This window comes from Sciurus vulgaris, assembly GCF_902686455.1.
Source record: "Sciurus vulgaris genome assembly, chromosome: 3".
NCBI lineage: Eukaryota > Metazoa > Chordata > Mammalia > Rodentia > Sciuridae > Sciurus > Sciurus vulgaris.
In genome coordinates this window covers 10,607,029-10,679,117 of record NC_136463.1, presented here as the reverse complement: position 1 = coordinate 10,679,117, position 72,089 = coordinate 10,607,029, and the positions used below count along the sequence as shown (strand labels likewise).

At 39.0% G+C, this 72,089-nt stretch overlaps 1 long non-coding RNA gene across 2 annotated transcripts; it reads left to right on the top strand.

Moving 5' to 3' along the window:
* The first annotated feature begins 28,436 nt into the window (after positions 1-28,436).
* LOC306656303 lies at positions 28,437-64,768 on the top strand. Of its 2 annotated transcripts, none has more exons than XR_013762467.1 (3): positions 28,437-28,547; positions 37,458-37,542; positions 64,310-64,768. It is a non-coding gene; the product is annotated as an uncharacterized lncRNA (long non-coding RNA). The 2 variants fall into 2 exon arrangements; XR_013762468.1 differs by lacking the exon at positions 64,310-64,768 and adding an exon at positions 61,632-62,306.
* The last annotated feature ends 7,321 nt before the right edge of the window (positions 64,769-72,089 follow it).

Sequence of the window (72,089 nt, the reverse complement as noted above, 5' to 3'; positions counted from 1 at the left end):
GTAGAACGGGTTATCTCCTGCAGGGCTTTTTATCAGTCATGGAAAGAAATTTGGATCTTATTTTAGATTTGATGGGAAGCCACTGAAGTATTTAAGTGAAGGGATAACATAATCTAATTATATGTTAAAAAGGATTTAACAATCATTGATTGACTGTATTGATTTGTCAGGAACTCTGCCAAGTGAAAAACAAGTGGGAGATTAACATACAGCCCTGGACAAATGTATACAGCATGATGGACTGGAGCATGTGTGGCAGAGAGAGAGCCACAGCCATCTGTGACGGCCCAAGTGTGATAAGCCACATCACAAAGTATTTTCTATGTTGCCAGCAATACCTTCACCTATGAACCTGTCCACAACCCTGCTGAAATGACAAGTGGATGTACCTAAGACCATGGAACCCAGTATCCCAACCACAGCTGATTAATCCCGGGTGGGGCTCAGGACCCATGGAGAACCACTGCAGACCAGAAATACGTTGGATTCTCCCTTACGCCATTAACAAAGCAACACAGCAAATGTCATCATTAATAGTTGAAGGTGAGAGAATCATGTGGCTACTGCTCTTTATGTTAACACTACAAACCCAGAGGAAGCCGGTCATCCAAAAGAAGAGCTTGAAAAGAGGCATAAAGACGCAGAGGACGAGACATAGATTACGACATTTGAAGGCACATTAAAAGGTATCCATTCTAAGGGGCTCCCCAGTTCCGATCTTTGCAAGTCGGGGCTCATTTTAGGCATTTGCCTGTGAGTTTGAGTTTGCTGGTTGTATTTTGAGGATGGCATGTGCCTTTCCCAGCAACCATATCCATCCTGCAACTTGAGTCAGGTCTTCAAAGATTTCTTGGCTTTGCCACAATCATAGCAGCAGGACGAAGACGCTCCAGGTAGAGAACAAGAGTTTGTTTAAAGGTCCGAGATCATTAAACATTTTGCACGCGAGCCTCTTTGGGAAGTGCTGTCTACAAACGGGGTGAGACATCGTGACCAGTAATGAGAGGACCACCAGTCTTGACGACGGAAGCGCAGGAAAGAGAAATCGGGAGGGTATTTGGAACTAAATATTCACTTACGGGTCAAATAGTAGGTGTTGATGGAAAAAGCATATTTTGCCCTATTTCTGTGAATTCCTTTTTAATAATAAGAAATTCCCATGGACGATTGTTGACACCAAGCACACTACCTGGCATTTAGTAGGTATTCTACAGATACCTGAGGGATGCATCTTGTCTTTCCTTTCCTACTCCTCCACCACCAGTAGTAAACATTACAAATTGAGATCCAAGTTGTATACTTACAAGGTAAGTAATGAAGCTTGCAAGGGTATTTGCAGTAAGAACCTCAAGTTCTATTCCACCATGAATAATAAACTGGCTTCCAGTTGGCTAGTTTGGCCAGTTGCCATTTCTCTCCCAAAGCCAACTGGCAACCGGCTCACCCTATTCCTCTTGGAATTTACAGATGTGTGCTGGACAGTGTGGGAAAGGGTGTTTTACAGCAGCAATTAGTTTATTCCCGGGGTAAACAGTAGAAATTTAAGGATAATTGCAGCAAGAAATTTGTTTCCTATTGCAGTGTGAATAACCTGCGGGCAGCCAATTGGCTGGTTGCCCTGCAAATCCCAGAAAGGATGATTGGCAACTGTTTTGCATTTGTGCCTAGTAGGGATTTGCAGCTGTATACTGGGAGGGCAGGAGAGATGGGGGGCTCTGTTTCTATACATGTTTGCAAAGCCAAGCATGGTTTTCTAGGAGGGGTTAAATCAGAGGGGGAAATTCTGGTCTGTGTCGCAGAGCTCATTTCTCTTTAAGGAGGGAGTTTCAGCTGAAGTGCCAGTTGGCATCTCCCGACTCTGCTATAGGGCCAACACACACGCAGGCAGCAGTCACTTAATCCTCTGACTTTGCTGTTTGCTGCCTGTGACAGTACTAAGCTTGTTGGAGCCTGAAGCAACATGCGATTATGAGGCTGTGAGCAGCCAGGAGCTGGTCTTCCATGGCCTCGTATGAACTGACTGTACCACCCTCTACTCCTTGCTTCTCAGCCAAGGTTGGCTGCACCCCTGAATTTCTGTTTCAGGTGTGGCATTGCAGAGACCATTGCTATCGTTGCTTCTGCATTTTAGGAGAACGCAGAGAAGAGTTTCAGCCCGCTTTTGTACACTATTTCCTTAAGTACCTTACTCTCTCTCTCCAGTGCAGACTCCAATTTGAAAAGTCCACACAGGCAGCAGCAATATCCCATATTTAGAGCGTCTTTTCTGTTATGAGTATTACATAATTATGCTTTAATGTTAGATATGGATCTTAAGGAAGGAGTTCTTTCTGCCATAGAGATGGTACATATTAACCAGGGAAACAGAGAGAGTTCCAGTTGGAGATCTTGATTCCTATAACTACAGATCACTTGCCCTTTTCATGCAGAGGGAAAAGGTGCAAAGTCTCATCCCACAAGTTGGTGATAATTTGCCCCAAATAAACTCTGAGTACCTCAAAAGCAGTCACGGTGCCTCCTGCATCTGCTTTTAACTGATTTTCCCGAGTCCATCCCTGCTACTCTTCCTCACTCTCCATCTGTGCTGTGTACATGACAATTGGGGTCATGACAAGCTTGATATTCTGTTTTAGGATAAGAGTCGAAATTCTTGGGCTGGCCCATAAGGCCCTACTTGATCTGGTTCTGGTCTCATCTTTTAGGCCCCAAGTTCTCATCTTTTGCTAACCAGTAATAGAGCCCCCCCCCCCCCCAATCCTTGAGTGCACCCTGGTTAGTCTTGCCACGGAGCAATTATACATTCCATTCCTGTTTCCCAGGATTCTCTTCCCAATGTTCTCCATTTAGTAGTGAACTGCTTCCTGTGTTTCAGATTCTCAGTTGACTCTTACTACCCTTCCGGAATCTCTAGACTACCATATTGCCCTGCTATTTCCCTCACGCAGCATCTGTAAATATCCTGACGATCCATCATTCTATGTGAACGTGCGATTACTTGGCTGATGCCTACCTTCCCCGCTCAGTAAGAACCAATTTTGCTGCAGGTAATTTCATGCCCCTGGAGGATGTTGGAAAGAAATGGTGATCTTGACGGGAAGAGGGCATGAGTCAGGTCAAGATCGGGAGATGCCAAATTTAACACAAGAAGCAAGATGAAAAGGGACTGAGGGAAACAATTCGGGAGGATCTCTGAAGGAAATAAATCGAGGTCAGTGTCAAGTTTAGTTTGATGGAACCAAAGAGCAGAAAGTGAATTTCAAGTGAAGCAGGATCTGAACTTCATTCTGAAGTTGAACATTGGTTCTGGGGCTCCAAAGAGATGGCGTTACCAAGGTAGGATCACTGATCTCCAAACAAAGGACATTTTTCTTTGTCAGGATTTTCCCTGTCCTAAGCATGGACAGAACAGGATTGGTACCTCTGGACCGGAGTAGAGAGGGCTCCGGAGCAGAGTGGTGTGAGATGGAGAATCAAAGTTCCTCTGGGGAGCTGTGTAGCTCAGTGTGTTCTCACAGCAGAAGTGATTGCTCAGGGTGTGTAAGTAAAGGGAAAAACAGTTGACCCTCGGGGGACATCTATAGTCACAAAAGTGTCACAGAGAAGGCAGAAGTGAAGGGACAGAAAAGAGTTGGCAGAAAGGTGGCAAGTGAAGAAGAGTGCTCACTGTTGCAAGGAAGGAGAGGAGAGACCTTTAAGAAGGAGGGTGCACACTGCTTTCCAGAGTGGCTGCACCAATTGGCAACTCCACCAGCAATGTGTGAGTGTGCCTCTTCCCCCACATCCACGCCAACATCCATTATTGTTTGTGTTCTTGATAAAATAGCCATTCTAATTGGAGTTAGATGAAATCTTAGAGTTGTTTTAATTTGCATTTCTCTAATTACTAGAGATATTGGACACTTTTTCATACATGGTTCAGAAAACTTGGAATGGATCCACCTTTTGACCCAGTTATTCCACTCCTCAGTTTATACCCAAAAGACTTAAAATCAGCATACTACAGTGACACAGCCACATCAATGTTCATAGCAGCTCAATTCACAATAGCTAGATTGTGGAACCAACCTAGATGCCCTTCACCAGATGAATAGATAAAGAAACTGTGGTATATAAACACAATAAAATATTATTCAGCCAGAAAGAAGAATACTATTATGACATTTGCAGAGAAACGGATGGAATTGGAGAATATCATGCTAAGTGAAATAAGCCAAGCCCAAAAAACAAAGACTGAATGTTTTCCCTGATCAGTGGATGATGAGACATAATGGGGGTGGAGGGGTGGAGGGTGAGGGAAGAATGGAGGAACTTTAGATTACGTAGAGGGAAATGAGAGGGAGCAGGGGCTAAGAAAAATGGTGGAATGAGACAGACATCATGACCCTCATGTGTACATGTATGTTTACATGAATGGTCTCAATCTACCTTGTGCACAACCAGAGAAACAAAATGACGTACCCCATTTGTGTACAATGAATCAAAATGCAGTCTGTAAAAAATAAATAATAAATAATAATAAAAAAAGAAAAAAATTGTGTATAAAAAAAAAAAAAATAGAAGGAAGGTGCAGGGAAGGAGAGACCAGAACAGAGAGAGTGCCTGGAGATTTATGTAGAATGAGGTCGTCCATGACCTTGGAAAGCACCGTGTTAGCGGAGTGTCAGGGGAAGGAAAACCAGAGCAAGAGGCTGTGAAGGGGGTTCTGAGAAAGTGCGAAGGGCAGAGCAGTGCACTTGGGTTGCAAGATCTCTAAATCTTTCAACCGTTTAAGAAAGTTGCCAAAAGGCATTTCCCGGAGTGCCTGCCATGGAACCGTTGGACAAATTGTTCCTTTTGGGGGGTTGCTGTTCTCAGAAAGCCCAGGGCAATCAGATCTCAGCCAGAAGTGTTGAGGGTCAGGATTGAGATGGACATCTTGGGAGATGGGGGTGAGGGATCAGGGTTTTATGCACTAATACTTTTGGCAGTATGAATGGGCAGGATTCCATCCTTTGGGATGGTCCTCCTTGGCCTGACCTGCTGTTATCGTTAGCCTCTCATTTCCCGGAGTGCTAAACGTATCATAAAGCATTAAAACCGGTGTTTGGAATATGGTTTAATGAATGCATTTTGCTTTATCTGAATTCAGTGGGAGAAGAAATCTTGGCTTTGAACATTTGTCTCATGGTTATGTGGTGGTCCTGGGATAGGAATTGAGACTTAGACCAGGTGGGCCTGCTGGACTTTGACAAAGGCCTGGTTGGGAAGGTAGCCATCGGTATGCACTAGGTTTCCTAGCAGGACTTGGACCATACATGCAGTTAATGCAGACACAGGTCATAACTGGGACAAGTTGGAACTACACATTCTGGCCAGGGAAGCTGTGGATGAAACTGCTACCTGAAACTCTTCACCAGGAGGCAGCAATATCGGGAATGGATTGCTTAGACACTGGGTAAAAGCTAGTTAGCAACTTTAATCTGGATGCCACCCAGGTTTCCGTATTCTGTCCTGGGTGCAGAGTCTGCTCTGTCTCATCCTAAATGCTGCAACTGTCTTCCACTCAGGAGGACTGCTGTGTCTGTTCTCTTGCTGGAGTTAGTGTACCTTGGGTCCTTAAGTGCTCTGCCAGATAAGTGAGGCCTATCATTTCCAGGCCCCTGGGATTCTATTCATTGGAATCTTCTTCTCTGAGGAACCACATATCAATTGAAAAACATAGAGGCCTCTATTGTGGGTTCAAATAATATCCTCTCTTAGACTTGTCAGAGTGGCAGTTGGAGAGTCCCCATAAATGTCACGTGGGAGTTGCTCTATCTAATCCTGGGCACTCTGTGCCTTATAGCTATTTCTGCCACACTCTAGTGTCTAGAAAGAGACAGATATCATAGTTTCCTGCTTTGTTGACGCAACCCAGAGCTCATTATTGAGTGTAATACTAAATTGGGTCCAGAATAGGAATTAAGTGTTGAAGCTACCCATGACTTACAATTTTCAGTTGCAGTAATCAAGGCATTGACCCAAATCTTCTTGGAAGAAGGTAGGCAGCCATTCTCAAGTGCTTTCTCCTTTTTTAAGTGACCATTTTTTTCCCCTCAGAGGACAATTGGTAAGTTGTTCTAGACTGCGCAGAGTGCTGAGAATGATAGATGCTAGAATCCTGTGAATGGAATTTAAGGTCCCTGTGGGTGGGATTGTTCCAAATGAAGTGTCCTGCTTGGGAGCTGGGTAACGGTGGAGGGAAGCTCCTCTTTGCTGGCCTTGAACTCCAGGTACCTGTTGGTCTGTGATTAACAGTCAGAAGTCACCCTTATTACTCCATGAAGTAGACAAAGGTAGAATTTCTTAAAATTGGCAATAAGATGATGACCTAAAGCTGGAGGTTCTCTTGGATTTCTTAGATATTGAATATATTCCAGGAGAAAAGTAGACTTTGTTCAGGAGGAAGGGACACCTGAACAGTGCTCAGTACTTTACCATATTTTAAAGGATTGATTGGGTGTCTTCTGCTGTACAAAAGACGTTATGCCATAAAATGCCACATGCCACTTGTTTACTGTAATAATATTATTAACCAATTTTTACAGACAAACTGAATGAAACCAGAGACCTAAGGAGTATCAAAGCCATAGGAAGTAGAGAGTAGGGCCAGACTTGGATTCCTGAGTTAAGATTTTCTGTTTGTTCCAATGTAGAGCACATCTGGGAAGGAGAGTTACCTTGTGTAAGACAGAAAATATTCCTTAAAATCTGGGTGGAAAGGAAACCTGATTATTCGTGAAGCTATCTGAGAGACAGGGGCCACTGCCAAGTGATACGATTCTGTCCTCTCATTTTCTTGGGTAAGAAAGGCAAAGCCCAGAGAGGGGGACTTGCCCACGGTCCTGTAGATAGTTTGCTATCTTTAGCAACTGGGAAAAGACGACGACGCGGGCCTAGGTCCCCTGGTAGACTCTTTATGAGACTCCCCAAATTAACATTTTAGAAGATGTAAAACCACCTGAAGTGACATGAGAACAAGAATTCAAGATACAACTTGGCCAAAAAAAAAAAAAAAAAAAGTATGTGGGGCTAGATGTTAGTTAAAGTCTTCTCCAAACCTAGAGTCCTGTGAGTCTACGTAGTCTCGGCCATCTCGGCCATGTGTGCATACTTTCAGGAAGAAGCAACAGTTGAGATCAGAGCAGTAGAAGTCTGTAGATGGAAATTCTCCCTCAAGGTGGAATGTTCCTGATTTAAAGATTTTTATCTGCTCCTCTGCAAAGTCAGAGTCGTCCAAGTGATAAAAAAATGTGGCTTTGAGAATGTGAGGCCTCAGCTTTGATGATTGTATATTGGGACTGCGTAAAGACCATAAACAGCTACTTAACAATTAGGCCGTGTTGTCCAAGAGAACTTTTTATTAAATATAAATAAATTAAAATGAATTAAAATTCCCAGACAGTCATACTGGACCCATTTCAAACACTCAACAACCACATGTGACTAGTGGCTATTATTTTAGATGGAGAAGATACAGAACATTTTCAACATCATAGAAAATTCTACTGCACAGTGATGCTCTAGTCTATGGGAATCTTCAGGGTTAGACGTGGACTTTAAATAATCGAAGGGACTTCTAATTCAACCTGGAATAGTAAGAAAGAGCTTCCCAGAGAGTGGCAACCGAGGTGACTTGGAAATCAATTCAAAATAAGCCAAGTAAAGATCAGGAATGGATTAAGGCAAGGGGAGGAATCAGAGAGGGGTATTGTCGACTGGGGACATAGAAGGGTTTTATGGAATCTGAGTCATTTTGTAAGGTGCATGAGGGGGCATGATGGGAGTCTGACTGAGGAGCTGAATGGATAAGACATAGACTGCCTTGCCCGCTATTATGAATTTTAATTTTAATTTAGGACATGAAGAGGAACTATTGAAAGATTCTCTGTAGGGATAACTTGGGGATATCTTGCATAATTTTTATTTTACAAAGATTACTTCTGAAAATGTGTGAGAATGAAATGGAAGGGAATATTTTGGAAGAGAATGGAGAAGGTAGTCTTAAGAAACTACTGTGGTTTCTCCAAACAGTGAATTTGTGAACTAAGGCATGGCCAGTGATTCTAGAGAGAAAGGCAACTGTAGTAGAAGTGTTTAGAAAATATCAGCTCTTAGTTATGAGGGTGGGCAAAGAGGAAGGTGATTCTCAAAAGTCTGGTTTATATGGCTGAAATGAAGATGAAACCAATAACCAAGATCCTAAAATAGGAAGATGGGTTTCGGAAGAATGATGATGTGTTATGTGTTGGACAAGTTGGACTTGGATATATTGTAATTTTCAGTTGTAGCTGTACAATGGGTAGAAATACAGGTCTAATGCTTGAATGAGAGAACTGGGTCAGTGACATAAGTATGCAAATATGTACAATACATATAATATATATATCAACCAAGGACATAGAATGGTTTGATGGAATCTAAGTCATTTTTTTAAGGTGCATGAGGGGGCATGATGTCCTATATTATAAATATTATATATTACATATATTTGCAATTGCAAGTGTTGATGTTGGTTGAAAGATGCTAACCCTGGGACAGCAAGAGAATGAGAAGAGATGACAGTACCCTTGAAGAGCACCAATATTTAGGGAATGATCAGACAAAAATAAGCCAGATATTGAGATCTCCAGCAAACTTGCAGTTAAATTCATATTAATGGTGTGATAGAATTTACCAGAAGAGAGTTTGTAGAGGAAGGAAGGGGTCAGCAGTTTAAGATGTCATAGATAAATTTAGTAAGGAGAATTTCATTATCATCAACTTCTGAATTTCATTATCATCAGCAACTGAGGAGAAAGACCAGGCAGAGGGACTTTTGACTCAGATCTTCAGGTAAATCCTTTAAACTGGGATGTTGGAAGTGTCCTTAAATTCAATGATAGAAGATTAGTTTTCTTATTCCATTTCTTCTCAAACATTAATGTAAGGAGTATATGCTAAAGCTTCAGTTTTTGTTTGTCTGATATTTGTGTTCTTAAGTATTTTGCATTTGTAGGATTCTTTTTCCTTCAGCAGACTTGATGTTTCCCAAGGGCTACATACAGCTGCGTGTTTTATCTTTTTTTTAAAAAATCCCCATCCCAATATGCAGTGAACATATTTCATACTATGGGAACCCAAGATCAGATGATTTGGCTCTCCCACTTTTTTTTAAATCTGCAAAGATCTCAAGAAAACTGGCAAATATTACTATCAGATTTATGAAGATACTTACAGTGATTGAGATAATTCATGTAAAGAATTATCATGTCTCATAGCTAGTATTTAATTAATACATATTAGATATTCATTTCATTACTATCTTCTGGCTTATGGTTTCATTTGTTAAAGGACTTGAGTGAGGTAGGATCTTTTTCCATTTCACCTTCTATTCATTCAATATCTCCAAATATTATATAGTTATGAACTTGCCTATTTCAGTCTGTACCACCCCAGTCACTGCTATTTTCTCACATCTCAGACACGAGAGGAGATCAATAGGTTACTCTTGTCTTTATACTGACCCTTGATGAACTTGGTGACTCGTGTTGGTAATCAGCTGGGAATCTTGGTTGCTGATGAACACTTTGCTCTTTTACTCTTGACTTGGTGAACATGGAAGTAAAAGGCAAAAGAGCGGTCCTTATCATCCTCCTCTCAATTGAGTCTGTGGAATGTCATTTCCATTTAGGACTGAGTAACGGCAGGTGACGAAACCACCAATAAGTTCCAGACTTATCTAACAGCTGGCTCAAAGGTGATATGTATGCACAGCTGAGTTCCGTCCAATATTTTCCAAACCAGAACCTTCTAGAAGTCAAACATCTGTTAAAAGAACACAGAATTCTAGGCACTATGTATCCAGGAGCAATTTGCGTAACCTCCAGGGCTTTTTGTTCTCAAGATTTTTTTTTTTTTTTTTTTTTCAAATGGGTTTGCTTTTGGAAGCGGTGCGTTGGGTAGAAGTAAGTAGAAATGTCTTTTCAAAATACTCCAAGTACATTGGGTTTTCTTCTTCCCTTTGATTTTGGGTCAACATCAATTTGGCAGTATTTGGAAACATATTTCTTTCTTCTAAGAGGGAAAGAACTTCAGTCCAAAGTGTTTTATTTTCTTTATCAGCAAAATATCATCATTGCAGACAACGGTGAGTTGGTTCAGAAGAGAGCAGACTCTTTGGTTTAAAGATCTAACTATCAGATTATTCTCTCCACAATCTTAGGGAGGTTACTTATCCTGTGCCCCCGGGTCAGTCTTTTAACACACAAACCAATCTAGATTAGAGCAGGTACCCCTATTCCTATTGTCCCTTTAATTTGAAGTGACAGCAATTACTGTCTGAATACTTCAACTTCATATCAACTCATCGATTTAGAAGCATCTTTTTAATTTCTAAAATCCCCAAAACTGGTGGGTCAAGGAGAAAATAAAGCAGGATTACTCTTCCATGTTCCACGGTGCCAGGTATGCTGTATGCAAATCCCACAATAGCAAACTTGGACACTTAGGTGTACTTGTTTCATCAGGAATATTTTCTTACACAATGGCTTAAAATTCGTTTGGTAACCCATTCCATTGAGATGGCGTGCTATTCTATTTGCATGCTTTTCATCAGCCCAGAACCTCAACGGTCTGCCACCTCCTTTCTTCTGGTCTGCTGATGAAAATACCAAGCTTTTTCCTCCCAAGCTGCCTTCCCGCAGGGCCATTGCTGGCACTGAACATTTTCAAGCTCAGGTGCTAGAATTCCAGCTCCTCTGGTCTCAGGTCTGTGCTCTGTATGGTCTCACTCATGACCGGTCCCTGTCTTTGTGTGAGCTGTAGAATCTGATTTCTCCACCACTTGGCTCTCCTCACACTTGGTTCTCTATCTCGTCATCCTCACTGAGTCTTTGCTCTGGCATGGCTCTGGATCCTTCACTGCTGATTTCAGTAGATCTTCACCAACTTCTATGAAAAGATCTTCACTGACTTCTGGAGTCAGTCAGCATCGCGGGTGCTTTCTAGTTATGCTAGAGGCATGGGCTGTGAGAGATGTTACTGGCTCTGCTTGTTGGTCTGCATGGTGTTTGGTGGATACATGCAGAGATTTGGTTTTGAGGGTATACTTTCATCCTGGTTTATGATTTTACCAATGAAAATAAAACAGAATCTATCTGTTGCTGGTATGGAACTAGAACACTTCACCACACCCCTTTTTCAAACCTTAAAAATTTCCTTATCTGAACTGTATGGAAATGGTTTAGTCCTACAGTCTGGTTGGTAGATCAGAGATACATTGTCCACATATGCAGTTCTAAGTACAAAAATAGATGAGTTCTTCACGTGTAGGCATTCTTTTCTCCCTTGGAATTCTCTTCTCACTTAGATAATCTTAGTTGAGTCGGTTGTGGCTCAAAAAGATTCTTAGAATTATGTAGGGTTCTAAGACCCTATATTTAATAATGCCCTCACACCCATGCAAAGATTTCTTCTAGGTTCTGAACCTCAGAGGCTCAGGCATCTCCCGCCCCCTGTCTCTCTTTCTCTCTTATACACACACACACACACACACACACACACACACACACACACACACACACACAATTTGTTAAAGAATATGCAGCATTCCTTGTCATTTGGGATCAAGCATTTGATGTACCCAGTGACCCTAGATATCTATTCTTGTTTTCCAAAATTGTTTTAGCCCCAGAAAAAAAGCTCTTTCATATTTCCTGCTGTGTGTCCTCAAAGCAAAAGCAACTGCATACAAATGCAATGGAGATTTGTTTATCACACCCACACCCCTGCTGACATCAGAGGTGGACACTGCTTTTGTTAGCTGGGAAGACTGAGACAACAGAATGCCTTAAATTAGAAGAAAGACAAATCAGTGAACTTGTCAAATAGTGTCATACATTATTATGTAGAATGAATACAAGAGATTCTTGCATATTCTGGAAGAACCCACAGATTAGTGCAGGATTTGCAAGCTGAGGAATATTTTATAATATTTAAAATCAATAGTACTCTTAAATTTGTATATATGCAAATAACCTGTATGATGTGCAATTCTTTGCAATGTTTACTAATAGATCCCAAATAGAGAAATTGCAAATAGTTTGTTTTTAAAATTAAAAAAATATATAATTTTGAAACCTTAGATTAAAAATAACATTATCAACACAATTTTTATATTTTACTTTTAATTTTCTATTTTTAAATTAAAATATGCACAAGTTCATATGCTTTGAATAAAAGTACATTCTATATTTTAATTCTTTAGTCACTACTCAGTCCTCCTATTTGGATACTTTTCAGTCTTAGGACAACCACAATGTTACGCATTTCTTATTTTATCATTTTGGAAGTTTTTTTTTTGTTAAAATTGGGTGATAGAAGATTAAAATAGAGCTTACTTTGTCCAAAAAGTTCCACCAATAATCTTCTAAAACTAATAAATGAATTCAACAAAGTAGCAGGATGTAAAATCAATACCCATAAATCAAATGCATTCCTATACATCAGGAATGAATCAACTGAAAGGGAAATAGAAGAATACTACCACATTCACAATCACCTAAAAGAAAATACTTGGGAATCAATCTAACAAAAGAGGTGAAAGACCTCTACAATTAAAACTACAGAACACTTAAGAAAGAAATTAAAGAAGACCTTAGAAGATGGAAAGATCTCCCATGCTCCTGGATAGGTAGGATTAATATTGTCAAAATGGCCATACTACTAAAAGAATCAAACAAATTTAATGCAATTTCTATTAAAATCCCATTGATGTTCTTCATAGAACTAGAAAAAGCAATTGTGAAATAGCCAAAGCAATCCTGGGCAAGAAAAGTGAAGCAGGAGGCATCACAATACCAGACCTTAAACTATACTACAGAGTAACAGTAACAAAAACAGCATGGTATTGGCACCAAAACAGCCACGAAGGCCAATGGTACAGAATAGAAGACACAGAGAAAAATCCAAATAAATATAGGTATCTCATACTAGACAAAGATGCCAAAAACATTCACTAGAGAAAAGAAAGCTCATTTAACAAATGGTGCTGGGAAAAATGGAAAGCCACATGTAACAAAATGAAATTAAACCTCTATCTCTCACCCTGCACAAAACTCAACTCACTGTGGCTCAAAGACTTAGGCACCAAAACAGACTCTATGACTAGTAGAACAAAAAATAGGCTCAAAATCTTCACCATGTCCGCCTAGGACCTGACTTCCTTAACAAGACCCCTAAAGCACAAGAAATTAAATCAAGAATCAATAAATGAGATGAAATCAAACTAAAAAGCTTCTTTTTAGCAAAAGAAACAATCAATAATGTGAAGAGAGAACCAATAGATCGGGAGAAGATCTTTACCACATGCACCTCAAATATAGCATTAATCTCTAGGATATATAAAGAACTCAAAAAACTTAACACCACGAAAACAAATAACCTGATGAATAAATGGGCTAAGGAACTAACAGACACTTCACAGAAGATATACAATCCATCAACAAATGTATGAAAAAATGTTCAACTTCTCTAGCAATTAGAGAAATGAAAATCAAAACTGCTCTAAGATTTTGTCTCACTCTAGTCAGAATGGCGATTATCAAGAATATAAGCAACAATAGGTGTTGGCGAGGATGTGGGGAAAAGGTACACTCATACTTGCCTGTGGGAAGGCAAAATGGTGCAGCCACTCTGGAAAGCAGTATGGAGATTCCTCAGAAAACTTGGAATGGAATCACCATTTGACCCAGTTATTCCACTCCTCAGTTTATACCCAAAGGAATGAAAATCAATATACTACAGTGACTCAGCCACATCAATGTTTATAGCAGCTCAATTCACAATAGCTAAACTGTGGAACCAACCTAGATGCCCTTCGACAGATGAATGGACAAAGAAAATGTCATATATATATATATATATATATATATGCATATATATATATGATGGAATATTACTCAGTTTTAAAGAAGAAAGAAATTCTGGCATTTCCAGGTAAATGGATGGAGTTAGAGAATATTATGCTAAGCGAAATAAGCCAAACCCAAAAAGCCAAAGCCTGAATGTTTTCTTTGATCTGTGGAACCTAATTCACAATAATGGGGAGTTGATAGGGAAGAACAGAGTCACTTTATATTAGGTAGAGAGGAGTGAAGGGCGGGGAAGGGGTATGGAGGAGTGAAACAGACATTATTACCTCATGTACATGTGTGACTGCATGACCAATGAGATCCTACAATATGTATAATCAGAAAAAAATGAGATATTATACTCTATTTATGTATGATCTATCAAAATGTATAAATGCATTCTATGGTCATGTACAACTAATTAGAACAAAAAATAATAAAAATAATTTTTTAAAACTTGAAGAAAAGAGAAGAAAGAAAGCAAAAGAAGCAGTCTGGGATCTTGTCCTGTCATGGATGCTGCGTAACTGTGGTCACATGTTCCACCTCAACCTCAGTGAGTTCTGCCGCCCTTTTGATGAGGTTAATGTCTGTTTTCCTCTACACCATATGAGCATATCTTCACCCCACACTTAATGGCAGTGATGGCAAAGGCTTTTTCCCACCACCCATCAATATTTGTGTTGAGTACTCTCAAAATATTTTGGCACTTCTCAGGAATCTCCAGAGACATGGCGGCAGCAGAGAAGTGGGAGGTGGGCCTTCTGTGGAAGAGTGCAGAATGATTTTGTTGTTGTTGTTGTTTTGCCACTGAGAGTTTAGAGTATATTAAACACTGTATAAAGAGCTTCTCCTACTTCTAATTCAATAAAATTTTGTACGTGAATTTTGTCCTTAAAAAAAGCTTCATTTGTACTTATTACTCCTGGACCTGAAAATATCAGGAACAATCTTCCTTGGTATATTATTCTAGAGATTTTCATTTTGTTATTCAAAATATTTTCCTTGGATCAAACAGTTTTACTTTGTCTTAAGCCATTTCACCTGATACCTAACACACACACACACACACACTCACACATACCTATCATGAACATTATCAGATATGCACTGCAAAATGTATCTTACAATAATCTTCCTTGAAAATGTGAATCTGGGAATGTTGTTGGTGTTCTCACTGTTTTTGTGATTAATTTCTCAACCGCATATAAACACATATAACCATTTCTGAGAGGTAAACGGGACTCTCTGAGACTCTGTTAGATAGAATAGCATTGAAAACATATAGGAGACAATAGAAATACATGAAGTCCTCATTTCTCTGCAGCTGATCTAAACTCAAATTTTATTTGGATTGTGCACTAGAAAATGAGCGTGTGGGGAGCAAGTGAACTTAGCTGTCTTGGCAGTTTGGGGTCCTGTCCCCTAAGGACTTTCTCAGCTGGCTGGAGGATCAACTGCTCATCTATAAAACATTCAGCTACCGATTCCAGCTGACTACCTGCCTTATAGACATGCTGTTATGTCTTAATAAAAAGTACTTGGAGATCTGTAGAGGGGGTGTGGGGAAGTGCTCTATAAAAAGAGAATCGTTATCAAAATGTTTTTTTCATTAGGTCTTTGGATTCCTTTGTGAAAGTCCAGGCTACCCAATGGATGGGGATTTATAGATAACCATTTGTAAAAGCACATCCAAGCACACTCAAATATTAAACAAATGCAGATGTGCAAACGAGATTATGAAGCTGCCCGACAACAGTACAGCCTGTACCTGGGAAGGGACGGGAGGGCCTGGTTTGTCATGACTCTAATTATTCTCACTCTCTACCATACATTGGAGACTTAAACTGCCTGAGCTGGCCAGCCCTGAAATGGCCATCATTTTCTAAAGCACTTCACAGTCCTTCTAAAAGTAAAATTAGGAGCAGATTGTCTAAAACTGGGTCTACATCGATTTTTAGACTGTTTAGAATTTTGTTTGTTTTTTTTTTTGTTTGTTTGTTTGTTTGCTTGGGTTTTTTTTTTTTTTTTTTTTTTTTTTTTGGCATGTTGGGAATTGAACCCAGGACTCAAACAAACTAGGCAAGCACTCTATCACTGAGCCACACCTCCAGCCCTACAGCTTTCAAAATCTCGTTTAGATCATTGCAGACACCATGTATGGTAATACTGAAGGATGTGCAGGTAGTTAATGGTGAACCACATGTAGACATTTTTGCATTTTCCTATAGATTTCAGGACTTGCTATAGAAACAGGCCTTTGGGGCATCTGAGAGCTGCCTAGGGTTTTGTTCCAACATGAACAGATGTTCCCAGGAGGGTAATCCCAGAGGATGTTGATCAAAGATCCTGACTTTGGGGATTTTATCACGTCCTCCTTCATTCAGTCCCTGAGTGACAGAAATGAGAGGGGACTCAAACGATGAAAAGGAAGCATGTCGACTGGGACCGTCTACACCGGTGGCCTCTTCTCCCAGATTCACTGAGTTGTTGCTCAACCCTCTGCTCCACTCTCACTCCCATTGGCCATCTTCTGTTACCACTTGGCAAAAGCTCGCTACCCTAAATGTTCCTGTCTTGCACAATGGAAATGGTACCTATAAGGTCTCAATCAAATTGTCATGTGAATTATTTTACATTTCATGAGGAAGATAAAAATAAACTGGATTGGGATTGGAAAAACCATTTCATATCATCAACCTCAAGCAGGCTCCATCTGTAGTCATTCCAGAGTGGTTTCATCTACTTGCTAACCTATCTCTGAGTCCTCTTCTTCACGGTGACTCAGGCGACCCTCCTATTGCCCAATTCTTCTTACGACTTGGGAGGTTGTTGTGGCTGGTTTGTTTTTAATAGCTTGCCCAATCTTTCCATTTTTAGTTCCAGACTATTGCTTTTAACCACTTTCAACTCTCCCATTCTTTACAGAATGACACAGTACTGTATACAATCGAGCTCAAATATTTTTCTTTTTCAATCCAATTCCAGGGTGGCTGCATCATACCCTCGGACTTTGCAAAAATCGCAAGTGGGGGATTGTTATACAACTTCCTTTTTATCCTCTTAAGGTTCAATTTCTAGGAAATTCATAATTATCATTGCTTCAGTTTCTCATTGTTGTCTTCGGATGGAGGTGACATTAAATGCTTGCTTGGTAGATGAGACAGCTGAGGTCAGGAAAGATAAGTCCACGGCCAAGGTCATCCCATTAGTAATTGAGGGTGCTAGTGACCTGAATCCAGGCCCAACTGACTCCAAAATCTACTGAGTCTGTTATGCACCTGCCTCCTTACTAATCTGACTGGACACAGTCTTCCGTGCATCTGCCTTTTCCCATCTCTTAAAAAGAGTCCCATTTTACATTCTAAGTACAATTTCTTAAAATCACATTTACATCAGAGTTCTTTCTCTTGTCAGGTTTCATTTTACTTAACAGAAGGGAGAACTCAGGCTGTCCATGCACCCCATGGGCCTCCCTCCTTCTCCTGGGAGGGGCAACCACGGGGAAGATTCCCCAGCCACCTCTCCTCAGGGCACTGAAACCAGAAAGTCACTCAAGATGCAAGACCCATGGAAACCTCAGGCAGCTTGCTGAAATAAATAAGCATGCTTTATTTGAAGTTCCAAGATAAAGGTTTTAGTCTTGTAGTTAAGTAAAGAATATTTATCGATATCGTCAGAGTACATTTCCTGTGGGCCTCTGTTACTATTTAAGGCCTTTTAAAGAGTGTTACATAAATGTCATTTATTCTTAGAACGCTGGTTCTTGATTAAATACGTATCTTCAGTGTTTGAGTTGGTTGTGAGTGGTTGCTCACTCAGTTAGAACCATCCTATGTATTTATTTCTTACAAATGTGGCGTGTGAGTAGTTTTGTAATATATTTGCTGTTGTTCAAACTGGCCTGCAATTTTTGATGTCCTGTTGTCTGTATGAATGACAATAGAAGAAAATATGGCAAGTGGTCATATTTTTTCCAAGTGAAATTTCTTGAAGTGTTTCAATCACATAGAATTACCGAGTGTGAGGTCATGGCGATTACTTCTTGGAAGTGTGTGTTTTCTGCAACGTGTTTATTACAGATCAGAGTGTTATTCTGAATATTCCCTATTTCCTTTCCCCATATGAGCCTGATTTTCATCTGTGGCTTTTTGCATTTCGTACTCATTTACCTCCGAGTATACTTGTATTGTAATTGTGTCTAACAACCAAAAATGAAGTTGGAAATGTGACCAAGTTCTCGAACAAGGTTTCTCTCACCACCTCTGCATTTCTATTTTTTTCCCTCTTAATTCATAATACTTACTTTTTCAAATGCCTTTGTCCTATTCAGTGGGCAGCTGCATAAATCATTAGAAAATGGTCAGGAATGCAGAAAGGCCCCAAATACCCTTCTTTGTTGTTTTAACTTTATTTTAATGGAATAAAATTACCACAGGTGTGGTCAGTGTTTTTTTTAATAGTGCTAGTTTTGGGGCACAAATTAATTTTCTGTCAAATCATCAAGTATCATGGAACCTTGAAAAGACGTGGATGAAGCTGCAGGCCTCCAATTTCTCCAAGGTGATGAACGAGTTTCTTTCCATGATGAGTGACTTTTCTAATAGTCCTGACTTTATATTATCATTTTCGGTAAAAGAACTGGACTTTGAAATAAGTCACCCAACTGAACCCAGAAGGAAGGGAAGAGAAGAGAAGAGAGAAAAGAGAATATGTGAGTGTAGAAGTTTGGGTCTGGAATGTCTCATGAAGACCCATGTGTTAAAGTCTTGGACCCCCAACTTGCTCTTGAGAGATGGTGGATCCTTAGAGGCGGGGCCTGGTAGAAGAGCTTTAGGTCATGGGCATGGTGCCCTGCAAGGGAATTGTGGGATCCCAGTCTCTTTCTGCTTCTCTTTTTTTGCTAAAAGGCCATGAATGAGTGAATTTGTTTCTTCTGAGCCCCTGCCCTGATGTGGATCCACAGGTCTAAAAGCAACAGAATCAGGTCATAGACTGGAACCTCTGAAACCAGAGTCAAAAGAAGCCATTTCTATTATCAGGTTGATCATCTCAGGTATCAGTGATAGTAATAGAAAGTTGATGAGTAGACTCAGGTTTAAAAGTTAAATATAATTCATTGAAAAATACTCAAAACTTGTTATTTTCTAATTATTTTGATACACTTTGGTATTCACTATACTCTTGAGGGTATTTGTGCCTATTGTTTACAGGAGGTATGGATGCTACTAAAGACGGCTACTCTGCATTCAATGACCTCTCTCAGAGAGCTGAACCTTGGCCATGGCAGTGATGTTTACACCATAGGAATCGAGAAGCACTTTCACTCAGACTTTCATGAGGTGTTTCTCAGCATTCAGTAGGCAGGAACAGCAATGACAAAGACCAGAGGGCATCAGTGTCCTATGGCTGGGAGAGAGGATTGGATTGGGGAGTATGGACAAGCAAGACTGGAGAGGTTCTTCATAAACTTAAGGGGCTCTAGAAGTTGGAAAATCCTTAGAGAATACCTGATCCGACAACCTGATTTCACAAGAGAAAACTAGGTCTCCATATGGTGGTAATTTTCCTACAACTAGACAGCCTGTCAGTGGCAGCCAGGCCTTGAATTACCAGACTCGGCCTCTTTCAACTGTACCACACGCCACTTTCTTCCTCTCTCACTCATTTCATAGGAAATGCCCGAGAGCAATAATCAGCCTCATTCTGTACTTTGCCCATGACAGGTACCCAGCAAAGCTTTTGATGTGACCTGCAGAGAATGTTGCTGGAGCCGATGAAGAAAGTAGCCTGCTTATTCTAACCAACTGCTGTAGTGCTTGCTCAACAGCTCTTTAGCTCCTTGAACATGTGACCCTCCTACTCAGAAAGAATGCGCTTCTATTTCAGTCTTTGGTGGACAGATTACACTGAAGATGGGCAAGGAGGAAGAATGAAATAGATATTTCCAAACTTTATATCCGGAGCTCCAAGGGACGCATGCAGATGTTCTGGGGGACATTGTGTTAGTGGGGTGCAGGGTCTGGGGAAGCCAGGGTAAGCAAGGATCTCTCCATCCCATTCATTCCTCCTGAAGGCTCAGTTCCATTTTTCCATATTGGATTTCTTTGAAGCATTTCCTTTAAAAGGTTTTCCATTAAAAAATAACGGAGTTTTGAGAGGACTTGTTTTAGTGGGTACAGCAGTATCTGTGAAATGGATAGAAAAAACCAAAATGACCTTTCTACCTTGAAAATCACATATTAAAATACCTAAAAATAGGGCTTTTGTGAGGATTTGAGAGAAATAAAGATAAGACTCTTAGCTCTTTGCCTGGCACATGGAACTTGGTGTTTTTATAGTGGTGACTGTAATTCTTCCAGAATATCACAGAGGTCTTAAGCATGCTGGCCCAATCTTCCAACAGTAGCTTCAAAAATAAGACCCGTCGAAGTGATCATCCTTTAAAGTTTTATGCAGTGATGTGTGGTGGGGTGTTAACTTGTGGACTGAACTAATGGAAACTTTCAATCCCAAATAGAGAAGACAATGGCAACAATAATAATTTATCTTCTGGCTTTCAGTGGCTTTTGACATCTATCGCATTTGAATTTCAAAACAATCCAACTCGGGGAAAGGGCAAGCAGGGCTGTCTCCACGTTACAGATTAAGAAATGGAGGCACAGGAATACAACACCACCTGAATCACAATTACTTTCAGAGTGTAAAGACAGTCCTGCCATGGTGGATGGAATTTGGAAGAGCCACTGACCACTTTCAGTCTCACTTTTCCTCCCTCTGTTTCTTTGTTCCAAGGATGGGTTTAGGGCTAGTCTCCATCTATATCCCTGACTAGTACCAATCCAAGAATTATTTAAATGAATGTCAGTTCCAATCCTACATACCCTAACATGACTTATGAGGCTTCCTCAAGTTTTCTGTTTGGGGTGACCTGGATTTTCCTCTGTTAAACTCCTTGCTGTGGTTCCTCTATTTTCCTAGCAGAGCTCCCGGCCTGATAACTCATCGGGATTCCTGACATGTTGGAATACCCTCCTGTTTCACCACGCAATTCTGGTATGGATCACTTGACTGAAACAAGACTGGAAACTGTGAGAATTTTGGATTTAGGCATTAGTTTCAGGTTGTTCTCCTGCCTCTCTTCCTACCATCTATTCCCTCCCTCACCCACACATCTGAGCAGCTTTTGAACTCCTTTCTCCTGCTCTCTTGGGCTACATCACAGCCACGCCTTGCCATAATATGTCAAATGCATTCATCACTGATCTGGGCAGCAGGACAGGACAGAACTATGGTTGGAGCTCTCATTATCCTCAGCTCAAGGAAAGATGATTGCTGATAAAGCTGGCAGCCACAAGGCAAACGTGATTTACTCCTATTTTTATTCAAGGGTTTTAGGATGCTGATGCATAACAGGCAGTATGTTCTGGTGAATAGAGGGCAGCCCATAGTGATTGAGGGCAAAATCCTCTAAGAGTGATTCTAGGTGAAATGTGGAATAGTTATTTATATTTATAGACCTGGTGAGCACACACTGAAAGAGAAAGGAATGAGGTCCTTTTAAAAAATATTATTTTAGGCAAGATTGAGAGAGAGAGAGAGAGAACACACAGAGGGGGTTAGCTGAGGCAGTAACATGCAGGAAAGTACCAGAGGGTGTGATGTGAGCAGAGAATGAGGAAGGGTTATGGAGAACTTTGGAAGGATGGAAACTTGGACTTCCCAAGATGGGGATGGATTGGTGGAGTGATGTGGTTAGAACTGAAGTCTGGAATCAACACTGGCAAAGAATCCACTCGTGGCATGTTGGAAAAGATGGATGAAAGAATCAGGGAGATGAAAGGAAGGGAAATTGAGTCATAGTCCCCCCATTCCAAATATTCACTGCTAAGGGGAATTGGGCAAACAGCAATGCTCAAAAGGAGCTCACTCATGACTGGATATACTCAATGAGAGTGAAACCCCTTTCTTCCAGTTCCTGTTTAAAAATACAAACAACATGCAAATTCAAATAAAAAAATTCTTCCCGTGTCACGTTGAGAAACTCTGTTTTCTTTGTTGTTGTGACTCACTTTGGGACTATTATTACAAGAATGCAATTTGTAGGGATGGGCAGACCTGTTGGGGGAAAAACAAGAACCTCTTTGGAATGTTTATCCATTCTGGGGACCATAGCTTTCTTTTTTTTTTTCCCTACAAAGGTCTCAGTTCCTTTTAAAAGATCCAGCTTAAGTTTGAAGAAGAAAAACATCTCAGATATCACAGCATAGCTAGTTTGAGGTACACAAAACAGGAGAGCCATACAAACAATAAACGATTCTCCAGGTCTTAACACTTTCCTTAATTTGGTTCTTACCTGAGTGAATGCAGAGAGGCAGGTAAACTTGCAGGTGTGAATGATGGGCAGGTATACTGGATATGTGCTAGTCCAGAATAAAGAAAGATTGGACCGTTTATATTTGAGGTAGCCAGATGGTGAAAAAGAAGTATAAGGGGAAAGCAAGAGGGACATATTCCTAAAAATCCAAGAATTAAAACCGTGCTTCAGGTAAAATGTTTTCACTCCACCGAGCATCTGTACCAGGGCCTTAAATGTGTAAGGTGGGGGTACAGTCTCAAAATGTGAGCTTTCTTCCATAAACCTAAAGTCTACATTGTGAAATTTGGGGTCAGACAGATGAGAAAGACATCAGGTAACTTCTCTGTATGTTTAAGATGCTGTTAAAGAACTCAGGTCCTCATTTCTGTCCTGGTCTCTTCCCTTCTTGTGTGTAGGGAGAGGTGATCTTGGCCTTGGAACTTTTAATCCTGACATACTTTGTAAGTAGTTCCATTTAAAAATAAAGAACAAAGACATTCAGCAGTCTTTTGACATTCCTAAACTGTCAATCTTTTTTCTCTGGAGAGACAGGAATCTTTCTGGTTATTTGAAAATAAAAAGAATTAAGTGTGGGGTGTGTGTGTGTGTGTGTGTGTGTGTGTGTGTGTGTGTGTGTGTGTGTTGTGGTCCAGGGGTCCAGGGTGGTTAGGGCAGTTGTAGGGAGTACACTGCTACATTGGGTTTCTGTTTATGGATCTCCTGAGTCAAGGGATTGGAGACAAAGTAGATGGCGTATTCAAGGACATCAAAGCAATACTGATTTATCTGTTTTATTTTGACATTCACTTCATTTTCTTTTCCTGGAAGCATTTACACTTAAAAGGAGAACATTTTTGAAGAGATAATACACAATCTTTCCTAATACTTTTTGGAAGTCAAACACACTTCAAATATGCTTACTCATTTTTAAATGTTTCATACATTTTCAGTAGGTAAAATTGCATTTGCCAATGACTTTATGTAAGTGGGGCTGTGAAGTGCTTTTCCAAATTTGCATCACATATTTGTATTGATCTAACTTCTAGTATAGGTATGTGGCATAAAATAATTAACTTTGAAGACTCCCTAGGAAATACATCCAAGAGATATTGAGTCCTCCTCTTGAGGAGATGGAATCCAAGATTGATAAGAGAGCTCGATGACTGTTCAGAGCAGATGTGAAATTTAAACTGAGGACCATGGACAGAGAATGTGGTGGGTCCAAACAGGATACCCACATCAAAAGTCTCAAAATGAAATCTGAGATGTTGGAATATCTGTGGTGGTTGTTTTTCATGTAGGTGACTTTACAATTCAGGGTAACAACAGAGTTGTAATTATTTAATAATTGCTAAGGATTCTTCTGAGCCTTGCAAGGAAGATCCACCCAATATCTAGGTAGAAGACTTGGAAAACCCTTATGGTCTTTAGTAAATTAGAAGATTGCCATCTTCATTTAGAACTTTCTTCTTCCATCTCTGGATAAGTTCTGTTCCTGGAAAGAAGCAGATCTCTCTTAGGTTGACACTGGATTGGTATTCACAGTTTTATTTTACCCAACTAGATTGCAGTTATGGATCATGCTTTATAATTTTTTATATTTCTTCATGACATGTAGGTTGGGATGGGTACATAGCAGTCACAAAAATCTATTTCTTGGATAATTAATTTAAGTTGAAAGGTTGAGTAATGGAGTCAAAAATATTATGAATTCAAAATTCTAGTAGGTTAGACTCGCATATCTGTAACAAACTTTCAAATTGTTTTGATCACGCAATGAAAGTGAATTGCATTTTTTTTTCGGCAGAATTTGTTTTGCAATCTGAATTTTTTTGGACTTTACTTTAAAAAAGGTTGAACTGAAAGGCATAGCAGTGAATCAGCCAGTTAAGAAGGTTAACAATTAGTCATAACTTCAATAGATGAGACAATTACACCATCTCTACCTTTTAAAAATAACCACATTTTTAATTAGATTTTAATCATAAAGGTCAAAGGTAGCATAAGTTTAGAAAATCAGAAACACAGTCTGTGTTGGCAAAAGTGCTTCATCTCAGATGTGTGAAGTTGATGAAATTAACCAAAACAGATGGTGAGAGGGTTTTGTTCCTTAAATGATTAATTGCTGATCACATGATTCTGATTGTCTTCAACATTTTCAGACTGGGTCTCAGAGATGGGGTTTGCAGGTGTTGCTTACATTTGTTTATCCCTTCAAATGTTCTATGAAATACCATTATGTGCTCTTCTGCACAACAGGACAATGGAAAAAACACGGTTGCTCAGTTTTCACTTAGTTTCTGCAAAACATAAATATCCTACTTCCTGGTGCAGATTTGGGTGGCAGATAGCCTGTTCATTTTGAAACCAACAAAAAATGTTGATTTCAGAGTGCACTTGCCGTTTCTGGCTCCCTCATACTGCAGAGCAAATCACCCGAACCCTTAGTGGCATGAAACACCCACCACAGTATCATGCTCATCATTGTGTGTCTCCGGAATGGGAACAGGACACATCTGGGGTTGTTGATAGAGATCCATGATCCATGGAGATCCACAGATTATCCATGAGAGATAGCTGCCCCAGGATGAAAGGGCCCTCAGGTAGGTGGCAGTGCTGATTGGAGATGCCGGCATGGCTAGACGGGGACCTTCACATGGGCTGTTGGTGGCTCTCTTAGTTCTCCACAGCACATCTTCTGGGTTTGATGGTCCAAGATGTTGTCTTACTTCTCTATCTGGAGCGTGGGCTGGAATGGCTGGAATAGGCAGTTATGCTCAGACGTGGATTTTTCCTCCACTTCTCTCCTTTCTTACCCCTCCTTTCCTCCCTCCTCTTCCATTTCTCTCCCCTCCTCTTCCCCTCCCTCTCCCTCTCCTGGTCCCCTCCATGTGACTTTTCCATTCTCACAACATGGTAGCCTCAGGCTGGTAGACTTGAATGGTGCCTGGTTTCCTCAGAAAGATTCAAGAGAGTACCAAAAGGCCCTGGTGCAAGCAGCAAGATTTCTTATGACCTCTCCTCAGACATCCTGCAATGTCTTTATTCTATAGGAAAACAAGTCACTCAGGCCTGACCAGACTCAAGGGGATGGATGGGACAGACTTGAGGGGCTACAGCCTGTAAGCGGGAAAGGGAAGGAATTGACGAGAGCCATTTCAGAGTCAGGGTACCGTACCACCATTTTGTGTCCACATCTGGAACAGGAAGCGTCCTCCAGCCGAGCCATTGTTTTTTATCGTCTTCGTTCGAACTTTTTGTGGTTCCGTGTATGCTGTCTTGTCAAAGCACTGAGCATCATGGGATCAGTGTCTTACTGCTTTTCTATTTCATTTCCAAGATGCCATTTCAAATTGCTTACCTTCAGATCCACAAATATTAATGCTCTTGATTTTTCAGAGATCCTAATGCTTCAATTATGCCTTTATTTAGAATGGTCACTGTCAACAATTAATACTGTTTATGCTAGGGTATTTCAGATGTTAGCAAATCCAGTTACGCTGTACTTGGGAGGTATAATTTTTCAAGTTCAGTATTTTTTTCAGCTAAAGCATGGAGTTGCTCCAATTATTTGATTCGTTTGGGCTTTAAGCCCATTAAACAGACAGAACCAGGTCTTATGATGTCACATAGTCACTATTTGCTGTTAAGAATTTTTTTTTTATAGTAATGATTTCTCTCAGCAGTTTGGATTAAATCATCACACTGAATTGGCTCCACAGAAACATTTGAGTCAGAAAAAAATTGGTCTTTAATGGCTTTATATTTCCCCTGAAGAATTTTTCATTTCCAAGATATCTCTTTTTTGGGGTTCCTGAAGTTCTTGATTGCAAACACCCTGATTCCAGTATCTGTAGGACATACCTACCTTCACTATGACCACAGAGATAAGTGACCTTTCAAGAGGTCAGAGATAATGGAGGATTTACATTGTTGCCACCTTAGGAATCCTGAACTCCTGGTTACTTTTCCTTACAAGTGATAGAAAACTCTACTCAAAGCAGCTTTGGTTACTTGAAGTAACCAAAAGGGATTATTTGTATAGGGTTGTGATCTCCTCATTACATCACTTGGATTAGGCTCAAACGATGTCATCAGGATTCATTTTTTTCTGAGTGCTTTCTTTTTGGCTTCAAGCATTTTTTTTTAAATGTTCTAATTAGTTATGTATGACAGAAGAATCTATTCTGACACTTCATACGTAAGTGGAATATAACTTCTCATTCTTCTGGTGTACATGATGTAGGATCACACAGGTTGTGTAGTCATATATGCACATAGGATATTAATGCCTGATTCATTCTACTATCGTTCCTACCCTCATACCTCTTCCCTCCCTTCACTCCCCTCTGCCTAGTCCAGAGTGCCTATATTCTTCCCTAGCCCTCCCCACATTGTGAATTAGCATCCGTATATCAAACAAACAGCTGGACTTTGGTGTTTTGGGGACCTGGCTTATTTCGCTTAGTATGATATTCTCGAGTTCCATCCATTTACCAGCAAATGCCATAATTTCATTATTCTTTAAGGCGGAGTAATAGTCTGTTGTGTATATAAACCACATTTTCTTTATCCATTCATCTGTTTAAGAGCATCTAGGTTGGTTTCATATTTTAGCTATTGTGAGTTGAGCTGCTGTAAACATTGGTGTGACTGTGTTACTGTAGTATGCTGATTTTTAAGTCCTTTGGGTATAAACTGAGGAATGGGAGAGCTGGGTCAAATGGGTTTTCCATTCCAAGTTTTCTGGGAAATCTCCATACAGCTTTCTATAGTGGTCACACCAATTTGCACTCCCACCAGCAATATATGAGTGTACCTTTCCCTCACATTCTTGTCATCCCTTATTGTTGCTTATATTCTTGATAATTGCCATTCTGATTGGAATGAGATGAAATCTTAGAGTAGTATTGATTTTCATTTCTTTAATTGCTAGAGATGTTGAACATTATTTCATACATTTGTTGATGGATTGTATATCTTCTTTTGTGAATTGTCTGTTTAGTTTCTTAGCCCATTTATTGAGTGGGTTATTTGCTTTTTTGGTGTTAAGTTTTTTGAGTTCTTTATACATCCTAGAGATTAATGTTCTGTCTGAGGTGCATGTGGTAAAGATTTTCTTCCAATCTGTAGGCTCTCTTCTCACATTATTGATTGTTCTTTTTCCTGAAAAGAAGCTTTCTAGTTTGAATCCATCCCATTTATTGATTCTTGCTTTTACTTCTTGCACTTCAGGAGTCTTCTTAAGGAAGTCAGTTCCTAAGCTGACATGGTAAAGATTTGGGCCTACTTTTTCTTTTATTAGGTGCATGATCTCTTTTCTAGTGCATAAATCTTTGATCCACTTTGAGTTGAGTTTCTTGCAGGGTGAGAGAGAGGGTTTAATTTCATTTTGTTATATATGGATTTCCAGTTTTCTAAGAATGATTTGTTGAAGAGTCTATCCTTTCCCCAATTGTTTTTGGCACCTTTGTGTAGTATGAGACAACCGTATTTATGTTGGTTTGCCTCTGTGTCTTCTAGTCTGTACCATTTGTCTTCATGTCTGCTTTTATTACTAAAGCTCTGTTAGTATAGTTGAGGTCTGGTATTGTGCTACCTCTTGCTTCACTTTTCTTGCTAAGGGTTGCTTTGGCTATTCTGGGTCTTTTATTTTTCCGAATGAATTTCATGTCTGCTTTTTCTAGTTCTACAAAGAATGTCATTGGGATTTTAATAGGAATTGCATTAAATCTGTATAATGCTTTTGGTAGTATGGCCATTTTGTCAATATTAATTCTGCCTATCTTAGAGCATGGGAGGTCTTTCCATCTTCTAAGGTCTTCTTCAATTTCTTTTTAAAGTGTTCTGTAGTTTTCATTGCAGAGGTGTCTTACCTGTTTTATTAGATTGATTTCCAAGTTTATTTTTTGACGCAATTATGAATGGGTTAGTTTTCCTAATTTCTCTTTTGGTGGATTCATCACTGATGTATAGGAATGCATTTGATTTATGGGTGTTGATTTTATATCCTGCTACTTTGCTGAGTTCATTTATTAGTTCTGGAAGTCTCCTGGTGGAATTCATATTTGTAGGAGTTTATTTTTGTTTCTTTCTTTAAAGTCCTTCCCTGTCCTGTTCCCATCTCTATCCACAGGAATTCTACGAAACCCTCCTTCCTCATACTAAATTCAAGGATTATAACAGCATTCGGACAGAGAGCCTCTGTCTCCCAGAGTTGTTGGGATGATTGAAGGAGAGCTCGGGGTACAGAGCACAGTGTCTGACTCACGGGAAGGGTAAGCGTTATTTGCGGTCCTCTTGGTGCTATCTCCACACGGAAGATGTAGTTTGTCTGGTGCTTTTCACTCCAGAATTCAGCTCCCTTAAGGCTCAGGATAGCCCACGTATGCTCATGTGTCAGTACTTTCACGGAGATCTTAAAGGAAGAGAAACCATTCCTTAATGAGATCAGATCTTACACAAGTAAAATGTATTTAGAGCAGCTGTATAAAAGCATGGACCACACCACAGATTCCCTGCAGTATAGAAAACAATGCTGATCAACTGGAAAATATTTCTCCTAGCATGCAATTACTGCAGAAAGTAAAACAATCTTCCTTTGCTGTCTATATATAAGTCTGTACTCTTTTCTTAAGGAGGTCATGATATTCCACCCTCCTTCACACTCCACAGGCTTATCTGAGCACCATATTGTAACAATAATAACCTGGAGGAAACTGTCTATCAGAATTCCCCTAAGGAACAATGTCCTAGAAGGTGGGAAGGAACACCTTGATAAGCGGCTGTGGGTGGAGGGACTCTCAATAAGCAGGCTCAAGGGATCCTATGGCCACTCTGATTTTCTCCAGGAAAGGTGGCCTGATTAATGAAGGATGTTTTCTTCTCTGAGTGGACTGGGCACATCTAGAGGCAGCGTTACATTTCTTGGCAAAGTGGAGGAGAGAGAATATTTTACAAAGAAAATGGAGAGGAAAGACATTCAGCTATAGGGCAGAAACCACTTGGCAAGGAGCACTTATTTCACAATGAAGTAGAGGGCTTTTGCTGAGATGCAATTTATAACACGAACTTTCTTCTCAACTTGCTCTTTAAAATAGTAACTCTACTCTGTATTACTTGTGATGTCTGGTGGGAATGGATTCTTTACGGTGCACGTGAAGAAGTGTCAGGTCCTGTTTTACGGACGGGGTGATGTGAGAATCGGATTGCCTGGTGGGAAAGCCAATTTGTAAATTGTGTAAGTTTTATGATGTAGGGGAGTATGTAATCTCTGTGATTCAGTTGTACAATTACCACAGGATGGAAAAAGAAACACAATATTTATAGGCAAACCAATATATTGTTGTGCTCCCTTCTACAGTGTTCTGTAGTATTTAACATAAACCAAATACACCTTTCAGATTATGCTCAAAAGTACCCACTGTGAGCCAGGTTTCACACAGTAAAAGTCAAGCCATATATCTAGGGGGTCAGGATTATCTTCTCCCTATTCCTCAGACCCAATATCCAAACATTCAGTACGTCCTGTAGCCTCTCCTGTCGACACTGATCCTGAGAATTCTGCCCCAGGACCCTTAGCTGAAACTTCTCTCCAAGTGACACATGAATTTTACACTATTCCTCCACCAAATTTCCTGGTTTCTGCTCTAGTCTTCCTTCATTCTACCTCCATCTGATTTAAGCCATACTCTGTGATTCTCTTCCTTGAAAACTGCTGATGGCTTTCATCACCAACAGCCTATTTGGTTCAGTGTATTCCGGCCAGAAAGGATTGTCTGCTTAGTTTATGACTAGTTCTCTACTCCAGCAACAGTGACCTATTTCTCTTTCTTAAATCTGCAAAGCTCATTCTTACCTCTGCTCTCTCACAGGAATTAATTCCTCAACCATCTTTGTGTGTAGACGTCCATTCAAATGTGATCTCTAGAAAGTGGTCTCTGGCCATCCTTCTTAGAACGGCCCCTCAGGTTATTCTTTTTCTTCTTATCTTATTCTGCTTTATTTATTTTTGTTTCCATTTTCATTTTGAACAGATTTTAGACTTGGAGAAAAGTTTTGGGAAAATAATACAAAGAGGTTCCCCACCCCTTATACCTCTTTATTCCACTTTCCCTCATGCGGACCTCCTGCCTCACCCTAATAAAATCATCACACACTGAAGCTTTATTAGCTAAACTGAAGACTTTACTCACATTTCACCAATTTTTCACCAGTGACTTTTCTGTTTCGGGTTCCTGTTTTACTTTTGTCATATCATGCATTACAGGTTGGAATTACATTATTTGTTCGTTTTTACTTGTTAATTTTCCATCTTCCCACCAATTCTACAAGGGTAGCAAATTTATGTCTTGTGTATCATCTGGTCCTCAATGTTTAGGAAATTGCTTGGCATACAAAAGGTGCTACGTGTTTGCTGAAAGAAACAGATAGATGCTCCTGATGTTGGTTTGACTGTGCATTATGAGTTCATGCATCTTGAAAAGAGACAAATCCCCATGAAAGAGCTGGGAAGAGAGTTAGCCAGGAAGTGGGATTCTTCTGACTTTGTGAAGAACTGATACCTCTCTACTACTATGAAATGCCTTTGTGTGTAACAAATGCTGAGGAAATGTGCTGAAGAATGAGAATGTTATAGTAAAGTTTGGATTCCTTGATTCTAGCGATCAATGGTATGATCTAGTGCTACCTGTGACGATTTAACAGAATTTGCTGAAAAAAAAAAAAAAAAAAATGGAAGAGACTGCCAAGTGTAATGGAAGAAAAACTACCTCTGAGAATTAAAGTACTGCCTGTCTCTAGCCACTCCTGTGATAACGTGTGAATCTGGATCTGAGCACATGACAATAAAAAGCCATCATCCCCTCATTACATAATGTCACCAACCCTTTTCAGAATATTGTCTGCTTTAATTTTAACATTGACTTCTTCCAGAGAAAAATTCATCTGAAATTTGATTATGACTTCTGGTTAATAGCATTTCCCCCCCTTATTTTCTCTAAGTTAAGGAAAATGGAAAACATTGTATGTACAAGTGATACTATTAAGTGTGACTTACATTAGTCAAGTCAGCTCTTGATGTTGTAAATTGCACTGGCCATTGTACAGAAAGACACCCGGGAATAAAGCAAGAGATACTGTCCAGTAAAGAAGATACACCAAAGTTGTAATGGATAAGTTTACTTTTCCTCACTAGAAAAACATGCGAGTCATCTCATAAAATCTGTTATTTAAATCATATCCAATTTAAGATTTCTTTCTTTTGGGTTAGAAGAATTTTAGATATTTCCTATGGGAAAAAGAATTATTTGTTTAACTATCCTGTTAGTCACACTTTTGTTACATAAAGAAGGTTACTCAGAGGTAAGTGTGAAGCAATTTGTGCTTGTTATTGCTTGTGTTAGTCATGGTTCTCCAGAAAAACAGAACCAATAGGCTATATGTGTCTATATCAGAGGGATTTATTATGGGAGTTGATTTACACAATCATAGAGCCTAAGAAGTCCCCTGATCTTCCATCTGCAAGCTGTAAACCCAGTATAATTGTGAACTGGTATAATTCAGGCTGAATCCAAAGGCCTGAGAACGAGGAGAGCCAAAAGTGTAACTTTTAATCCAAGGTCAAAAGTCAAGAATGAGCAGGGTCACTGAAGGAAGTCCCATAATCTCTAGGCCCAAGTGTATGGAGATCTGATGACTGAGGGCAAGAGAAGGTGGGGTCCCAGCTCAAGAGGAGAGTGGCAGCATTTATGTTCCTTTCCTCTGCTTTTCTAGAATGCACGATGCTCATCCATATTGTTGAGGGCAGTTTTTTTTTTTTTTTTTTTTTTTTTTTTTTTCTGTACCGGGAATTGAACCCAGGGCCTCAGTCATGCTAGGCAAGCGCTCTAGCCCTGAGCTACACCCCCAGACCTTTTTATAATATTTTTGCCCAGGCAGACTTTGAATGTGCCATCCTCCTGCCTCAGCAGCCTCTGAGTAGCTGGGGGGTTGGCCTCTTTCCCAGTGCCAGCTAGATAGAAGGCAAATCTTTTTCACTAGGTCTACCGATTCAAATGCTAATCTTTTCTGGAAACACCTCACAAACAGCCAGAAAGAATGTTTTATCTGGAATCTCTTCACCCAGTCAAGTTGGCAACCATCATCCATCATCCTGTTTATACATGTATTGATTCACAGCTGGAAGAAGAGAGTCTGTATTTTTTTTTTTTAAAAGCTGGTAAGATATTTTTCTACTAAACACAGATTAATTTGATAATTGCTGCCTTGTCTGAAGAATGCATACTAGTTACTGGAAGCTGTCAAGTTCAAGATTTTACCCAACAAGCTCCTCTGCCTTTCACTGGCTGATGCTTCTCGCAGGGCCCCAGCAGTAGGGTGAGTGGGATAGACAGTGGAGCAGGAGTCAGTGCAAATTTCTGGGGTAGAGGATTGGAAGGCAGGTCAAGGAAATCCTGTGTGAGAGTTTTAGGTAGACTGTCTTTGTTGGGAGTCCTGCAATATTTATTCCACCTGAGAAAATACATTCTTGGTGCTCTGTTCTCTGTAATGGTCCAGGTTGCTGGAGTCAACCTTGGCTTTGCTCTTTATCTCATACCCAGCATTTACTCCTGTCCATTTGACGTTCAAATTTGTCTCAGAGTCTGATGTATCCTCCTGCCCTCCTCTTGCCCCTTCTCTGAGCTCATACTTCTGAATTTGCCTGGTGAGAATAAGCACCTGAGAAACTCACTGATTAAAAAAAAAAAAAAAATGGCTACAAACACCCGGAGCATACTGTTCACCAATACCAAAGAAAGAACCTGAAAGACTCACTGGATTGGTTCTGGAAATTTTATTACTCATGTACTCTTCAGTGGTGGCAGGCTGGGATGCACTGGAGGGCTGCACTATACCTAGACGCACAGGGAACATAGAGGGTAGGTGGCCTGCTTGCTGTGCAGGTGGATTTATCCAGATGTTTTATGAATGCATTCTTTTACTCTACAACCAAGTTCACTCTGCTTTGATTCTCACCTGAAAATTGGTGATAAAGAAACAGCCAGCCTCCCCTCTCTACTTCCTTCATTATCACGTTCTTTCGAGTCCTTCTTCTTATCTCACCCAAAAGCTTTCCTAGGCACTGATGGAATCAGAACTATTTTTTGAATGTTGCAAGTTCTGTATTTTTAAACTGATGAATACTTATATACATATTTGGGGTAGCATGTGGTATTTTGATAGAAGTATCAATAGGGGATCATTAAACCAAAGTTTTAAAAGAAGGACAGCAGGGTGTGTTTTCAAAAAGACTCAAGACGACTCCATCAGTCCAAGTATGGTACTGTCTTCTTTCTTGTCTAGTTTGTGGCAAAAGTCTTCTAACCTCTCTAGATTCAGCTCAGGTTAGTTCTCTTAACAGCAGTTAAGGAGCCCTAATAAAAGGCTAGGTCAGATCATTCTGCATTACGATTTCCTCTCTCACTGAGAATAAGAGTCAAGTGTTCCTCAGAATAACTTCCAGTGCATCTCCCAGCTTCTTAACTGTTCTGTTTTTCTCTTCACATATTGTATGCCAGGCACGCAGGGCTTTCTCTGCAAATCCCATATCAGGACCTTTGAACTTTTCTTCCTCTGTTTAGAATACAATTCTTGTAGAGACCTGTACCTTCACTTCCAGATTGGACTTGACTCTAAGTCCCTCCGAGAGGCCTCTCTAAACAAATCCATAAGTCTCACTTCTCACTTAGTTTCCATCACATATATGGTTTATTTTTTTTTCATACAATATTAGTACATGATTTATTATTATCATCAACAACACTGATGCTCATGCTTCTATCTTGTGTGCCTCCCTTAATGATGGTAAGCTCCCTGAGGGTATTATGTAAATGTGCATTGCTAGGATATAGAATGATTTTTTTTTTAATTCTAGTTTGTTGTCAAGATGTGGCTGTCCAATTATTCACTGAGTAATAAGATAAATGCATCAACACATGAATGAACTAGTAGTGGGGAGCATTCATTGCTTTATTAAATATAACTGATTTAGATATCATCAAAAATAGAAGAGAAACTATAAATGTCAGAAAGCCACAGCATGTTTCTGGATGAATTTTCCTTCATGATTGAACAGAATAGATTTACCGGTGCAATGATATGTCTGAAAATTACTTATTTCCCCTTAAGAAGATGTTTCCATGCTGAAGAAATTCCCATTGAAGTTTGAAGTTTGAAAGTTTCGCAGTTTGAAGGTCTACTGATTCTGAGCATCTTTAATTTGTCTTTCTGAATTAGAACACAAAGAGCATAATGAAATCGCTATTGGGTCTGTTCATTTAACCATCTTCACCTAACTGATTTGAAGTATATTGTGTTTGTTAGCACTGCCATGCCCAATACCATACACTGGATGACTTTAACAATGGACATTTATTTTCTCTCAATTCTGGAGGTTAGAAATCTGAGATCAAGGTGTCAAAGGGGTTGATCTTTTTCCCAAAACTTTCCTCCTTAGTTTGTAGTTGGCTGTGTTCTTCCTCTGTCTTCTTCTGGTCTTTTCTCTGTGTAACTATCCTAATCTCTTCTTATGAGTACACTAGTACTATTGGATTAGGGCACACCCAATGACCTAATTTCACTTTATTGACCTCTTTAAAAGCTCTCTCTCTCCAAACAGAGTCACTTTCTGAAGTTTTGGGGATTAGGAACATAATTCATGTGAATTTGGGGGAACATAATTCAACTCACACAGGCACTTTACTTTGCAACTAAATAAAGTCCAGAAAGAGTTCATTGGAACAGAAATGAACTCACATGTGGAAGGAACTGTGTGCAGCTTAGTATGTGAACTGAAGTGTAGATACACCTGCATGTACATTGAGAATCATTCACATGCATATTTACATGGGTATTACCAGGCTTATAATATCTGAGAACAAGGACAGTTTTCTTAAAAGTTTTCAGTATTATATTTATTTATTGTTTACAAAATCTTAGACTTTCTTCTTTCTATCCTATTTATTGTATTTGTGGGTAATATTGTTACTTACATTGAATTACTTAGTCAAGATACACATGTCAATTTCTTCTAACAGATTCTTGTGAGTATTGCTCTGAAAATAGTGAAGGTACATTAAATCATTATCAAGCATGAAGTGTAACTATATAGTATTTCTGAAAATCACTCGTTTTTTTCATAGTGGTAAACTAAAGACCTTAATGAGGACGGGGTACACACAGTGTGGTGGTTCTCAAAGTGAGTTCCCTGGAGCACTAGGTGGAAAGGGGAAGGGTGAGAAGTACTATTTCCCCAAGACACTTTGCATGGGATTTATGAGGTAAAAACTATTTTCATAATTCTGAAATAATATTTGCCTTTTGAGCTCTGTTGATGTTTTTCTTGGTGTTACAAAAGCAATAGTGTGTTACACTGTGGGTGCCTTGCAGAGGGAGACAGAAGTTCCAAAGTGGTCCAGAACTCACTGAAACCTCAGCACCATGCATTTGCAGGAAATAGAAAGATGGGAAGGAAGGAGGAATTGTTGATAAAATAGTCATAATTATTCACCTCATTATTACCCAAATTTGATCATCTTTGTTTTTCTTTCTAATACTCCATGTTAAAATGGGAAATTCAGAAAGCACATTTGCTATGTTAGGAAGTATGATGGATGTATCAAGAAAAGCACATGAGTGGTTGAGTTATAAGCTAGACGAGCTTTTCTTTCTTATCTCACAGAACACAGTTTTTACTTGAAAGAACAACTGATAAACTGTGGCTATTCATACTTGGGTATTTGGGAGATACTTAAAAATGAAATATGGGGACTTTGAAAATGTGAGGAATTTGGATCTTGCAACGAGGGGATTATTGTAGATTATATAGGCCAGACAAACTTAATTCTTAAAGGGAAGAGTCTTTCAGGCTCTGGTCAGAGTGAGATTAACTCTAGAAAAATGGTCAGAGAGATGTGATGTTGCCATCTTTGAAGATGAAATTGTCCATGGACCAAGAAGCATGGGTGGCCTCTCAAAGTTGCCAGGACAGGAAACGAAGTCTTCCCTAGACCCTCCAGACATTTAGATTTATCTTAGTGAGTCTGCATGGGACTTTTTGACCCATAAATATAAAATATATAAATGTGAGTTGTTTTAAGCTACTAAGTTTGTGGCAATTTGTTATAGCAGCAAAAAGAAACCAATACAGGATATCAACTTACCAAGATATTCCCACTTTACATAATGTTTCCAGAGGCATCTGTACAGTCATATTAGTTTAATTTTATTGGGTTATGACTTTGTGATGCTTTAGTGATGAGTTGGCCATAATCAAATTTCACCTTTCCTTCAAAACCAAGATGGTCTTTGGAGTTGGAAACACCAAAGTATAGTGTTGCCAGATCCACCAAATATAGTGTTTAGTCTTATATTCCAAACAATAGGTGCAACATACATGTAGAAAAAAGTGTATTCATTGTTTACTGAAAGTCATATTTAATTGAATGACTTAGATTTTATCTGGTAACCCTAAGTGGACCCTAGGTCAATGGGTCTCAAATGGCATTGATTATAGGAATGTTCTCTAGAGACTTTATAGCTCCTAGTGCCCAGCCCCAGTGATTTATTAATAATTAAATCTTTATCTCTTGGGTAATACAGAGAAAAAAAATGAACAAGACAAGTTTGTATCTTCACAGTAAACAACTGACAGTATTTGTTGCTAATGATAAAATTCAGGGCTTCAAGCAAAATTAGAATTTTTAAAAAGCCATACCTGTTATTACATGCTTGACATGTTCCTATTACTTAAATACTTAGCAATTAAAATTAGAGGTGATATTTCCAATGTGAATTTCTGATATTGAATTTTAGAATCTGTTAATGCTTGAAAAAACTGTAGAAGTCAGTGAAACGACATTTTCTAAACGATTCATGCATGTTGATATAAAACCATAGATGACTAAATGAGGCATTCACAGTGCAATATACACCAAGGGATTTTAATGTCACTGAGAATCAAAATTCAAGAATATTGTGTCAGATTCCACATTGCAACTAACCTTCAGAAAATTTTCACTTAAGTTTTAGTGAAGTATCAAAGATAAGTATTCATAACCATATGAGATTGTTATTAAAATACCTCTTTCCTATTCACACATCTCTTTGTGGATGCTTTCTTATTTTTTTTCACATACATCAACCGAAAGGATGTCCCACAACGTATGGAATATGAAAGGAGGTGTGGAAATCCAGTCATTTCTCTTCTGCTAGACATTAAAGGAATTTGCAAAGGTAATATTTATTTATAATAAAAATTTTAAAATATTTTAAAAAATTTATTGGTTCTAATTAGTTGTACATGACAGTAGAATGCATTTTGTACATTTTGATATATCACACATGTATAGAGTGTAATCTCTCATTTTTCTGATTATACCTATTGCAGGATCACATAGGTCATGCAGTCATACATGTACAGGAGATAATAATGTCTCTTTCACTCTACTATCATTCCTACCTCCATCCCTTTCCCTTACTTCACTCCCCTCTACCTAATATAAACTAACTCTATTCTTCCCTATCCCCACCCCCCTTATTGTGAATTAGCATCTGCATATCAGAGAAAACATTTGACCTTTGGAATTTTTTGGGTTTGGCTTATTTCACTTAGCATGGTATTCTCCAACTCCATCCATTTACCAGCAAATGTTAGAATCTCATTCTCCTTTAAAACTGAGTAATAGTTCATCATATATATATCACATTTTCTTTATCCATCTGTATGTTGAAGGGCATCTAGGCTGGTTCCATAGTTTAGCTATGGTGAATTAGCTGCTATAAACGTTGATGTGACTGTGTACTGTAGTATACTGAATTCAAGTAAATATCTTTTTTATGCTAATATTAATTGATTTTTATTGAAAAATGAATAAGTAAATATATTTAAAATTTACCAGCATTAATGCTGAAGGTGATAAATAAAACACTGATAAATTTAACTCACACGAACAAAAGCTCTGTGGGAACCTCAGTGATTTTTAAGGGCACCAACATATTTACGAATCCCTCATGCTGTTGGATGTCTCTCCTGCGGTCCTGGTCAAGATACTTCCATCCTTTGCCATTCTGATCAGACGGAGTTGTTCATTTTGGAATTCCTCTTTCATTCACATTACAGATTTCAGTGTTGGTCTTCATGTCTATTTGCAGAGAGCGCTCAGCCTCTGTATCCATTAAAAACAAATTTAATAGTCTGCTGATTCCCCCCCTCAACTTTCTTAACTAATCAACCATGCTATCTTATACTATTTCTACTTTTATATTTCTTACCTTCACGATCAACACATTGATCTACCATCATTTAACTACACACTGTTCATTCTGCTAAGTGCTGAAGATCTAACATAAGTAGGGCAGACACTATTATCAAGATCAATACCTCTAATGAAGAAGACAGATGGATGCTAACAGTCAATGTACAGTATGATTCAGACTCCTGGAAATGGCACAGGACCCTAGGGATGTGCAGGAGGAAAACCCCTGTCAATGTGGGACAGGAAAAGCATTTCAAAAGCAATAAGGCCAGTGATGAGATTTTTAAGGGCGATTAGCTGCAGCAGGGAAAAGTCCTGCTCATTCGCCTATCTGCCAATGGAGGCTGGTTGTCAACTGAGAAATTAACAAGGACTGTTGGCTGGGACACAATCTGTATCCTCTCCATATGGCCTGGCCTTCTGCACAACATGGCGGCTGGCTTATAAGGGCAAGTATTTTGAGACAAAGTCAAGGGAAACTGCGCATTCCTTTATGACCTAGAACTGGATGTCATGTACCATTATTTCCTTCAAATTCTCCTCCTCCAGGTTGTCACAAGGCCCTTCAATTTCAAGAGGAGGAAAAATATACTCTGCTGCCTTCTGGTGTATCATTGAGGCTCTGGACTGGAAGTATTGCTGTGAATATTTTCAGAATTCATACCCCTTTCACCTGCAAAATTAGTTTTATCCTTCAGGCCCCCTCAAATCTCTTCCCTTATGGAAATTGGCCCATGTCCAGTGGTTTAGGATCCCTTGGTCTCAATCAGGTCCAAGTGCATTAAGTACAAGTGCATGAGGCTCCTAGTAGTTCTTTGAATATCAACCCTTTCACATGGACTTTTTTTTTTTTTTTCCAATCTGAAGACCTTTGAATAAATTAGACAAGCTATCTGCTTCCCACATACTCACCACACAATGGTAGTGCTGGCATAGGATAACTGGCATAGAAATTTATTGAGAAAGAAAGAAAGCAGAACATTCATGTTAGTGGCTGGTCACTGAAACTCTGAACTCCCCCTGGACACATTTATGACTTCCTTGATTAGAGTTTAATCATTTAGCCCAGCGATGATTCTCCATGGTTCTTGGCTCTGCTCCCTGAGTAATCTTTCCTTTACAGTGAGAACCCTAGCGTGCTTGCAGCTGAGGGTGCTCTCAGCCTATTTCCTGCACTTAGCATTCAGGGGTCAAAGACTCTCTTTTAATTTTGTCTCTGACCCTTTTAGTCCAAAGGATGTTGAAGCAAAGAGGAAAGCAGATGAGGAAGTGGGTGCATGAAGGCTACAGGGTGAATGGGCAGCAGATGAGGAAGGGAAGGAGGCAGGGGCCAGCCTGCGGCCCGAGCCAGAGTGTCAATCACAGCCCAGTACAGAACAGAAACGTCAGTTTCTGCTGCTTACTCCTTGTCATGGTTTGGACGTGAGGTCTCCCCCAAAAGCTCATGTGTGAGACAATGCAAGAAGGTTCAAAGGAGAAGGGATTGGTTGTGAGAGTCTTAACCCAATCAGTGAATTAATCCCCTGATGGGATCGACTGAGTGGTAACAGAAGACAGGTGGGGTGTGGCGGTGGAGGTGGAGCATTGTGGGCGGGGCTTTGGGGTACATATTTGTATCTGGTGAGTGGTGACCTCTCTCTGCTTTCTGATCATCATGTGAGCTGCTTCCCACAGCCGTGCAAAAGCTGACTAAAACACTCCTCTCTGCTATCACTTTCCCCAAAATACTCTTACTGCTTTAAAGTGTCTATTGTTGTCTTTGGGAAAGGGTGACAATTGTCAGCGATGACTTTAAATTCCTCTTAGTTGAACTCTGACAGTGAGATGCTCTCCCGTGTGTTCTCAATATTCCTGTGTGGTTCTGTGACCACGGAGGACTCTCCCATTAATGCTGTATGTCCCTTGCATATGTTTTGTCTTAAAGGAAGTCCTCTTTGGATGGAGACATAAATTGTATTTTCAAGTAAGACAGTCTCCAATTTATTTTATGGATGCATTTGAATCTTAATTGTAAAGTATAATTTTTCCCAGACCATCTCGATTCAGGAAGTTTAATAACAGCTTCTATATCCATCACGGAACAAACTCTGTTAAGGGATTATATGATAATAGAAGCAAGGCCATGACATTAGGTATTTGAAAAACACATTGATGTTTCTTATTTCAAATTTTCCTGGAGGTGTAGTTTTGAGTTTGCAAATATTTATGAATACCTATGTCACTGTGGGTTTGAAAGACTGATCTTGTTGAGAAAAATTAGTTTTTTAGCATTTTTTTCCTGAATGTCTTAGACTATAGTCTATTCATGTTTATAAATTATCATTAAAAGTCCTGCACTTAATAACTATCCACATATTTTAGTTAAAACGTTGAGTAAGAGAGAAAAGAGCTGAAAACTTCCAAATATTTAATTCCCCAAATTAGTCATTCCATGGAAAAGCTCTAGGATATGAATAATGCATTACAACCCAACAGATGATTTCACATATGGGACACGAGAATGTGAATAAAGAAGAGGAAAAAAATAGGAGAGATGAAAAACGGCATTATAGATGAGCGGGTGAATTAGCACCGAGCATTCTTTCATTCCCTTTGATTTAATTAATATTTTTATCAACCATTTGCTCACTTGCTGAGCTCTGGGAGGAAATCACATCTGAATATGATTTGGTCCTTGCCCTTTAGGAGACTGTGAGCATTTGTGGGAATTTGAGGTGGGCATTGTAATTGTGTGTCATTGGTGCAAAAATGTGGCACCATAGAACAACAGCCTAGAGATAACTTCTAGTGAAGGACTCAGAAAGTCAGGGGAAGTGGCAGTAATTGACCTGGAGTGCAAATAAAGCATCCAAATTGGGCTTGCAGTCTATATGCGTGGGAGAGGTACCCAGAGACAGTAGGAGAATAGGAAAAACAGGACACTGTTTCCTCTGGACACTGGGAGTGACCCTTGTAGCTGACATGAAGATATAGTGAGGAGTGAATTAGAAGATGGATTGTAACTAGATCCTATGAGATTTTGAATGACAACTAGAGAAGATTATCTTTTCCCCCTTAGGATCTGGGATATAATTAAAGATTTGAGGGAAGCTGTGTTGCATGATTAGACAGTGATTTTAAGACTGGGCATCAAGCAGCTCTGTGAGTAATGATTTAGAATTGACAAAATGGAGTTTTCTACAATTAGCAACATCGAATAAAGACACAATTGTGGCCCAGTAAAAGAAATATCAGTAAATTATGTGCAGGTGATTCTTTCTGAGTGCAATGGTAAGGGAAGGAAACAAATATAATTACTATTATTTATGTCATGCGCATGTGGACAAGACGATCTGTTTTTCAATTCATAAGGCTTTGAGCCAAGAACTGCATCTAAAATGTCAGGGTCACTGGACATCACCTGTGGTCCTGTGGACCACAATCATGATTGCTGTATTAGGAATACTAGTAAGTAATTAAAAGAAAGGTGCTAAGTGAAATCACCAAGCAGAAAATACTACCCCTATCAAGTCATATGAGGAGAAATACGAATGGTTATTAAAAGTAGTACAAAATATTCTCTTTTGGTGTTAATCACAGAAATAGAGGTGAAAAGAACCCTGTGTTATCATGTCATAAGAAAGAAGTGATGCCTGTCTTTGGCTAGAATGGGAGAGTTTGAAATCTGTTGAGTTTCAAATTCCAATCTCGGCGGGGATGTAAAATTATAGTCTATTCAGAAGCCAACTTGAAAATATGTATCAGAACCCTGCATAACATAAGCATCAGACAAAAAGAAAAAAAAAAAAAAGATAAACACTGCATGTTCTCTTTTCTTTGTGGAAGTTAAAAAAGTTGATTTCATACATGCAGAGTTGAACCGTGATCCCTAGAGGTTAGAAAGGGTTCCACAGCCTAGTAGGGTCTCTCTAGTTCATGACAACTTATTAAACACTTTGTAAGGAACTAGAAGAGAGGAGTTCTCACTATGAAGAAATGATAAATATTTAAGGAGATAGAAATGCTAATTATCCTGATTTGAGTCTTTCATAGTGTAGGCATGGGTCAAATGCTCACACTGTACCCCATAAATGTGGACAATGATTATGTTAGTACATCTAAATTGAAAAGATCTTAGAACATCAGTAGTTCTTGTAGTATTGAATGTTGCATGAACATAAATACTTATAAAAGTCATCACTGGCTATCACTAACAGCTCTCGGTTGGGTGTGGTGGTGCCCACCTGTGGTCCCACCTACTCAGGAGGTAGAGGTGGGCGGATCACTTGAGTCTGGGAGTTCAAGACCAGCCTGAGCAGCATAGTGAGGTCCAGTCTCAACAAAATCAAAAACAAAACCAACAAAATATGACTCACATTATGAAACATAATAAGTATGCTACAGTTTGAGTGTGACCCCAAGGGTTCATGTGTTAGAAGCTTGCATTTGGAGATGTCAAGTAGTAGTGGGACTTTCAAGAGGTGGGGCTTAGCAGGAGTTGGTTGGATCATTGGGGATGCTGCCCTCAGAAGAGATTAAGGCAGTTCTCATAGGACCCTGAGTTACCTCTTGTGAAAGAAAGTTGTCATAAAAGAACTGCTTCTCACTCTCTGGCTTCCCTTCTCACAACATAATTGCTCTCTCACACATTCTTCCCATGATGCTATCTGCCATGAGCTCCTCACAGTGCCATGCTGATGCTGGTGCCTTCCCCTCATTCCTTCAGAAGTGTGAATTCAATAAGCCTCTTTTCTTTGTAAAGTACTTGGTCTCAGGTATATCATTATAGTAAAAGAAAACTGACTAATGCAATCTATAATATGATTCAACTAGTGGAAGAAATAATATGAATTTGTGTATTCAGAAAAAGCATGAAAAGGTTGATAGTGATTGTTTGTCAGGGCTAAAACATTGTAATTGTGTTTCTTTCCTTTCCTTTGTTAATATCTATTAATGATTCTCCACTGAGTATATTGCTCAAGCAATATAAACTTCAAGGAGGGTAACACTATGGTTTTAGATCATGAAACTAATAGTCAAAGAGTAAATATTTCAGACTTCATGAATCATACAATCCTTATTGCAGCTATTCAGCTCCAACTCTGTAGTATGAAATTAACCACAGAGAATCCAATAAAATTTGATTTACAAAGACAAGTGTGAGATGGATTTGGCCTGTGGGCTGTGGTTTGCCCATCCAGGGTCCAGACAAGAGATAATGGATACTTGATTGGGAAAATGACACTCATATTAGAAAGATAGGAAGAGATTCCAGATACACTGAGGAACTGGAAGTTACGGGTCTTAAAGAGACAGTCTGTAAAGTTGAAAGAAAGGGAAGAGGTGACCACGACTTTTAAATTTCAGTTTTAGACATCAACATTGAAAGATAGTGAGTGATGGATACCAACCAATGTGGAAAAGTCACATGAAAGACCAGATTTATGGGGGGAGCATGTTGGAATCAATTTGTGTTGTGCTGAGTTTGCAAGAATGCATGTACCCATATGGGTCTCAAGTTCATCAATGGAGCTGGGAATTTAGATGTATCTGTACCTGGGTGATGATTTCATGATCAAAGTCACGAGAACTGGTGAGATCTAAGAATTTTTAAAAGAAATCAGTGACTAACTGGGACTTTGGGATATCTAAAGCTGATCTCTGAAGATACACCAAAGCCTGTAGGATGATTTTGATCATTTATCAATCTACCCCTTCCCTTCCTCCTGCTCCCGACAGTGGGGAAGACAGCTATGGAAACATAGAAGCTCCCCAATTTCACGACCAGTTTTCCATTGCATTGTGTTGGCAGAGAAAGCGAAGGGGCTCCCTGGGAAGTCAGAACACTAACTTGTCAATTCATAAAAGCAAATGGCTACATCCGGATCAGATCTCAACACTGCCTATTTTTAGGATTTTGTCTAGGATACCAACTCATGCAGTCTGAGTGCTTGCATTTCCCTGCTCCCCACTCAAATTTATATTTTAAAATCCCAACCCTGAAGGTTTTGGTATTAGGAGATGGGAACTTTAGGCACAAGTTTAGGGTTAGCCCCCTTATAAAGGATGCTCTAGAGAGTTCTTTTGTTCCTTTCAACCATGTGAAGAGAAGCTAGAAGGCACCCACTATAAGGCAGAAAATGGGCCTTTTCCAGACACTGAATCTGCCCCAGCCTTTAGAACTGTGAGAAATAAGTGCCTGTTGTTGATAAGATATCCAGTTTCGAGTATTTTGTTATAGCAACCTGAATGGACTAAAATATCAACCTACCGCTGAATGATAGGAACAGAGAGAGGCTGCTTCCATTTGAAGAAATCCATTCTACTCTATGTTCATAGTTAAGAAATTAATTAGAAGTAGAGTTTTTATTTTCTTCCATAAAAGTCCTATGGAATTTAGGCATCCTGCTGATCCTCATTCAGGAAGTTGAATAGAAATGAATATCTTATTTGGCAATTTAGTGGCCAAATTAAAAAAAAAAAAAAAAGACAAAACTGCATGGAATTTAGGCATCTCTTCTCTTTGGATCTGCCTTCTCAATAGTAATGTTATTAGTATTGTCATTATTATTCAGTATTATGTGGTCATATAAGTAAATATTTTGATACTGACTCTGAATGTTTCCATAGAAAAATTATCCCAATATTTTGGCCTCTTTCTGAAAAAAAATAGGAAATGGGAAAGAGATCTAGGGCAAATTTTTAATAATATGGATTTTTCCCCCTTTCGCATAGTGTGAAAGTTACAGCTGTTGCCAGCAGCTTTAAAACAGTCAGACCACTTTCAGAAATTCAGTCACCTCTTAAACACTTAGAGCCTGAATTGAGTGAAAACCTGTTTTGAGAGGAGTTTCCAAGGAAGTAGAAAGTTTCCACACCCTACATCTTGTACTGAAAGAAATGGAAACTGGGCTCTGTCTGCCAAGAAGTCTGAATTGTTGTGTCACAGGCTGTTGAACATTATAATCAGTAATAAAAATGCGAACATGCTGGATGCTATATTAAAATACACTTTGAAAAACTTAACCTAATTTTTTTTTTGCATTTATCTTTTTTTTTTTTTTTGTGCAATGCTGTGTTTCTACAAGTAACAATAAGGAAGCACAAGAGAGGGGAAAGCCAGATGAAATTAAAAAGGAGCACTGGTATAAGTGTATTGAAAAACAGTTTTTCTTCAGCTAGTGTGAAGATAATAGATGCTCATATGAAAACTTAAACAATTCAGAAAATTGTAGGAAAAAAGTAAGTATCACTCCAAGATTTCTTGTGATAATCACTGTGGCAGTGTTTAGACAATTCCTGGCTCTGGTCTGTGGGTACAAGTGCACACATACCTTGTATATGATTCTATATATACAAAATTATATAGAAGAGTGCAGACTTTGGGTTTTTGTTTTTTTACATAGTCTTTTTCACTCAACCAATCACATTTACTTGACATTTTTCCAAGTCAATAAATATAAATCTATCACTTGATTCTTGTTTTTGTTCTTTTATTTATTATTCTTAGTTCATGTGTTGGTCAAGTAGGTTGTTACCCATTTTTTGCTATTCGAATAGTACTATGATAGACAGCCTGGTGTGTGTAGACTGCTTGTCTTGTTAGGATAAACTGCTAGAAGCAGAATCCATTCATTCATTTATTCACTTGTCCATTCAATCAAAAAGCATGTATATACTATCGCAGGCATTGGCTTGGGTACAAGAGATTTGTAGGGGGTAAGGAAACAAGAAACTTATTCTTGTTGAGCTTATATTTTTAGAAACATGAAACAAATAATAAGCTAACAAATAATTCCTTCAAATTTGAAGTGTTACAACAGCAATGTAACTGTTTTTAGCATGCTCTAAAAGGGATTGGTGACCCAACAGTTGGTGTGATAGGAAAACTTTAATGATAAGAAAATAATTGAGCTGAGAAACACATGTCAAAATATGTGCTCATATATCCAAATCAATGTCAGAGCCTTAGAAGAGAGGAAAAGTCAAATGCAAAGTTCTTAAGGCAGGAAAGATACTGACACATTCAAAGAATAGCAAGAGAGCCAGAAAGCCTAGTTTGCCCTCCCTGGAAATTGAGAGAGCAGCAAGTGATGAAGGTGCCTGCCATGTCACGTGAAGCACTGGACTCACTGTGAGATGTTGGCACTGAAGTCTTGCCACACTGGGAAGCCTCCTGTAGGCTTCATGCTAGGATTGTGAATTTAAAAGAATGGTCCTGGCTGCTCTATGGACTGTAGTGAGATCTGCAGACAAGAGAACAGGGAGGTCAGTCAGGGTGTATTTCAGCAATCCAAGGAGAGAAGTTAGAGCAGGACGGAGTTTGGCAGAATGGGGGTGTAAAGAATTCTATTTATGTCATATTAAGCTTGAAATGCCTCTTAGACACACGGGAAGATACACACTCAGTCGCTGAACTTCGGAACTTAGAGTTTAGGGAAATGGTTTGGAAGTTATCAGTATGTGGGTAGTTTTCAGGTTTGAACTGGCGGTACAATTTTGGGAGACAGTGTAGAAAGAGAAAAGCAGAGTTTTAGGACCAGGCCCTGGTTGCCAGACTGGCAGAGGGAAGGTCACCCACAGAGGAAACTAAGCAGGAGTGTCAGAGGTGGATGAGTGAGACCAGGAAAGTAAGCACCCAGAAGCCAAGATGAGATGGTGTTTAGTTGCTAAAGACTAGTAAACGGTGTTGCATCCTGCTATGGTCTGAGCAAAATGAAGACAGCAAAGTGACCCCTGGGTTTGGCAGCACAGATATCCCTGGAGACCTTCAAAGAGGCAGTGCCGTGGTCGGAATAAAAGTCTGGTCAAAGTGGACCAAGAAAAGCACGGGACGTGAGAAAGTGAGCACCCCATGGACAATTCTTTCAGAAAGTTTTACTTTGAAGGGGAGAGGAAGTGTGGCCGTGGAGGGAGGTAGGAGTAAGAAGCATTTCAGAATGGAACATTCTAACTCGGTTTATATTCTGATGGAATGGAGCCTATGTACAGAAAGAAATCAATAATGCAAAGTGGGAGGTGAAAATCGAGGAGGTTCATCCTTGAAAAGGCAAAAGAAAATGGGATCCAGAAAACAAGTGGAAAGGGAGACTGTAGAAGATAACACTGTGCCAGGGAGCATGGGCCTGGTGTCCACTCAGACATGGAGCTCCAGTCAGATTCTTCACTGCTGTGACCACAACACCTTACAAGAACATGTAGGGGGGAAAGTTTATGTGGAAATCAGGGTTTCAGAGGTCTCAGTCCATTGAGGGTCAACTCCGTTGCTCTAGACCCAAGGTGAGTCTGAACATCATGGTGGAAGGGTGTGGTGGAAGAAAGAAAGCAGCTCAGGTCATGAAGAGGGGAGAGAGAGAGAGAGAGAGAGAGAGAGAGAGAGAGAGAGAGAGAGAGAGAGAGAGAGAGAGAGAGAATGTTTCTGTTCAACAAGGAGAGAGAGGTGTCTGTGTTCAACAAGGACAAAATATAAACTCCAAAGAACCCACCTCCTCCAACCACACCCTACCTATAGTTACTGTCCAGTTAATCCCTATCAGGTGATTAATTCACTGATTTGGTTAAGGCTCTTATAACATAATCATTTAAGGTCTAAACCTTTTTGCATTGTCTCACGCGTGATCTTGAGGGGGATACCTCACATCTAAACCATAACAATTGTACATTAGTATTAGGTTCTCATGTAAGATATGTATTTATGAATTTAAATGGAGATTAGATCATAGGGTTTGGCACTATAGAGCTATAAATATGGAATAGATACTTGAGTTTAAATAGTTTGGGATTTTCCTAGGTGGATATGGCAGAGGGAGACAGAACTGGGTACTGATGGTGTTCATAAAGCACTGTTTGAAATGCTATATCATAGAATCTAAGCTGGGTGAAGTGGGAAGTATAAAGTATGGAGATGAGATGTGCCCATCCACTCCAAATTCCTAAAGTGAAGTCCTCATTCCCAATATCTCAGAAAGTGACTATAGGACCTTAAAAAGAAAGCAATTCAGTTAAAATGAGGTCATTAGAATAGGCCCAAATTAAACAGTGTCCAGCACACAGAGATTGGGACAGAGTCACACAGAGGCAAGACCATGTGAAGATAGAGGGAGAAGATGGCTGTCTACAAGCCAAGGACCAAGGTCTCATAAGAAAACAACCAACCACACTGACTCCTGGATCTTGGACACATGGTCTTTGGTAGTGTGAGAAAATAAATTCCTGTTGCACAGGTTATCTAGGCAATGGGTCTTTGTTATAATAGCACTAGCGCATTAATCCAGAAGGATATACTGTAAGTAATAAAAAGTGGTTGGAATCAACAAATTGCATGCTCAACAAACTACACAAAATAGTTGGCCTGGAAGATTTACAAGTAAGCTTAAAAACTAGGATGTGGTAGTGAGAAGATAGGATGCTCAAAATCAAGATTCTGAAAGTGAGTTTACTGATAAGACTAAATCAAGGGTAAGACCTGGGAGAGGTAGTTTGATAACATTCAGATCCAAGGAGGAAAGAGGGACGTGAGCTTCTCATCACCGTGACCCAAATACCTGACAAGAACATCACAGAGGAGGAAAAACGCATTTTGGCTCACCATTTCAGAGATTCCATCTATGGTCAACTAATTCCCTTACTCTGGGCCTAAGGGGAGGCAGAACATCATGGTGGAAGGGTGTGGCAGAGGATTGGGAGCCCTAATTCACTCCTGGAAGCTGGGATAGACAGAGAAAAGGGGAAGGGGCTGGAGGGAAGATGAACCCTTCCCAGACATTTTTCCAGTGATCCACCTCCTCTAGCTGCACCCTACCCCCCTGCAGTTACTACCCAGTCAGTCCATTCAAATGAGGGTGGGCTGATTAGGTGACAGCTCTCACAATCCAATCATTTCACCCCTGAATATTCCTACATTAATATAGGAGCTTTGGGGTGGGAGACACTTAGGAAACTTGCAGTTTAAGCAAAAATCTTAGTGAGAGAACTGCCAAGGGGGCCGTATTCTCTGGGGCGACCTCCAAATTCTCTTAGAGAAAGAAGGTGAAGGGACAATTAAGAATAGAATTTGAGGATGTGGAGGAGTTTGCTTATCCTGAGTGCCATACATCAAATTGGAAGAGGGTGGAGACATGGAGGAGAAAAGGGATGGATGAGCACGTCAGGATAAATTTCCAAGTGGAGATGGGTGACCCTGGACGTTGAGGCCCTAAGAAAAACCAGCGTTGGAGGCTGCAAGGCACTTATTTTTAAGGACCCTGGAGGGCACCATTGAGAGGGAAGTAGTCAGTTTTCTGTAACTGTGAATTTTGCATCCATAGATTCCTCCAACTGAGGATTAAACTGAGGATATTTGGAAAAACAATTTTGCTTGAGCTGTACATAAGTAGACTTTTTTTTCTCATTGTCATTATTGTGAAATAATATAGTATAACAAGTATCCACATGAAATTTACATGTATCAGATCTTATAAGAAATCTAGAGATCACTAAATGTATTCAGGACGACATGCTTAGGTTATATGCCATCTCATATAAGCATCCCTCTGATTTTATTATCTATGAGGAGTTTGAGAACCAACCCACTGGAGCACAAGGAAGAATGAAATATACCTGTATAAAACCGAGATCCAGGTGATTAATACATATATAAGGTTCACATCATCATTAATAACCAAGTGACTACAGATAAGATTGAATGTATTTTTATTCAGGCAGATGGGCAAGTATTAGAGCATCGTTTATTCTGCTCTGTGTTGATGAGGGTGTGCAGTATGCATAGTCCTTCACTGTTGGAGCAGACCAGATTGGCACAGCCTTATGGCCTGGCTGGTTTATCAATATGCGACCCTCTTTTGACTGTTTAACACCTTGATCCAAATTCTCTCTTTGTACTTTAGTGAGATAATCTCTCCTCTGGCAGCTGCTGTTTCTGTTGCTACCTGTTCTGTTGTTGCAGAGAACTCTGCCACTTTCCTCAGGGTTACTTAGGTAACCTTGTCTGCTTCTTCCTCTGGCTTATCTTTTTTTCTCTGTGGACCATACGCTAGGATTGGGGGAACAAAGGTGGTTTTTTTGAATCTTTCCTATTGATGAACTGTGTCATCACATGCCCTATTTTAACCATAGCTGATCAAACAACTTGAGCACTAAATAAAATGGAGTGTGTGGAATTGTCTGGTGTCATCTGACATCTAGGTAACAGTTACAAATGTAAGGAAATACATGCAGGTCTACCAGAAAGTATGCTCACTATTATTGAACCCCACAATTGATTCTCATATGAGAAGAAACCTAGAAGTAATGGTACCTGCAGAATGTTCTCTTTGATTTTCAAAATTTGGATTCAAGTCTACTTACTCTAATTCAGGTCTACTAATCTGAAGACCAGTGCATTTGTGGGCTCCTGTTTCCCTACCCCTAGAAAATAAAGGAATTCTGCTGATTTTGTTAACACTTGAACACCTTGCCTTGCTTAAATTTCATTGGGAAGTGAACTTCTAAGTAAAATATGAGTAGAATAATTTGCACATATACTAAATATGATGTAATTATGAGATTGTGAATATAGTATTATCATTCAAATTCACTGAGGCCATTTATCCTCTTTTGGGGGTTCTAGAATGGCTTTGTGGCAGATGATATATTTTTAGAGATGGTGGCAGCAATATTTTCCACTCTTGATGCATTTTTAAGATGTGATCTTGTCATCCTTCCGTGAAAAGCTTGGGTATAATTCCCCTCCTCTTGCATCTGGGCTGGCTTTCTATCTTGTTTTCAATCAATAAACTTGACAAGGCTGAGAAGGCACCTAACTGAGCCCTATGGGACTCTGATCTGAAGAATACAATACGTAATACAACGGCCTTTGTTTTAAACGACTATGCTTAGGAGGGATGTTATACAGTAACAGTAACTAGAATAGACACCACTGATAGAAAGGCATGCGTGGATTTTTTCCAGGGTGGATTAGAACAGAGAGACAGAGAGAAGCAATGGAAGGATTATTCCCTGGGGAGCTGATAGCGTAAGTGGTGTAGATGGTGTAGATGAGCGTGTACTTCAAGTTCAGCCTATGTGTGGTGTGCCTCCTATTCATCCACATGCCATTGACCAAATCAGGCCACACAGACTACCCCAAAATCCATAATGCAGGAAACCTGTTTTCCTCACAGAGAAACTTGGTAACATGTAGTGTGATCCACCATGGTGGATAATAGGGATGCTGAAGTTGTCACAAATGTTATATGAGTTCTTACTATGAAGAGGTTTATGAACCAGTTGCCAAAGCTTAAGATGATAATAATTATAAAAGTGTAATAGCTAGAAATACATAGCTAACATCACCATAAAATTGTCAAAAAGCTGATGTGTGTATTAAAACTGAGCTGGACAATGACCACATTTGAATTTACATGCCTTGTATCCTCCTGTAAAACTCATATCCTTCAACTAAAAACCAATGAAATGGCTCAGCAGTACAAAATACGTGTAGTGAACTAGATAAAGATCTGTAAAAAGCTCACTACATGTGCGATTTTCCTTTTTCAGCAGTTTTCTCTTTTGGAAGTTATCATAATCTCACTACCTTTTCCTGTTGATAAATGTGCAGGAGTGGAATAGCAGTCCCTTGAGTGGCTTGGAAAGTCTTCATGTCCACAATCAAAAGCTTGGCTCACTTCTTGCATTTCTTTTTGTATTTCATTGGACACTAAAGATATAGAGACATTATTTTCTTGGAAACTGCAACGAGTTGCATGACTAAGCCTTTAATTAAAACAAGGATTTTGTTTTAAGGAAGGATGACACGGAAGACCTACTTCTGCCTATGGTGTATCCTGGGGAGGAATTTCTCCCTAAGACTCTTCAGAACTTCATACTCCAACCTGTCCCAAATGAGGGAGTGGGGAAAGGGTATCCTCACACCTACACACACGTATCTCTCTAAGACGGATGCTGTCCAGACCTACCGGAAGCCTGAGAAAGGGATTATTGTATGATATACTGTGCTCAATAATAATGAACATAGATTTTCTTAGATTTTTTACATTGATTTTACAAATTTGTACATAAGAAAAAATTTTACGTAGGTTTTTTTAACCGAAGCCTCATCCTAACAACTCTATGAGGTAAGTGTTATTATCAAATCCAATTTGTAATAATCCAATTTGAGTGAACCAAACTATGAAAAGGTGAACCACAAGTTACACAATTTGCACAAGTGACATATTTAATGATGGGTGGAGTCAGAATTCAAACATGGTTCAGGAGCCTGATTTAACCCCTATAAAGTGCCTGTGGTTCCCAGTCCATGTGCTGAGACACTCTGGGGTACTGTAGCAAACTTCTGGGGTTGCCTTGGGATATTTTAATTTTTCTCAAGTAACAACAATATTTGTTAGATGTGATGTAGATGACTGCTTCTAAGTCATTTGGACCTATCTATTCAAAGCATGGAATTGTTAGGTGTTTCTTTTGATCCAGAGGTGACTTGGAGCACTCCTGGGCACTGAGGCTATCGAGCCCTGAAAATATCTGATAACCCTGGCTTGATTCTATTTCCATACAGCTACTGATCTGCATAGCAGAATTCCAGACACCTCTGTCACAGGCCATTGGCACCTGTTGCTTCTGAATCATCAACACTACTGTTTCTAATTTTTTTCTACTAGAATTATTAGCATTTTTTCTCATCTTAATCATTACTGTTAACTTTTTTAATTTTGGGTAATTGCAAATATTTGGGTTAAAAAAATCTATATAACACTTATAAGAAAGGTCATCTGCTTGCTTGGTTAATTCTGGGTTCCAGAACATTGAATCTAATAGGAGGGTTTCAGCAGATTTAGCTATTCTCGTGTAAGAAATCTATGTGGACTTCAAACAAAGATGAAAGAGAATGTCTTGAGTACAGCAAACTGTAGAGTCTGTAATGGGAAATATATAGTTTCATATATGAGTTTATATTTGAGATATAATCTGAATGTTCTCTGGAAAGTTCTAGTATTAAAATTGATTTCTGATTTGAGTTTTTTTGTTTCCAATCACTAAAACTTCAGTGATGATTCTTTTTAAATGTTTTTTGTTAGTGCATTTTATTAGACATACTAGTGGAGTTCATTTTTGAATCAGACTTGCACAAAAGATAATTTGCTCCATTCAGTCCCCAGTGCTTCCTTTCCCCTTCCCTTGCCCCTCTCCCTATTCCCCTGTTCCTACTCTACTGGTCTTCCTGCTATTTATTTATAGATTTTTGTTTAAATTGGTGTTTTTTGAGGTATGCCATAAAGGCGAAATCCACTGTGGTGGTTTCATATATATACATAGCATAATTTTGTCAGTTTCATTCCACAGTTCCTCCCTTTTCCCATCCCTCCTCCCTTCCTATCTGTCCTCTCTGTCATTGATCTCCCTTCTATTTTCTTGGGATTCCTCCCCTCTTTCTTAAAACTTTATTTTACTCTAGTTTTTGCATATAAGAGAAAACTTTCCATCCTTCACTTTTTGAGTCTGGCTTATTTCACTTACCATGGTGTTCTCCAGTTCCATCCATTCACAAAAAGTGCCATAATTTCATTCTTTTTCATGGCTGAGTAGAACTCCATTGTGTATACACACCATATGTTTTTATTCATCTGTTGATGAGCACCTGGACTTTTTCCATAACTTGACTATTGTGGATTACACTGCTATAAACATTGGAGTGACTGTATCACTACATTATGCTGATTTTAGTTTTTAGAATAAACAACAGGAGAGGAATAGCTGAGTCTTATGGTGGTTGCAGTTGTAGTCTTTTGAGAAATCTTCATACTCCTTTCCAAAGTAGTTGTACTAATTTGTAGTCCTGTAAACAATCTATGAGCCTACCTTTTTCCCTATATCCTCACTATCATTTATTATTATTTGTATTCTTAATGATTTTCATTCTAACTCGAGTGAGATGAGATTTTAATGTAGTTTTTATTGACATTTTCTTGTTTTCTAGAGATGTTGAATATTTTTTCATACATTTGCTGGCAATTTGTATTTCCTCTTTTGAGAAGTGTCTATTTGGTTCTTTTGTCAATTTATTGATTGGATTATTTGTTCTTTTGGTTAAGGCGTTTGAGTTCTTTATATAATATAGATATTAGTCACCTGTCAGATGAATAACTGGCAAAGGTTTTTTCCCATTCTGTAGGCTCTCTTTATGCCATTAATCATTTCCTTTACTGTCCAGAAGCTAATTTAATTTAATGCCATCCCACTTACTGATTCTCAGTTTTATTTCTTGAGCTTTAGGATCTTGTTAAGGAATTTGGTGCCTGTGCCATAAGGTGCAATGTTGACTATATGTTTTCTTCTAGCAGTTGCAAAATTTCTTGTCTAATTCTCAGGCATTTAATCCCCTTCAGTTTGACTTTTGTGCAGAAATAGGGTTCTAGTTTCATTCTTCTACATATGAATATCCAGTTTTACCAGCACCATTTCTTTAAAAGGCTATCTTTTCTCCAACATTTATTTTTGGCACCTTTGTCAAGTACCTATGTGGGTTTGTCTCTCTGTTTTCTAGTCTATCCTATTGGTCTTCATGTTGGTTTTCATGCCACTGCCATTCTGTCTTATTACTATAACTCTGTGGTATAATTTGAGATCCAGTAGCACTATGCCTCCAGTATCATTCTTCTTGCTCAGGATTGTATTGGCTATTCTGGGTATTTTATTCTTCCAAATGAATTTTAGTACTGTTTTTTCTAGTTCCATGAAGAATGTCCTTGATATTTTGTTGGGGATTGCAATATGGCCATTTTGACAATATTAATTTTGCCTCTCCAAGAATATGGGAGGTCCTTCCATCAGAAGATCTTCAGTTTCTTTCTTCGATGTTCTGAAATTTTCATTGTGGAGGTCTTTCACTTCCTTGATTAGATTTATTTCAAAAAAAATTTTTTTTTTAGGTTATTGTGAACTTGATATTTTTCCTGATTTCTTTTTCAGGAATTTCATTATTGGAGTATAGAAAAGCTATTAATTCATGTATGGTGATTTTGTATCATGCTACTTTACAGAATTTGTTTACCAGATCTAGAAGTCTGCTGAGGGAGTTTTGGGGTCTTCTAGATACAGGATCTTGTTATTAGCAAACAGAGATAATTTGACCTCTTCTTTTCTTATTTGTATCTCATCAATTTCCTTCTCTGACTAGAGTTTCGAGAACTGTATTGAATAGGAACTGTATTGAATAGATTACAGTAGGTATCCTTGTCTTGTTCCTGGTTTTAGAGGAGATACTTTCAGTTTTTCTCAGTTCAGTATGATGTTGGTTTGTCATATTTGGTTTGTCATATATAGTTTTTATAAATTCCTTCTATTCTTAGTTTCTCCAGCATTTTAAACATAAATGAGTGCTGGATTTTATCAACAGTCTTATCTGCATCTATTGAGACTATCATATGACTCTTAGAATTCTATTTATGTGGTGAATAACATTTATTGATTTGTGTATATTGAACCAACTTTGCAACCCTGGAATGAAATGCACTTGAACATGGTATACTCTCTCCATAATGTGTTTTGGAAGGCAGTTTGCTAATATTTTAGAGAGAATTATTGCATATATGTTCACCAGAGATGTTGTCTTGTAGTTTTCTTTCCTCAATGCGTCTTCATCTGGTTTTGATATCAGGATTATACTGGCTTCAAAGAATAAATGTGGGAATGTTTTCTCCGTTTCTCTTTCATGGAATAATTTGAAGAAGACTGTTATTGGTTCTTCTTTAAAGGTCTGGTAGAACTTGACTAAGATTCCGTCTGGTCCCATGCTTTCCTTTGTTGAACGTTACAGAAACTGTTCAGGCCACGACTGATATTTTCTTTTAGATTTTTGGAATTTATTGTGTTAGTCTTCTTTGTCTCGTACAGTTACCCATTTCTTGCTTCAGGGCGCTTATTAACCACTAAAGCATTCTTAATCTTTGCTTAATAACTTGTTCAAGGATTATATGAAATTCCTGGTATTTATTATCCATGTTCTTTGGAAGGCCTTGCTTTCATCTAGTATTCTTTGCTGGTTGCTAGCCACCTTTTCTTCCTGTTATTTAAAATGACAAGAAAAGTTGTATTTTTCTACTTCTAACTTGATCACTCTGAGTTTGATTTCTCTATACAATAATTAGATAGACAAGACAGGGAGAATCCTATTAAAAAATCTGTTAGATACATCATTTTGTTTGGCATCTGTCAAACAAACAGAGTTGTCCCCATTCATCAGAAATGTGGCTTGACTTGTCTAAAGCTGTTAAATATAAATCCTCACCTAACTCCCTACTCTTAGGAGCCCAGGTCTGTCTCCCCAATAGCCTAAAATCCAGTGGCCTTGGTGACGTATAGAAGTGTTATGGACTCAATATTTGTGTTACTCCAGAATTCATGGTTGAATCCTCAACCCCCAAGGCAAAGGTGTTAGGAGATGGGGACTTTGGAAGATAATTAAGGTTAAACGAGGTCATGGGGATGGGGCCTTCATGATGAGATTAGCATCATTATAAGAAGAGATAGCAAAGTCCTTGCTTTCTCTCCCCATCTCCCTCCATGGCATGAAGATGGCGAGGACCCAGCAAGAAGATGGCTGTCTGCAAGCAAGGAAGAGGGCCCTCACCAGATCCCAACCATGCTAACTCCCTGATCTCAGTCTCCCAGCCTTCAGAACTCTGAGAAAGTATATGCCTGTTTTCAAGCCACCCATTTGATGGCCTTTCACAATGGCAACCTGAGGTTACCAATGTAAGCAGGTTCTCATCTGGGGAGTTTGCTTGGTTGATTCATGATCAGCATCCCGATATCTTATCAGCTAATTTCTTAGTCAGACTGATAACCTGCATACACTGTGAACTGGATAAAATAAGGTCAGAAAAAACACTTAGCTGTTTTTGACTGAAATGTCTAGACCGATCCTCCCATCTTCTTTTCATCAAGCTGAAGAGATACAGTCATTGCTTGTTACCTTTGGATGAAATTCACAATGTAAATGTAGAAAAGCGGTGTAGATTTATACTGCTCAGTAAATAAACCACCCTTGCTTTCAAAACAAATCACTTAGTCATGGATGGGACTGACTGCTGAGGAAAGTTTCAGAAACGGCTTTGAGTGTTAGTACAGACTTAAATAATGTTAGTGTTTTGTAATAACGAGAACTGAGAGCAAGTACAATTGTAGTAAGCCTCAGAGCAGAAGGTGCTGGCCTTCTGATGATTCACTGCCTCTTACACTGAAATGAATATCCTGTGAGTAATCTGGAAGAGTGACTCTCTGTGTGAGTGAAGTTTCCATTGTTTTTCTTGAAAAATTTTCTGAGGATGAATTTGTTTATAGTGATTTTGGTGAGTATCAATTGGGGAACAGGAAGCAAGCCCTAACATGCCCATAATCTTGCTTTTTTATATAAAGTAATGAGATAAGTCCTGTATTTTATGCTCTCCTCCATTGCTCTTGTCAGTTGAAGCAAACCTAGTATCAAAATATTCACATAGCTTGCAGCATACCGTAATATTGCTTCCTGTCGAGATACTTCTGAGAGTTTTCTCACTTCATTCATGTAAATAAGACCTCAATGAAAATATTGAGGTTTATGTTTCACCATCAAAAAGATGTCTGTTTCTTATTTTCACCTTCCTTGCTACCATTTTGGTAGATCTTTCTGATTTTGACTCTTTCACTTCGTATATTGCATATTTTAAAGCATGTTTCTTTCTGAGGCTGCATGTCCAAACATGTCTCAAATAGAAGAGGCTCCCAGTTAATGGTCCAGTGATTGAAGCTGTAAAAGTTCTCTAAGAATACACACAGGATCTTTTTAAATAATATCAACTTCGGTGTCTAAGTGCTAGACATGTTGATTTTGTAGGTCTGGGACGTAGTCCAAAAATTCATTTTTTTTAAAAAAGTTCCCAGTTTCATTTTGGAATGGAGCCAAGAACAGGGACAACTGAAATGGAAGACTATCCACTGGAACCTTTTTTTAGCGTGTAATGACGTAGCCCTTACGTTATTGTTCTGTGAAAAAAGTTGAATTCGTGTGATAATCAGTTTCTTCCTTTCACATTAAATATAAAACATACGGAGATTAGAAACACATGAATCTATTTAACGCTGTGGCAATTAGATTTAGAATCAATAAGCCAACGAGTTTTGAGCATCCCTTTAAGGTAGGCATTGTGCTAGGCACCAAGAAGGCAAAAGTCACTTAGCCTGCTATGATGAAGAATTGGTAGTGGCCACGAGAGCATACAGAGAGGGTGCTGAAGCCGATCTGTAGGACTAAAGGAGCATTTGGATGGGAGTGACATCTAGTCCTCATCTTGTGCAGTGAGTTACAAGGACCAGGCATGCGTGAGTAGAAGGGTGTTGTAGGCAGGAGGTCCACATGTGCAAAGCTATGGAGGTCAGAAGCCATGGAGTATTTCTTGAGATAGAAAAGACTTTTGTATGATTGAACATCGGATATGATCAGGTACAATGACATTCCGATGACTTCTATTAAAGTCAATACATACCCTAGGTAAATGAAAGGAACAGAATCAGGATTCAAAATCGTCTTGACTCTGAATTTCATTTCTTGTCACTACACCTCACATGCACAAGGTACCATAACTTGAGAGTGTGCACACCACATTGTGGGCAGAAGGGACACACGTGATGTGAATGTGAGGGTCAGGGTGGGTCCTCATGGGACTCTGTTGAACCACCTATAAAAGCCATGAAGTGTCTGGTTAAATTTTATCATTTCTGTCTCTTCAGTGCCTTGACTCTGAGTGTCTATTAATGATTTAATTAATGTTATCTAGATAAATCATCCTGCAGCGAGCACTATGAAGAGGCTAAGGAGGGTATCAAGGATAACCAGGTGTTATTAAATGCAAACTCATCACAGGAATGCATAATGTCTTTAAAGATTAAAATACAGGAAAAAGTCACTTTCTGCAAGTCACATTGGTACGTGAAGAAAAGATGAGTGGGGAAAAGATGAGTGGGGGGGAGAGATGAAGACAGAGAGAAAGATGCAAATAGAGTGAGCTGCTATTGATATCAGATACTTTTTCAGTTAATGTTATAAAGCATAAATATCTAAAAGTGAGGTGCTATGGTTTAAGAATTATAGCGCTTCCATTATAAGAATAATCAAAACAGTGGTACCATGAGGTAGAAGTACTATATAACATTAATTTACACTGACATTAATTTAGCATTACTATATAGCACTATATATATATATATATACACACACACACATATATATAATTATAGAAAAAGCAGAAGACCTTCATGAATCCCAGTGATTGATTTTTATTTTAATTAAAACTCAAATACATATGCTGTCAGAAAAAATTCCCTTGCTTACTAAAACATGACAGTCTGCTCTTTTATCCTCTGAAGGCTTGCTTATCTCTCCTCATTCTGTAATCTTTTGGATTATTTTGCACCATATGTATTGCAAGAGGCATTTTTGAGGAAGAAGGTGATGAAGGATACAGACCAACTGATACCACGATACCCACCAGCCATCCGATGTGGAGAGACCCAGAGACAACATCCCAACAGTGTGACCTGATGGCACCGGAAGACTAAAACCCACTTTGGATATTTAGGAAAGGTTTAACTAGAGACAGGTGAAAGCACTGGCTATTCTAGAAGGTTCCGTGCTCTAAAGTTTGAGTTTTTGATGTCCTGAGCACATTTCACAATGCCATATAGGCCAAATCCGTGCTTCATCTGAGCAGGAACATGGCTTCCGTCAGACTCAGAGAGTGAAGAGGAGTAACGTCAGGCAATCTGCTGCCCAAGAGCAAAGAGGCTACTCTGATCACAAAGTCCTGACAATTCCATGGGTTCACTTCGTTTTGCTCGGCCACAAGACACAAGCACTTAAAAGGATTAGTCTTTGGTTATGCTTAAATCAGCTCTCTTCCCCCACCCCCCGGCTTTTTTTGCTATCTTTAAAGGTAGTGATCTCTATTTAGATTCTCAGCTGGCTTTGCTTCTGTACCATTTCCCTTTATGTTTTAACGAGCTTTAAGCCCTTTGGTTATAGTACACTTTAAAATTTTTATTTAGTTGCATGGAGTTTTAGATGTAGGCTACTGACTATAATATCCCATTTTCATCAAAATAAAATATAAATCTTATTTTACTGTAATAGGAACACTTGGCATGGAATCTACCCTCTTAATAAATTTTAAGTCTACAATATGTTGCTATTGATACAGGTTCCATGTTGTAGAGCGGATCTTAAGAGCTTATTCATCTTGTATGACTGAAACTTTATGCTTATTGATTAATGAGATATTTTCATCTTCCCTCAGTTCCAGGAAACCATTTTATCAATCTTTGAATCTGTGAATTTGAGTGTTTTCATAGAAGTGAAAATCATGCAATATTCATCTTTCTGTGACTAGTTAATTTCGCTTAGTATGTCAATAAAGTTCAGCTGTATCACATTGCAGAATCTTCTTACTTCTCCTATGACTAAATAGCAGTCTGTTGCATGCATGCACCATGTTTTCTTTATCCACTCGTCCCTTAATGGATGTTTAGGTCTTTTCACAATTAAAAAAAATTATTTGTTCTAATTAGTTATACATGACAATAGAATGCATTTATGCGTTTTGCTACCTCATGCATAAATGAAGTGTAATCTCTCACTTTTCTGATTGTACATATTGCAGGATCACATCGGTCACATGGTCATACATGTGCATGAGGTCATGATGTCTACTATCCTTCCTACCCCCATATCCCTTCCCCTCCCTTCACTCCCCTCTCTCTAATTTAAAGTAACTCTTCTTCCCTTGTGGCCCCTGTCTTATTATGAATTAGCATCCACATATCAGAGAAAACTTTTGGTCTTTGGTTTTTTTGGGTTTGGCTTGTTTCACTTAGCATGGTATTCTCCAACTCCATCCATTTACCAGCAAATTGCGAATAGTGCTTCAGTGAACACAGGAGTTCTACTTAGATTTTATTTCAATTCCTTTTGAAATAAAATGCCAGCAGTGGCATTGCCAGATCATCTGGTAGTGCCATTTTGATGTTTTCGAGGACCCTCCATGTGCTTTTCCGTAACAGCTGTACCATTTGTGTTTTCATCCGGCGTGTGCAGGAGTCCTACATTTTATTCATCCTTGGCAGCACTGAGAATCTTTTGTTTTATGGATGAGAGTCATCTTGACAGTTAGGAGATGCCATCTCATCATGGTTTTGGTCTGCATTTTTTTTTTCAGGAAAAAGACAAGTTCATTTTAATAAAATGATTGCAATTGTTCATATTAAGCTACGCTATAAAATTGCATTGACAGATATTTTCAGTATTTTTTTCTCTTGTAGTGACTGATATTATCATTGTCAATTAGATTATTTGGGTGATCTGGTCTGCCTTTTTTTATATATCTGTTGGCCATTTTTTTTTTATCTTTCTCATAAAATGGATTATGTCTATATCTACTTATGGGATATCTGATCTCTGGTTTGTAAATGTTTTCTCCCATTCTCTTTGTTGTTTTTTCTCTCTTGATGGTTTCTTCGTTGAAATGTAATTTTGGAGTATTTAGAAAGTCTATGAACCCTGTTGTTATTGTTATTCTTTAGCAGACAGCCATGAGATCTTTAAAAAGGACAGACAATCACAGAGTAAGATAGAATTTGAAAATGATGTGTGCTGAGGTCTCAGGATTTCCTTGCACTCTTCTGCAAAAGGTTTGCTTATCACTTTTGTTGGATACTCCTGTTTCTTTCATAATCATCCACGTGGAAATTAAAAAAAAATACGTGATCTCTCATTTTAGCAAAAATCATTTTGATACTCAAGGAACTAGTATGTTCCTAATTGATTTTAATACTAAGAGCCAATTTTCTTTGGAATTAAATAATTTATTCAGTGATGAAGAAATGATGCTCACGGTTATAGTTAGTTTTATTGTCACTGTGACCAAAAGACTTGACAAAAACAATGTAGAGCAGAAAAAGTTTATTCTGGCTCATGGTTTCAGAGGTCCCACCCATAGTTGATTGACTCCATAGCTCTAGGCTTGAGGTGAGGCAGAACATCATGGCAGAAGGGCATGGAGGAGAAAAACAGCTCAGGACATGGCAACCAGGAAACAGAGAGAGAGAGAGAGAGAGAGACAGAGAGAGAGAGAGAGAACCTTTTCTTTTCTCACCAGGGACAAAATACAAACACCTACTCCTGAGTGACCTACTTCCTCCAGTCACACCCCTACCTGCCCAAGTTACCACTCAGTTAATCCATACCAGTGGATTGATCCACTGATTTAGTCATACCTCTTGTAATCTAATCATTTTGCCTCTGAAAATTCTTGCACTGTCTTATATATGAGCTTTGGGAGGATACCTTGTATTTGAACCATAACTCTCATTTCAACACTTCATGGAAGAAAGAGGGCAAAACTGTTGGTGAAATGAAAATCATGTAAATTTGGGGTTGAGATAGCTCTCTTTAGTCTTATTTATCTTTCTCTCTTATCTAAATTTTTTGCTAGATATTACCTCCATCATTTTTTTGGTTTGTGACCTGATGCATTGTTTTGAGACCCTCCCAATCTTTTAAGCTTTTACCTTTGATGACCCGATCATCCACTTATTTTCAAGACAACCACGTTCAAGAATGCAGGAACCCCCTGAAAGAAAGTATCCACAACCTCCTCTTTTATTCCCCACCCACCCTCCTGCCTTTCTTGATTTGTTTACACTCTTATGATTACTGTCATTCGGCTGTCCAACTACTTTCCACTGATAACTGTTCCTGTTGCAGCAATTACAAAGAGAACAAGAAAGTGAACACTGTGTACTCCATTCTGTCTACATTCAGAACTATAATCTTGTGGCTGCCTTTGGAGACTCCAGCAGAAGAATAAGATGCACTTTCTTCTGAGTTTGGCAGAGGACCAGTGTTTGGAAGAGAAAATATGTTCAATTTCAACTGAGATCCACACTTCACATGTCTTTGCTCATACAAAGCAAGTTGGAAAATGGGTAGTTGATGGATGGGTGTGGAAAAAATGTAGCTTTACATTCAATCTTTATTGTCCATCATTAACCAGACTCCATCACTATAATAATGAAAGACATTTGTCTTATAGGAAATCATCCGTTGCTGTGCTGGAATTCAGAAAAATACTTGAGAGTTAATGTAAATGAATTGGGTATCAATTAAATATTTAATCATAATTTCCATAAGGCTCATTGAGCTTGGTAACTAAAAGAAACCAGGTGAAGTAAAATGTTAATTTTGCATTTAAAGGAAGATTGATTTCACAGCTGGAGATCTGTCTTTATGCTTCTGATCTGAAGTTTCTAGGTCATACCCCCTAGTCTTACATTTGGATATTGTTTTTAATTTCTTCTCAGTCTAAGTTAATGTGCCAATGTTTTTAAGGAGCTAGGTTGACATGAAATACTAAGATGGCTGTTTTATGTCCCACTGGGAAAGCGGAACTTGGAGATATTCTGAACCGTTAAGTCTCAAACTGGCATGGGGGTTTTTCCGAAGGGATGTTTTACTATGTTTAAAGCATGTCTACCACTCGTAGTAAGACATGTTCCATTCATTGAAACATCAGAAATCTGAGTCTTGATCCAATTAAGGCTGATTGACATCATCTTTCGGAAGTGAAAATTTTGTTGTCCTGTTTGCAATATTTCTCTCACATATTCTTTATGAAGTCATTGTTTCCAAGAAGTACCTCCTGTTGTGATCATCCATCTGCCTTCTCATCTGGTTCCCATAGATCAATGTCACGTAACATACGTGCACAATGACAGAGACAACTCGTTTACCGCTGCTGAGGCTGCTGAGGCTGCTGTTCAAAGGACTGATGCAGAGAGACCAATGTCAGAAGTGAGTTCATGGTGTGTCTTCGATCATTTCCCCATGTGTCCATTCAGAGTGGGATAAAGAAGGAGAGAAGAGCCACCCATGGCAATTTCTCACATCTTGGGGAAGAGTGCCTGAAGATGGTTCCTTAAGATACAGGCATTTCTCCAGGGCTTTGTGGAATAACATGTACTTTCTCCACATTCCTCAAGATGGAAGAGAGAACAGTAGCCTAATTCCAGTGTGCTCTGACAGCAGACATCTTACCAGGGGGGTGAATCCAATTTACTAGCAGATCCTGCCGTTCAAGATGTGGGGTCACGGCTTGGGCCTCTTCAAATCTCCTTTGAAATCATATTAAAACAACTTCATTAACAGCTAGCTCAGTGTCCTTAGTTCTTTCATTTGGTCATACACTTGGAAAAAAATTTCATTTTCTTTTCTGCATTGATGTGTGTTAAGTTGAGGGTTGTTTTTTTTTTTTATTTTATTTTTTTAATAGGAACTCTCTTCTGTAAATAATCTCATTCAGGTTCTGTCAGGTGAGCAAGTGTATATGCTAGGCAAGTTTCCATGTTTATCTGTTTAGCAATGGCAAATAGTCAAAACAGCAAGATCATTTTCCTATCTTCCTATACGCAGAATTATCAATGTTCCTCAAGTTTCAACGCATTCGAATTAATACACATGAATTTTTGGAGGCAAAAAAAGCCAACTTCTTCTTAAAGTCGTGATTTTCTTGATTTTACTGGAAGTATAACCCATTCTAAGTCTTTGGATTTCACAGGCAGTCAGAGTCTGTGGGCATTTTAACAAAAAATAACTAATGCTATTAAGAGCATCACATTAAGCTTTCACAAGAGATTTTATGGAGGACTATTTAAGGAATTTTGAAATAATATCCACAGGTTTGGGCAAGTTGGTAAAGACATTTTCTACTATTTATTTTAAAGTGGTTCAAGAACTGGACCGCTTTCCAGCCCTGAAGCATCCCTTAGCCATGAACACCAAAATAGCTACATGGGTCCTTTTTTTTTTTTTTATCTGCTGCTGCTTAAAATCCAGCTCTGAATCATTTGTGGGAATCTGAACTTTCTCTGGGAGTCCACCAGCATCTAATTTCTGTATGTGGATAAATTAAAAAGGATAATTAGATTCAGTTCTTATTTCATCCCATTTCCTTATTTTCCACATTTCCTAAACTTCAGCCATCGGAGTCTTGTACTTCTGAATCTATTTATGTTTTGTTTCCATCTTCTTCAATGGCTGGGTATGCATTTTCGCTTTAAGAGATTTTCACAACATTTTTTCCGTGCCCAGGAATCGTTGAGTTTTTATCATGGCTGTCTGCCCACTCTGTGCCATGACTGTCGCTCTACAGAGCAAGACTGCTCCGTCTGGCTCACCGTTAGAGGGCTGTCATTCCTTTTCTTTTTCTTTCTTTCTCTTCTACTAACTTTTGAGCATATGTGGAAATGAAAATCAGTACATGGCTTTTTCTCTGCCTCATTTACTAATTAAGTCTCAGCTCTCCATGCACTGCAGGCAACCAAGGTCACAGAGGACTCTCACCAAGTTCATAGTTACTTTATAGACAACACTCATTTTAATTCAATCACTTTACTTACCACCCCAGTCTCATCTCTTGTAAGGTAGTATATGACACTACTTATAATAGTACCTGGAACATAAATTTAAATGTAATCAACATTATCTGCCCTCTGTGGTCTTCTGGGGTGACTTTTTGCTGAATGACTTATAGTATGTAATGAAGGAATCTTTATTTCCTATTTATTTTTCCATTTAAATGACCAAATGTCACTCTTCTGAAATCCTGACCACTTGAATCTCTTTTACCTTTTGGGGTTCATATCACTGATGCTTGAATTATCTTTATTGACCATTTCATTATTTTATATAATATTTAATTTTTCTTCATGAATTGCAAGGATTCTTTTGTACTATTTTATATCCTCCACCTGTGCCCAATGGTTTTGGTAATAATAGTTGACATGTATTGAATATCTTCCATGTAATGATCCCCTGCTATTAATATTGATGACCACGTATAATTCTCATATGAACCTTAAGGGGCCAAAATTATTGTCCTCATTTCCATGATGAAAAAAAGCAGAAATATAGAGAGATTAGGGAACTTTTCTGAGTTCTAAAACCAGCCAGTTGTAGCAAAACACTGGATTCAAAGAAATTTTATTTTAGTGCTTTTACCATTAATCTTTGGATCATATTAGCTAAGAATTGGACATATTGTCCTTGACACACATTGTACAGCTCTAACTTCATGCCCTTCAATTTCAGTCCTCTACATAATGTTCATTCATCTGCAGGGTTTGTGAAGACAGACTGGGAATCACTCAAAGGAGATCTCCAAGTTCCTACTGGTTTGGTTGAGGCATGACAGTTAAACCCCTCCCTAGTCTGCTTTCCTCACTCCCAGGAACACTCCCCAATGAGCATGCTGAATGTAGAACTCAGAATCTCAGTGTCTATTTCCTAGGGAACCTGACCTATGAAAGCTGGTGTCAGAAAATGCACAGGGACTAAGTGGTCCCAGGAACCATGGGGATGGAAAAGCAGTGAATGTTTAATGAGACTCTTTTAAAACCCATTCTAGATGTTGTGGGTAGGGTGTAGTAATTTTAAAAACTGGGACCCTAAGACTTGGATGAGTTATACCTGGTCTGATGCATGTGAAGGTTGAAGGTCTGGAATCCCCCACATGTCCTTGGACCTGCAGAAGTAACCCAGTTTTCATGGATATTAACCTGTGATAGAGGTAATATCTAAGATGGCCCCTATGAGTCTTCTCTTTTTGTATTCACCTTTGGGTAATCCCCACCCCTTGAGAGTAAGCTGAGCCTAGTGGTTTAATTCTAAATTATAGAATGTGGAAGAGATGATGGGATGATACTTCTGTGATTATCTTATTATAAAGGATTGTGACTTCCATCTTTCTTGCAGACTTTCTTTATTGTCTCCTCAGCTCACATGAAGCAACCTGCCATGTTGAAGATGCTCACAGGACAGGGAACAAAGACAGGGAAATAAGACAGGCACAGGCCAACAGCCAAGCAAGAACTGAGACTTTCACTCCCAAAGCCTGCATTGAGTCTACCCTACTCACCACCCTTGGATCTTAGACTTGGATCCTTCCCTAGACCAGGTAGCACCTTGACTGCATCTTATGAGAGACTCCCTAGTGGAGGATCCAGCTACCCCACATTTATACTCCTGACTCAAAGAAACAATGAGATAACCAATATGTATTGTTTTAAGTTGCTAAGTTTTTTTTTGGGGGGGGCGGTGGGGGATAATTTGTTATATACGAATAGACAAGGAATACATTACCCTAAAAATATAAAACACATATTCACATAAGAACTAGCACATAGATATTTATAACAGTTTTATTTATAGTTTCCTCAAATTAGAAACAACCCAAACATTCTTTAGTATATGAACAGATGAACTGTGATATATCTTCACAGAAGAAAATGAGCCAGCAATTAAAAAGATTGATATCCACAACTTATTTTAACTTCTAATGTGTTATATTAAGTGAAAGAATCTAATCTCAAGTTACATGGGTATGATTATATGGTATTCTGGAAATGGTAAGAGAGAGAATAGATCAGTAGTTGCTGGGGCTTAGGCATTGAATGTGTGTGTGTGTGTGTGTGTGTGTGTGTGTATGTGTGTATGCACGTGTGCATGAATGTGTGTGTGCATTATGTGTAGGGAGGTTTTGAAAAAAAGGGACAGCACAGGAAGTTCTTTGGAGTGCTGGAACTGTTCTGTATTGCATCTGTGGTTTTGGTTACAAGAATCTTTGTGTATATAAAAACTCAGAACTATCCACCAAATCAGTGAGCATTTATATATCTAAATGAAAAATAATAGTCCTGTATTTCAAGGGAGAACAGGAAAGAATTCATACCACCTCTAAAGACTTAAAATATGCAAGAAGCATGATGTTCTTCATATTGCCATGTAATTCACCAGTCTGGGGCCTCCCAAAGTAGATAGATCCTAAAGATTGAAAGCAAAAATATGAACTTGATCCAGTAGTAGACCCTGTTGCTTCTGTGTGTCAGATATGCTATCCTTGCTAGCGTAGATTAACATGGCCTCAAGTACATGGTACGTGACCACTGACTTATTTAATTTATTTTTTCCATTCTTCTTAGGAGGGAACACTGGAGTTTGAATTAGTATGAGATAGAAACAGGAAATATTTATAGTCTTGCCCCTACCTTATTTAACTTTCTTTCAGAGATTAGGACAAAATCTGAAGAGTTTCTGGATCACATGGATGTTTTGCAGACTGTCACACTGGTCAACTTTATGGGTAATTTTGTGCCATTGAACTGGACGGGTAAGAGGTGGGAAATCATTTGGCGGTCTTGGTGAGCTAGAGTCACTGGAAAGGGTGGTAGAGAAACCCTTTGAAGATTCAGGAGCCCATTGCATTTTTAACTTTTATAGGAGCCCAGGGGCCTGGGACCTGCCAGGGCATCTTTCAAAAGCACCTTCAACCCTGAGGAGGCCTACCAGCCGGCCTGTTTGGGATCTGGAGCTCATAAATTTGTAGGACAATATACTTCTGTTTTTTTCTCCTCTGTGATACAAAAATAGACCTTGCCTTTCAACACCTAACAACGAATGAAATAAAATAGCAGTATTGATAACAAAGTCTCTCATGCCGGGGCTTCCCATTCATCCTGCCTTTGTTGGCCGTCAGCAGTGGGAAGTGAATCCCTATTTTCCTCAGCTAGTCATCCTCAGAGGATGCTGGCAACAGGCCATTTTAACCACAGGGAAAATAAAACATATGACAAAGCTAAAGTCTAAAAATATAATTTATTTCCCATCAGTGGGTTCTATGTGGTGCTGTTCTGCTGGGGCTATCCTTCCCGTGAACACTCAGTCACATGGCCGAGCCTGGTGTCCCAGCATCGAGGGAGTTTCCAAATGCTTCGCTATTGCAGATGAAATTCTGATTCTTTGATATGAAAACATATATGAAGGGTTTTGAGACGTTATTCTGGATATGTTCTGGAGAAGCTGTAGAACTGCTGTGGGTTTGCCTCACAGGCCTGATGCTGTTGGTCATCTTTGCCAGGTACATGGGCTCTTCTGAAGGTCTGATTTATAACCACTTCCTGTCGATAGGATCACACACACACATTTGGCCCCCATTTTGACTACAGTTTTAGGTAGAGAACAAAACTCCTGGGGACTCCAGGGATCCACAGACTCCCGTGCTTAAGAACATTGCCTTCGACAAGACCTTTTTCTCGTTCCTTTACCTAACTGACAGCTAAGCCAGCAAGAGCAATACAATGATTTCCAGAAGAGCCCGGGGAGACTCTGGCTGTCAAGGCTGTGAAAACACTAACTACAGGTAGACACGTCCTCCTCCGTTGGGATGCCGGATCAGGAGCTCTAGGTTTTGCTAGACCGAGCTGCTGAGCAATTCAGGTGTATTTGAAAATCAAAATCTGTGTTCCTTCTGCATGAATTGTAATTTCTGTGGGACAAAAAAAAAAAAATGACATTAATACTATGAGTGATTGCTTAATCTTTCCACCTTTATAAGTTCAAGTGTTATGTTGGCTTGATAAGTGCACTTAATATATATGTTCATTTATACATAAGTTCTTTCTGAAATTTTGCTAAGAGGAAATTACCAATATGGATATTCAAAATAATAATGGTTAATAATAAGTGGTCGTACTCGTATGTACGAACTGTGCTTCATGCTTTGCAGGCGTTGTCATTGCGATTTGACAATAATTCTATGAGAAGGTCATATTATCTACATCTTACAGATGAGTAAACAGAGGGTTAGGGAAGGGAAGTGACTTGACCCAAACTTAATCCTTCCAAGATCACCATTTATGTGTCTATCTATCCTTTCAGTCTCTTGGATATGCTGAATACTATTCTGGTCTTTTCACAATGCTTTAGAAGAGCAGAATTTTAAAATTTGGATGAGGGGCTGGGGGTGTGGCTCAGTGGTAGAGTACTTGCTTCCCATGCGTGAGGCACTGGGTTCGATTCTCAGCACCACATATAAATAAATGAATAAAATAAAGGGCCATCAACAACTAAAAAAAGTTTTAAAAATAAAATAAACTTTGGAAGAAATCCTATTGATGTACATTTTTTACTTTATGGTCCATTCATTTTGTGTCCTAACAAGTCTTTGTCTACCCAGAGTCTGCAGACGGTTCTGTATGTCTTCTTCTAGAAGTTTTGCAATGTTCCCCTCTGAACTTGATCACCACATTACTTATGACTCCTTTATTCTTCCCACTTCCTCCTGTTACTCTTTATTACTCCTATACTCTGTGTCTACTTTTATATAGAGTGGATTGACAGTTCAATCTGACATCCTACGTGTGACCTTCCTAGATCTCCATAGAATGCCCTAAGGGACCAAAAACTTCTTGACACCAATTGGTCAGAATCTCTCCCACATGGCTAGCTCCAGAAACAGCAGTTCTTTTCCAAGTGCTGCTTTTGATCAGATCTTAGGGAGCCTTACCCTTCACACCTGCAAGCTGGAGTTGGGCTGAAGACTTAGAGGAACTCCTGTGTTGATTTCTGAAGCTTTTGCTCTGAATAGCTCCCACTTCTCAGGAACACAGCTGCACAAAGGCTAGCTGGCTTTGCCCCAGCCCCTCCCTCTGTCACTGACTCCATTTCTCCCTCTCCTCCTCCTCCATGTTGCTCCAGCTTCTTGGCAATGAAATTCCTAGAAACCTCTGTCATATGCTCAGGAAGGTCCTCAGGAGGAAAGTCAGGATGATCAGAGGAATCACCTCATTTGCTTCTCTTTCCACAGAGACCACAATCCTTCTCTCCCAGTTTCCCAGTGTTTCAAAACCATTTAAAAATATTCTGCCCTATTTTCTAGTTTTCTATGATGGAATGGGGGGTTGGCTCAATGCTCATTATTTTATTATGGATGAAAACAGAAATCTAACATAGAGATTTAAAGTGTATTTTCATGTTAGTTGTGTTTGTTTCAATTGTTTTTTTTTCTTTCTTCCTAAATTTTAAGGTGATTTTGAAGTGAAAGGAAAAGAGTTGGTCTGAATTAGAGTATTTAGAAAACAAAGCATTTTAAAATGTGTTAATTTTGGAGTAGCTGATGCTGCTTTCTGGCTAAAAGCATTTCGTTTTTAATAATAGCATGAAAATGAAATTTTTAATGGTCTAGCACTTTTTAAAGAAAGGATATAGAATTATAGAGCATATAGGTGATTTGGTAAAGGTTATGCAATTGAATTTCATTCCACAAAAATATTAATAACTAACAACCATTGTGCACTTACTATTATCTATACTATACATATATATATATATACACATTATATATACACAATTTTTAAATTTAATTTTCCCAACAAGTACTTATTATAGTTTGTAACTAGAAGTACAAGTTACAGTTTGTAACTGGGCCTATTTTATAGATGAGTAAACTAAATCTTAGGTTTTAAATGTCCCAGTGCAGATGACAAGGAGGGTCAAGTCCTGGAATTTTACTTGTCTGGTCTGATTGCAGAACCTGATTTTTTAACTACTTATAATTTTTTTTTTTTTTTTTTTAATTAACTGACCAGGATATGCCACCCTGTTAGGTAGTAGCAATGAGTAGTGAAATG